Source organism: Bufo bufo, chromosome 3 (assembly GCF_905171765.1).
Source record: "Bufo bufo chromosome 3, aBufBuf1.1, whole genome shotgun sequence".
In the NCBI taxonomy this organism is placed as follows: Eukaryota; Metazoa; Chordata; class Amphibia; order Anura; family Bufonidae; genus Bufo; species Bufo bufo.
In genome coordinates this window covers 474,533,308-474,605,396 of record NC_053391.1, presented here as the reverse complement: position 1 = coordinate 474,605,396, position 72,089 = coordinate 474,533,308, and the positions used below count along the sequence as shown (strand labels likewise).

The following is a 72,089-nucleotide window of genomic DNA, read 5'->3' as shown; positions in this document are numbered from 1 at the left end:
AAGGAGCGTGTCGTTCATCTTCCGATCACGCTCCAGTGAGGGAATTAGGACGGCACATTGTCTTTGTAACGGGGATCCAGCAGGGTGGCCACCCAGTAGTCAGCACACGTTAAAATGTGGGCAACTCTGCAGTCATTGCGCAGGCACTGCAGCATGTAGTCGCTTATGTGTGCCAGGCTGCCCAGAGGTAAGGACACACTGTCCTCTGTGGGAGGCGTATCGTCTGCGTCCTCCGTATCCCCCCAGCCACGCACCAGTGATGAGCCCGAGCTGCGTTGGATACCACCCTGCTGTGCATCCTCCTCCTCCTCATCCTCCTCCTCATCCTCCAGTAGTGGGCCCTGGCTGGCCAAGTTTGTACCTGGCCTCTGCTGTTGCAAAAATCCTCTTTCTGAGCCACTTCTGAAAAAGACTGGACTGAAAGTATTAGAGATGACCCCTCTTCCTCCTCCTCATCCTGGGCCATATCCTCTTCCATCATCGCCCTAAGTGTTTTCTCATGGAGACATAGAAGTGGTATTGTAACGCTGATAACGGCGTCATCGCCACTGGCCATGTTGGTGGAGTACTTGAGCACAAATTCAGCACATGCGCCAGGCAAGGGATGTGCGTCAAACCGGCTAGTCCCAGAGCTGAAATGAGATTTCGCCCATTATCGCACACCACCAGGCCGGGCTTGAGGCCCACTGGCAGCAACCACTCGTCGGTCGGTTGTTCTATACCCCGCCACAACTCCTGTGCGGTGTGGGGCCTGTCCCCCAAACACATCAGTTTCAGAATGGCCTGCTGACATTTACCGCTGGCTGTGCTGAAGTTGGTGGTGAAGGTCTGTCGCTGACCGGATGAAGAGGTGGTAGAAGAGGAGGAGGAAGCCGAGTAGGAAGAGGAGGCAATAGGAGGCAAAGAATGATGCCCTGCGATCCTTGGCGGCGGTAGGACGTGCGCCAAACAGCTATCCGCCTGGGTACATTTACCCAGTGTACAGTTAGGGAGATATAGCGTCCCTGTCCGTGCTTACTGGTCCACGTATCTGTGGTTAGGTGATACTTGCCACAGATGGCGTTGCGCAGTGCACACTTGATTTTATCTGATACTTGGTTGTGCAGGGAGGGCACAGCTCTCCTGGAGAAGTAGTGGCGGCTGGGAACGACGTACTGTGGGACAGCAAGCGACATGAGCTGTTTGAAGCTGTCCGTCTCCACCAGCCTGAATGACAGCATTTCAAAGGCTAGCAGTTTAGAAATGCTGGCATTCAGGGCCAGGGATCAAGGGTGGCTAGGTGGGAATTGACGCTTTCTCTCAAAGGTTTGTGAGATGGAGAGCTGAACGCTTCCGTGTGACATGGTGGAGATGCTTGGTGACGGAGGTGGTGTTGTTGGTGGCACATCCTCTGTTTGCTGGGCGGCAGGTGCCAACGTTCCTCCAGAGGCGGAGGAAGAGGCTGAGGCAGCAGCAGAAGAGGGAGCAGGAGGGGCCTCAGCCCTTTCTTGGTTTTGAAGGTGCTTACTCCACTGCAGCCCGTGTCTCGCATGTAGATGCCTGGTCATGCAGGTTGTGCTAAGGTTCAGAACGTTAATGCCTCGCTTCAGGCTCTGATGGCACAGCGTGCAAACCACTCGCGTCTTGTCGTCAGCACATTGTGTGAAGAAGTGCCATGCGAGGGAACTCCTTGAAGCTGCCTTTGGTGTGCTCGGTCCCTGTTGACGGTGGTCAGTAGCAGGCGAACTGTTTTGGCCACGGCTGCTCTGCTTTTGCACCCTGCTCCCGCTTTTGCTACACTGTTGGCTCAGTCTCACCACTGCCTCTTCCTCCGAACTCTGAAAGTCAGTGGCACGACCTTCATTCCATGTAGGGTCTAGGACCTTATCGTCCCCTGCATCGTCTTCCACCCAGTCTTTTTAAAACTCTATATGACAGCGGTATTTGTGGCCTAAATGTGGCTGTATTCGATGTATGTTAAATCCAAAATGATCAGTATATGAACACACGGTTTATTTCAACCGCAGTAAACGAATGGCCGTATTTGTGGCCAAAATGTGACTGTATTCTATGTACGTTAAATTCAAAATGAGCAGTATATAAACACACGGTTTATTTCAACCGCAGTAAACGATTGGCCGTATTTGTGGCCTAAATGTGATTGTATTCTATGTACGTTAAATTCAAAATGACCAGTATATGAACACACGGTTTATTTCAACCGCAGTAAACGAATGGCCGTATTTGTGGCCTAAAAGTGACTGTCACCTATGCACGTGTAATCAAAGATTACCAGTATATGAACACACAGTTTATTTAAACCGCAGTAAACGAATGGCCGTATTTGTGGCCTAAATGTGACTGTCACCTATGCACTTGTAATCAAAGATGACCAATATATGAACACACGGTTTATTTCAACCGCAGTAAATGAATGGCCGTATTTGTGGCCTAAATGTGACTGTCACCTATGCACGTGTAATCAAAGATGACCAGTATATGAATAGAGATATCCCGAACTATTCGCCGGCGAATAGTTCCCGGCGAACATCGCTTGTTCGCGTTCGCCGTGGCGGGCGAACATATGCAATGTTCGGTCCGCCCCCCATTCGTCATCATTGTGTAAACTTTGACTCTGTACCTCACAGTCAGCAGACACATTCTAGCCAATCAGCATCATACCCTCCCTCCCAGACCCTCCCACCTCCTGGACAGTATCCATTTTAGATTCATTCGGAAGCTGCAGTGTCACAAATTTGACTAAGTTGTAATCGCAATGCGATTAATACTGGTTATATTAATCGCATTGCGAATTCAACTTTGCTGGGTTCCTAATGGTTGGCGTTGCTATGGCTGGTGTCACCCGGTGCGGTAGAAAATGGTGTCACCCCGCCCCACCCCCTTTGAAGCCATAATAAAGAGATAAAGAGAAAAAAAAAGAAGTCACTAAGTCCGCTCCAATCAGATATCTGCATAGACCCAGTCACCTATGCACGTGTAATCAAAGATGACCAGTATATGGAAAAAAAAAAAAAAAGCTGTATTTCTGGACTAGCAGACATATATGAAAAAAAATATATAATTAAGTACAGTCAGCAAAAAAGCTGATAGATAGATAGTGCTGCACCAGCATGTCTGCATAAAATGGCTGCCGATTAGGTATTCATAGTGACAAACTGAAGTAAATAAAAATGCGTTTTCAGCAGAAGTTGGCTCCGTGCAGGCTTAAAAAAACTGTGCACTGCACCCACAAAACCCATTGGATTGATATCGCTGAGTTATAAGGCAGTTCTTCTTAGTATTTATCCCTGATCTGTCCCTGACAGCAGCAGCATCCTCTCCCTACACTAAGAATAGCAGAGTGACCTTATATAGAGGCTGGGTCACATGCTGCAGTTGGCCAATCACAGCCATGCCAATAGTAGGCATGGCTGTGATGGCTTCTAAGGGCACTCAGTTAAACGCTTGTTAATTGGCTGCTTTGCAGCCTTTCAAAAAGCGCCATAAAAATCGCCGAACACGAACCCGAACTTTTACGTAAATGTTCGGGCTCGGGTCCGGGTCAAAAAAAAGCTAAAGTTCGGTACGAACCCGAACTTTACAGTTCGGGTTCGCTCAACTCTACTGGTGAGCTGACCCTGTAAAAGAATGTAGGTGAGGGCCTGCTGGTGAGCTGAACCTGTAAAAAAATATATATGCGAGGGCCTGCTGGTAAGCTGACCCTCTAAAACGTTGCATGTGAGGGCTTTCAGGTGAGCTGACCCTGTAAAAAATGATATGCGAGGGCCTGCTGGTGAGCTGACCATCTGGAAAATCGTATCCGAGGGCTTGCTGGTGAGCTGACCCTGTAAAACATTGTAGTTGAGGGACTGCTGGTGAGCTGACCCTCTAAAAAATTATATACGAGGGCCTGCAGCTTAGCTGGCCATGTAAAACATTATATGCGAAGGGCATATATGCTAGGGCATTATATGTGAATAATAGGCATGTTGATATGATGAAAGAGGAGAAGGAGGATGAGAAAAGGAAGATTTAACCATATACCTTTGTTTGTGGTGAAAGGGATGCATGGGAATACAATGTATTCAGTACATTATAAACAACACATTTAAAGTGCCTTTATGTTTATCAGCTTTCCTCTGGTGGAGTCGAGAAGTCATGGTCAATCCAGGCCTTGTTCATTTTTATAAGAGTCAACCTGTCAGCATTTTCAGTTGACAGGCGGATACGCTTATCTGTTATAATGTCACTAGGAGCACTAAATACACGCTCAGACAAAACGTTGGCGGCAGTTCGTGCCACGTGTCCAGCTTGGACACCCAGTAGTTGTAAGGCACTGAGGGATCATTGAGAAAGCTGACACTGTCTGCTATGTACTCCTTCACCATCTTCCAAAATTTTTCCCTCCTTGTGACACTAGGCCATGCATCAGGGTGAGGGTGCTGGCAGGGTGTCATGAAACTGTCCCAGGCTTTGAAGATAGAGATGGCCTGAGCATTTCGTGGCTAACTTTGCTCGTTCGAGGTTCGGCGAACGGGCAAACATATGGCAATGTCCGCCAGCGCCATATTCTTTTTCATTGTGAAGAACTTTGACCCATGACACATCCATAAGGTGATACAGGACAGCCAATTGAGACTTATCAGCTCATGGACATGTCCCCTACCTTTGAATATAAAATGGCGGCCAGATTGGGTTTATTTATGTCTTTTGCCAGTGTAAGGAGAGGTTGCTGTGTGGAGCAGGGACAGACTGTTAGGGACACCAAACGCTAGCTAATAGGGCCACAAAAGTGGTTTAGGTTTGCTATTGATAGGTGTGACAAACCGAGGGGTGTAATATACTTATAATATACTTTCTAACATAAAAAGTATATTAAAGTGCATTTGTATTGTGTAGCATTTGTGTGCGTTTCTGCTGCGATACTGCAGCTACACAGAGTGACAAACACTCTTGGAACAAATAACTTCAACTGGTGTAATATACCAGGTGCCCCCCCAAAAAATCAGATTGAAGCAGGGGTGTTATATACCAATAATATTCTTTCTATACACTGCGTGCAGAATTATTAGGCAAATGAGTATTTTGACCACATCATCCTCTTTATGCATGTTGTCTTACTCCAAGCTGTATAGGCTCGAAAGCCTACTACCAATTAAGCATATTAGGTGATGTGCATCTCTGTAATGAGAAGGGGTGTGGTCTAATGACATCAACACCCTATATCAGGTGTGCATAATTATTAGGCAACTTCCTTTCCTTTGGCAAAATGGGTCAAAAGAAGGACTTGACAGGCTCAGAAAAGTCAAAAATAGTGAGATATCTTGCAGAGGGATGCAGCACTCTTAAAATTGCAAAGCTTCTGAAGCGTGATCATCGAACAATCAAGCGTTTCATTCAAAATAGTCAACAGGGTCGCAAGAAGCGTGTGGAAAAACCAAGGCGCAAAATAACTGCCCATGAACTGAGAAAAGTCAAGCGTGCAGCTGCCAAGATGCCACTTGCCACCAGTTTGGCCATATTTCAGAGCTTCAACATCACTGGAGTGCCCAAAAGCACAAGGTGTGCAATACTCAGAGACATGGCCAAGGTAAGAAAGGCTGAAAGACGACCACCACTGAACAAGACACACAAGCTGAAACGTCAAGACTGGGCCAAGAAATATCTCAAGACTGATTTTTCTAAGGTTTTATGGACTGATGAAATGAGAGTGAGTCTTGATGGGCCAGATGGATGGGCCCGTGGATGGATTGGTAAAGGGCAGAGAGCTCCAGTCCGACTCAGACGCCAGCAAGGTGGAGGTGGAGTACTGGTTTGGGCTGGTATCATCAAAGATGAGCTTGTGGGGCCTTTTCGGGTTGAGGATGGAGTCAAGCTCAACTCCCAGCCCTACTGCCAGTTTCTGGAAGACACCTTCTTCAAGCAGTGGTACAGGAAGAAGTCTGCATCCTTCAAGAAAAACATGATTTTCATGCAGGACAATGCTCCATCACACGCGTCCAAGTACTCCATAGCGTGGCTGGCAAGAAAGGGTATAAAAGAAGAAAATCTAATGACATGGCCTCCTTGTTCACCTGATCTGAACCCCATTGAGAACCTGTGGTCCATCATCAAATGTGAGATTTACAAGGAGGGAAAACAGTACACCTCTCTGAACAGTGTCTGGAAGGCTGTGGTTGCTGCTGCACGCAATGTTGATGGTGAACAGATCAAAACACGGACAGAATCCATGAATGGCAGGCTTTTGAGTGTCCTTGCAAAGAAAGGTGGCTATATTGGTCACTGATTTGTTTTTGTTTGGTTTTTGAATGTCAGAAATGTATATTTGTGAATGTTGAGATGTTATATTGGTTTCACTGGTAAAAATAAATAATTGAAATGGGTATATATTTGTTTTAAGTTAAGTTGCCTAATAATTATGCACAGTAATAGTCACCTGCACACACAGATATCCCCCTAAAATAGCTAAAACTAAAAACAAACTAAAAACTACTTCCAAAAATATTCAGCTTTGATATTAATGAGTTTTTTTGGGTTCATTGAGAACATGGTTGTTGTTCAATAATAAAATTAATCCTCAAAAATGCAACTTGCCTAATAATTCTGCACTCCCTGTATAGTGCATTTGGGTAGTGCAGCATTTGTTTGCGGTTTTGCTGCGATACCGCAGCTACACAGAGTGACAAGCGCTATTAGAACAAATAATTTCAACTAGTGTGATATACCAGTTGCCCCCCCCCCAAAAAGTGATTGAAGCAGTGGTGTTGTATAACATTAATAGACTTTCTATGTAGTGCATTTGTGAAGTGCAGCATTTGTTTTCGGTTTTGCTGCATTACCTCAGCTACAGAGTGACAAACACTATTGAAACAAATAATTTCTACTGGTATGATATACCAGTTGCCCCCCCAAAAAAAAAAAAACTGATTGAAGCAGGGGTGTTATATTCCAATAATATACTTTTTATATAGTGCATTTGGGTAGTGCAGCATTTGTTTGCGGATTTGCTGCGCTACAGCAGCTACACAGAGAGTCAAACTCTATTGGAACAAATCATTTCAACTGGTGTGATATACTAGTTGCCCCCCAAAAAAACTGATTGAAGCAGCGGTGTTATATACTAATAATATAACTTTCTAAATATGGTATTTACGTAGTGCAGCATTTGCTTGCAGTTTTGCTGCATTACCGCAGCTACACAGAGTGACAAACACTGTTGGAACAATTAATTTCTACTGGTGTCATATACCAGTTGCCCCCCCCCCCCAAAAAAAAAAAGTGATTGAAGCAGGGCTGTTATATTCAAATAATATACTTTATATATACTGCATTTGGGTAGTGCAGCATTTGTTTGCAGTTTTGCTGCGTTACCGCAGCTACACAAAGTGACAAACGCTATTGGATGAAACTAATTCAACTGGTGTGATATACCAGTTGCCCCCTAAAAAGATTAATTGAAGCAGGGGTAAGATGTACCAATAATATTCTTTCAATATAGTGCATTTGGGTATTGCAGAATTTGTTTGCAGTTTTGCTGTGTTACCGCAGCTACACAGAGTGACTAACGCTGTTGGAACAAATAATTTCTACTGATGTGATATACCAGTTGCCCCCCCAAAATTGTGATTGAGGCAGTGGTGCTATATACCAATAATATACTTTCTATATAGTGCATTTGGGTAGTGTAGCATTTGTTTGCAGTTTTGCTGCGTTACCGCGGATGCACAGAGTGACAAACGCTCTTGGAACAAATAATTTCTGCTGGTGTGACATACCAGTTGCCCCCTCAAATTTTTTATTGAAGAAGATGTGTGATATACCAATAATATTCTTTCTATTTAGTGCATTTGGGTATTGCAGCATTTGTTTGCGGTTTTGCTACGTTACCACAGCTACACAGAGTGACAAACGCCATTGGAACAAATAATTTCTACTGGTGTGATATACCAGTTGCCTCCCCAAAAAAGTGATTGTAGCAGGGATGTGATATACCAATAAAATACTTTTTATATAGTGCATTTGGGTAGTGCAGCATTTGTTTGCGGTTTTGCTGCGTTACAGCATCTACACAGAGTGAAAAACACTATTGGAACAAATAATTTCAACTGGTGTGATATACCAGTTGCCCCACCAAAAAACTGATTGAAGCAGGGGTGTTATATTCCAATAATATACTTTATACATAGTGCATTTTGGTAGTGCAGCATTTGTTTGCGGTTTTGCTGGGTCACTAGTGACAAAAGCTACTGGAACAAAAGATTTAAACTGGTGTGATATACCAGTTGCCCCTCCCCAAAAAAACTGATTGAAGCAGGGGTGTTATATGCCAATAATATACTTTCTATATAGTGTATTTAAGTAGTGCAGCATTTGTTTGCAGTTTTGCTACATTACCGCAGCTACACAGAGTGACAAACGCTAATGGAACAAATAATTTCTACTGGTGTGACATACCAGTTGCCCCCCAAAAAATGTGATTGAAGGAGAGGTGTGATATAACAAAAATATTCTTTCTATGTAGTGCATTTGGGTAGTGCAGCATTTGTTTGCGGTTTTGCTGGGTCACCGCAGCTACACAGAGTGACAAACACTATTGGAACAAATAATTTCAACTGGTGTGATATACCAGTTGCCCCACCAAAAAACTGATTGAAGCAGGGGTGTTATATTCCAATAATATACTTGATACATTGTGCATTTGGGTAGTGCAGCATTTGTTTGCGGTTTTGCTGCATTACTGCAGATACACAAAGTGACAAACGCTATTGGAACAAATAATTTCTACTGATGTGATATACCAGTTGCCCCCCAAAAAAACTGATTGAAGCGGGGTGTTATATACCAACAATATACTTTCTATATAGTGTATTTACGTAGTGCAGCATTTGTTTGCGGTTTTGCTGCGTTACAGCAGCTACACAGAGTGACAAACGCTATTGGAAGAAATTATTTCTTCTGGTGTGACATACCAGTTGCCCCCCAAAAAAACTGATTGAAGCAGATGTGCGATACCAATAATATTCTTTTTATTTAATGCATTTGGGTAGTGCAGCATTTGTTTGCGGTTTTGCTGCGTTACCGCAGATACACAGAGTAACAAACGCTATTGGAAGAAATGATTTCTTCTGGTGTGACATACCAGTTGCCCCCCAAAAAATTGATTGAAGCAGAGGTGTGATATACCAATAATATTCTTTCTATATAGTGCATTTGGGTAGTGCAGCATTTGTTTGCGGTTTTGCTGCGTTACCGCAGCTACACAGAGTGACAAACACTGTTGGAACAAATAATTTCTACTGGTGTGACATACCAGTTGCCCCCCTAAAAAGTTATTGATGCAGGGGTTTTATATACCAATAATATACTTTCTATATAGTGCATTTGGGTAGTGCAGCATTTGTTTGCTGTTTTGCTGCGTTACCGCGGATGCACAGAGTGACAAACGCCATTGGAACAAATAATTTCTACCGGTGTGATATACCAGTTGCCTCCCCAAAAAAGTGATCGTAGCAGGGATGTGATATACCAATAATATACTTTTTATATAGTGCATTTGGGTAGTGCAGCATTTGTTTGCGGTTTTGCTGCGTTACAGCATCTACACAGAGTGAAAAACACTATTGGAACAAATAATTTCAACTGGTGTGATATACCAGTTGCCCCACCAAAAAACTGATTGAAGCAGGGGTGTTATATTCCAATAATATACTTGATACATAGTGTATTTGGGTAGTGCAGCATTTGTTTGCGGTTTTGCTGCGTTACCGCAGATACACAAAGTGACAAACGCTATTGGAACAAATAATTTCTACTGATGTGATATACCAGTTGCCCCACCAAAAAACTGATTGAAGCAGGGGTGTTATATACCAACAATATACTTTCTATATAGTGTATTTACGTAGTGCAGCATTTGTTTGCGGTTTTGCTGCGTTACAGCAGCTACACAGAGTGACAAACGCTATTGGAAGAAATTATTTCTTCTGGTGTGATATACCAGTTGCCCCCCAAAAAAACTGATTGAAGCAGATGTGCGATACCAATAATATTCTTTTTATTTAATGCATTTGGGTAGTGCAGCATTTGTTTGCGGTTTTGCTACGTTACCACAGCTACACAGAGTGACAAACGCTATTGGAAGAAATGATTTCTTCTGGTGTGACTTACCAGTTGCCCCCCTAAAAAGTTATTGAAGCAGGGGTTTTATATACCAGTAATATACTTTCTATATAGTGTATTTACGTAGTGCAGCATTTGTTTGCGGTTTTGCTGGGTTACCGCAGCTATACAGAGTGACAAACGCTATTGGAACAAACAAATTCAACTAGTGTAATATACCAGTTGCCCCTCAAAAAAACTGATTGAAACAGGGGTGTTATATTCCATTAATTTACTTTATACATAGTGCATTTGGGTAGTGCAGCATTTGTTTGCGGTTTTGCTGCGTTACCGCAGATACACAGAGTGACAAACACTGTTGGAACAAATAATTTCTACTGGTGTGATATACCAGTTGCCCCCCTAAAAAGTTATTGAAGCAGGGGTTTTATATACCAATAATATACTTTCTATATAGTGCATTTGGGTAGTGCAGCATTTGTTTGCTGTTTTGCTGCGTTATCGCGGATGCACAGAGTGACAAACGCTATTGGAACAAATAATTTCTGCTGGTGTGACATACCAGTTGCCCCCTCAAATTTTTTATTGAAGAAGATGTGTGATATACCAATAATATTCTTTCTATTTAGTGCATTTGGGCATTGCAGCATTTGTTTGCGGTTTTGCTACGTTACCGCAGCTACACAGAGTGACAAACGCTATTGGAACAAATAATTTCTACTGGTGTGATATACCAGTTGCCCCCCAAAAAAGTGATTGTAGCAGGGATGTGATATACCAATAATATACTTTCTATATAGTGCATTTGGGTAGTGCAGCATTTGTTTGCGGTTTTGCTGCGTTACAGCAGCTACACAGAGTGACAAACGCTATTGGAACAATAATTTCTACTAGTGTGATATACCAGTTGCCCTTCAAAAAAACTGATTGAAACAGATGTGTGATATACCAATAATATTCTTTCTATTTAGTGCATTTGGATAAGTCAGCATTTGCTTGCGGTTTTGCTACGTTACCGCAGCTACACAGAGTGACAAACGCTATTGGAAGAAATAATTTCTACTGATGTGACATACCAGTTGCTCCCCAAAAAAGTGATTGAAGCAGGGGTGTTATATTTCAATAATATATTTTATACATAGTGCATTTGGGTAGTGAAGCATTTGTTTGCAGTTTTTCTGTGTTACCGTAGCTACACAGAGTGACATACGCTATTGGAACAAATAAATTCTACTGTTGTGACATACCAGTTGCCCCTCAAAAAAACTGATTGAAGCAGGTGTGTTAAATACCAATAATACACTTTCTATATAGTGCATTTTGGTAGTGCAGCATTTGTTTGCAGTTTTTCTGTGTTACCGCAGTTACACAGAGTGACAAACGCTATTGGAACAATTAATTTCTACTGGTGTGATATACCAGTTGCCCCCCCAAAAAGTTATTGAAGTAGGGGTGTTATATTCCAATAATATACTTTATACATAGTGCATTTGGGTAGTGAAGCATTTGTTTGCGGTTTTGCTGCGTTACCGAAGATACACAGAGTGACAAACGCTATTGGAACAAAAGATTTAAACTGGTGTGATATACCAGTTGCCCGCAAAAAAACTGATTGAGGCAGGGGTGTGATATACCAATATTATACTTTCTATATTGTGCATTTGGGTAGTGCATCATTTGTTTGCGGTTTTGCTGCGTTACCGCATCTACACAGAGTGACAAACGCTATTGGAACAAATAATTTCATCTAGGTCATATACCAGTTGCCCCCCCAAAAAAGTGATTGAGGCAGGAGCGTCACAGCGTCATTTTGAAAATGACAGGTAGAGGAAGAGGCAGGCCAATCCGCAGGGGTGGTAGGGGTTGGGCAGGAGCACCAGGCCGGAGCCTAAGTGGGAAGTTGCAGAAGGTGCGTGCGATTTGTCAAAGGACGCACCAGACTTGGTTGAGTGGCTCACTCAGCCTTCCGCTTCTGCACTCTCTTCATCCTCTCTATCTGCACCGTCAGACCACACAAAGCCACACTCCCTTCGCTCCAGGTCCTGCCTCTTCTCCTTCTTCTCTCTCCTCCCATTTGTCCTCCACTCCACCTTCCACAGTGCCGTAGGCGCGTTCATCTGGTAGAAGGCAGGCTTCCGTGGCCCAAATGTTCGAGCGTAAAAAGATGATGACACCGGATAACCCTCTTGCCCAACAGCTGACAGCTGGCTTGTCGGAACTGCTAGCCCGCCAACTACTGCCATATAAATTGGTGGACTCGAAGGCCTTTAGAAAATTTCTGGTCATTGGCACACTGCAATGGAAGGTTACCGGAAGGAAATATTTCTCCCAGAAGGGCATCCCAGAGCTATATGGCCATATTCAGCAGCAAGTGAATGTATCTCTGGCACACAGTGTCGGTGCCAAGATACATCTGACCACAGTTACCTGGTCTAGCTAACATGGGAAGGGAAGGTGCATAATTTTTACTGCCCACTGGGTGAAACTTCTGACGGCCGTCAAGTATGCAACCCGTGGAACCCGTGTGGATTTGGTGTTACCGCCACAAATTGCATGCAAGCCTGCCTCTTCTTCTCCTCCTCCTACTCCATCCTCAGTCTTATCCTCGGCTGACTCCTCCTTTTCCACTGCTATGGCCTCTTCCGATGCGCCCCCCAAGCTCCCCAGAACCTATTCCACATGCCAGGTGAGACGTTCTCATGATGTGCTGCAGCTGTTGTGCATGGAAGCCAAGAGCCACACCGGTCCTGCACTCCTTCCAGCTTTGCGGTCATAGGCCGATCAGTGGCTAATCCCGCAAAATTTGACAGTTGGTAAAGTGGTGTGCTACAACGGTGTCAATCTACTGAGTGCGCTGAAACAGGGCAAAATGACACACATGCTGTGCATGGCACACGTCCTGAACTTAGTCGTGCAGCGATTTGTTGCCAAAAAACTGGGGTTCAGGACGTCTTGCGGCAGGCCAGGAAAATCTCTGACCATTTTCGAAGATCTTACACGACCATGGTTGGCCTTGCTGGCGTTCCGCGGCGACACCACCTGCCCGTCAGACGTCTGATTTGTGACTGCCCGACGTGCTGGAACTCCACCTTGTATATGCTTGATAGGCTGCTCCAGCAGAAGCATGCAGTTAACGACTACCTGTACGAATTCTGCGGCAGGACAGTTTCTGGGGAGCTTGTTTTTTTTCACCGTGCCAGTGGCTTCTCTTGCGCGATGCATGCAGACTTCTGCAGCCATTTGATGAGATCACCAAACTGGTCAGTTGCAGCCAGGGCACCATCAGTGACATTGTACCTTACCCTTTCTTTCTGGAGCATGCATTGCGTCGAGGAGCAGGAGCAGGAAGATTAGGATGTTGCAATGCTGGATGAATTCCCAGGGGGGCTACTCTATCTGAGACAAGTCAACAGGAGTCTGAAGAAGAGTCAGAGGAGGATGGTGCTGAGGGGGAGGAGGAGCAAGAAGAGCATGCTTTAAACTTTTCGGGGATCCCTGGTGTTTTCCGTGGCTGGAGGGAGGAGACCAAGGACGATATTATCCTGGACGATGAGCAAAAGCCATGCCACTCCACCACTTCCAGTTTAGTGCAAATGGGGGCCTTCATGCTCCAGTGTTTGAAGAGGGACCCCCATATAAAAAGCATAAAGGGCAAGGACCAGTACTGGGTGGCAATGTACTTAGACCTCTGGTACAAACACAAAATGGTGTACATGTTTCCAGCATCACAGAGGACTGTCAGAATGCAGTACTTTGAGGCCTTGCTTAGAGAAATGTTGCATTCTGCTTTTGCGGGTGCTGGCAGAGGAATTTCCACTAACAGAGAAACAGTTACTGGTACCAATCCAACAGCCCATGCAAGAAGAGGGCGGTTTGAAGATGTGTTGGTCACTTCGGATATGAGATCATTCTTGCAGCCAACCCATCCGCCCTCCAGATCCAGCCTCAGGGAACGCCTAGTCCGACTACATCGGGTTTTAGGTCCTGGACTACTGGGTATGCAGGATTGACCTGTGGCCATTGCTGGCACAATTTGCCATGGAACTTTTGGCTTGCCCCTCGTCGAGTGTCCTGTCTGAAAGGAAGTTCAGCGCAGCAGTGGGGATTGTGACCGATAAGCACACTCGCCTAGCTCACGACAATGTGGACTACTACACATTTCTGAAAATGAATGAGGCATGGATCTCGGAGAAATTAATCACATGTGATGACCACATTTAATTGAATTTCCTCATGACAGCCCACAAATATCCACCACCACCCAGAACAAATAATGGTCCCTGTCTTATGTAAATACAACGGCATAAAAGGCCTTTTTTGTCCTGTGAATGCCTAATGTTTTGGGCCTCTGAGAAATTTAACACCTGTGTTTCAACTATTATCATTAGGGGTTCTTTCAAGAGGGGGGATTTTTTTACCCATGTTTTTAATCCAATTTTATATTAGGGTTTTTTCAAGATGGGGGATTTCGTTAAACATGTTTTTAATCCAAATAAAAAAAAAAATTATTTTAAACATATGTATTTGACCTGTATTTGTACTGGCCTTCAGTAAAATTGATGTCCATTGACCGTCTAATAAACCTCCAGCCACATAATCACTTGATATTTTCTGTCCGGTGCATGGATAATTTTTGTTTCCTGTAATACACTGGCCTGCAGTAAAATTGATGTCCAATGACAGTGTAATCTCCCTCCGGCCACATACTTACTTGTTATTTTCTGTATGCTGAATGCATAATTTTTGGGGCCTGTAGTCTGCTGGCCTGCTGTAAAATTGATATCCAATGACCGTGTATTCTACCTCCAGCCAGCCACATACTTACTTGTTCATTTCTGTACGCTGAATGCATAATTTTTGCGGCCTATAATCCACTGGCCTACTGTAAAATTTATATCCAATGACCATGTAATCTACCTCCAGCCACATACTTACTAGTTCTTTTCTGAACGCTGAATGCATAATTTTTGGGGCCTGTAGTCCACTGGCCTGCTGTAAAATTAATATCCAATGACCGTGTAATCTACCTCCAGCCACATACTTACTAGTTCTTTTCTGAACGCTGAATGCATAATTTTTGGGGCCTGTAGTCCACTGGCCTGCTGTAAAATTAAAGCATTTCACTTTTTTAACCCTTACCATAGCTCCCTAGCATGCTTACAGTTAATAAAAACGTTACCTCTGGCATTAATCCTGGACATATAAAGATTGTTTTTGAGGGTTCTATAAGATATGCAAATGAGGGCTCGCAAGTGCCCAAAGGCGGCGTTACTCTCTTAGGTGCCCTGCTTGCTCAGCCTTCTCATTGCGTCCCCCCGCCCCTTCCTACCCTCTGCCCGCTCATCCTTTCCCTCTGACCGCCTTTGTACTAACTTGTTATTCTGCCGATATCCTGCGCCTGCGCACTCATTCCTTTGGCCGGCGCATGCGCACTGCGATGCCCATTCCTTGTACGGCATCACAGTAACTATTGCGCATGCGCCAGCTAACGACGCGAAAACACAACAAAGGAGGCGGTCCATCAGCGTCATTAGCCGGCGCATGCGCAATAGTTACTGTGATGCCGTACAAGGAATGGGCATCGCAGTGCGCATGCGCCGGCCAAAGGAATGAGTGTGCAGGCGCGGGATATCGGCAGAATAACAAGTTAGTACAAAGGCGGTCAGAAGGAAAGGATGGGCGGGCAGAGGGTAGGAAGGGGCGGGGGGACGCAATGAGAAGGCTGAGCAAGCAGGGCACCTAAGAGAGTAACGCCGCCTTTGGGCACTTGCGAGCCCTCATTTGCATATCTTATAAAGATCATTTTTGAGGGTTCTATAAGTCCAGGATTGATGCCAGAGGTAACGTTTTTATTAACTGTAAGCATGCTAGGGAGCTATGGTAAGGGTTAAAAAAGTGAAATGCTGGTGACAGACTCCCTTTAATATCCAACGACCGTGTAATCTACCTCCAGCCACATACTCACTAGTTCTTTTCTGTACACTGAATGCATAATTTTTGGGGCCTGTAGTCCACTGGCCGGCTGTAAAATTGATATCCAATGACCGTGTAATCTACCTCCAGCCACATACTTACTAGTTCTTTTCTGTACGCTGAATGCATAATTTTTGGGGCCTGTACTCCACTGGCCTGCTTTAAAATTGATATCCAATGACCGTGTAATCTACCTCCAGCCACATACTTACTTATTCTTTGCTGTACTCTGAATGCATAATTTTTGGGGCCTGTAGTCCACTGGCCTGCTGTAAAATTGATATCCAATGACCGTGCAATCTACCTCCACCCACATACTTACTTGTTCGTTTCTGAATGCTGAATACATAATTTTTGGGGACTGTAGTCCACTGGCCTGCTGTAAAATTGATATCCAATGACCGTGTAATTTACCTCCAGACACATTCTTGTTCTTTTCTGTACGCTAAATGCATAATTTTTAGGGCTTGTAGCCAACTGGCCTGCTGTTTAATTGATATCCAATGACTGTGTTATCTACCACCAGCAACATACTTAGGCTACTTTCACACCTGCGTTTAGGTCGGATCCGTATGGTATGTGCCCAGACGGATCCGCACCTATAATGCAAACGCTTAGATCCGTTCAGAACGGATCCGTTTGCATTACCATGAAAAAAAAAAAAAAAAAATTATTATTACTTTACATTGAAAGTCAATGGGAGACGGATCCGTTTGAAAATTGAGCCATACTGTGTCAACTTCAAACGGATCCGTCCCCATTGACTTACATTGTAATTCTGGACGGATCCGTTTGTCTCCGCACGGCCAGGCGGACACCTGAACGCTGCAAGCTGCGTTCAGGTGTCCGCCTGCTGAGCGGAGCGGAGGACAAACGGAGCCAGACTGATGCATTCTGAGCGGATCCGCATCCATTCAGAATGCATTAGGGCTGGACGGATCCGTTCGGGGCCGCTTGTGAGACCCTTCAAACGGAACTCACAAGCGGAGCCCCGAACGCTAGTGTGAAAGTAGCCTTAGTTGTTCTTTTCTGTATGCTAAATGCATAAATTTGGGGGCCTGTAGTACACTGGCCTGCTATAAAATTGATATTCAATGACCGTGTAAACTTCCTTCAGCCACATACTTAATTGCTCTATTCTGCACGCTGAATGCATACATTTTGTGGCCTGTAGTCCACTGGCCTGCTGTAAAATCGATATCCAATGACCGTGTAATCTACCTCCAGCCACATACTTGTTTTTTACTGCACGCTGAATGCATAATTTTTGGGGACTTTAGTCCACTGGCCTGCTGTAAAATTGATATCCAATAACCGTGTAATTTACCTCCAGCTACATACTAACTTGTTCTTTTCTGTATGCTGAATGTATAATTTTTGGGGCCTGTAGTCTTCCTTTATATTCCCTCCCCCATACTGCCTCACTTTGCGGTGTACACTACTTCCTGTATGAAGTGTTCACTGCTGGAAGCTGCGTCTGCTGTTTGCTCAGATAAGTCCTTTATTTTATTGTGTTTGCTTGCTGGCTTGATTCTAGGTGACCCTGATTCCCTCTGTATTAAGTGCAGGGAGCCGGTGGTCGTGTCCCCTCACTATTATAGGGTTTTCAGGTGTCACACAGGCTTAGGTACGTGGGCATGCAATCGTCTACCATCGAGACCCTTGTATGTGCATAGCAGTGAGGGAGAGCTCTTAGGGTTTTATAGGGCTAACCTATAAGCTCCTTAGTTTGTGATCAAGCCAGTCGGATGTTTATTTATAAGTTCTAGCTTTCTGCAACACCAACCGTGACATTATAAACCGCCATAACCGTCTTAAGCATGGATCTGGTTTCAGCCTTGATTGACCACATGCAAGGTCTTTCGCGGGAGGTAGCAGATCTCCGTAAAACTGTCTCAGTTCAGGTGAACGCTTCTGCTGGCGTTCATGGAGTTTGTTCCGAGCCTAAGGTCTTGCTTCCGGATACGTTCTCCTGGGGTAGTGAGAATTTTGTTCGCTTTAGAGAGGCTTGCAAACTCAATTTTCGCCTACTTCCCCATTCCTCTGGTGATGAGGAGCAGAGGGTGGGGATCATCATCTCGCTGCTCAGGGATAACGCTCAATCTTGGGCCTTTTCGCTGTCGGTGGATGAATTTTTTGTAGCCCTGGGGCAGATATATGATGACCCGGATCGTATTGCTCTGGCTGAATATATAAAAAGTGTTTTTTATGCCAGGGTAAACAGTCCACAGAGATATATTGTTCTAATGTTCGGAGATGGGCAACTGATTACTGGTTGGAATGATGCTGCACTCCGCAGTCAATTTTGCCATGGTCTTTCGGAAAGATTGAAAGATGCATTCGCTTTTCATGAGAGACCAGCGCCCTTAGAGTCAGCCATGTCTCTAGCTGTTCGTATTGACAGGCGTTTTAGAGAGAGAGAGGAGACTACTCTATCCTGTCATATTCAGCCCAAGGACAGTGGGGCTGTCTCATTCAGTGCACAGGGGTCTCACTCTGTCTCAATCCCCTCTGAGGAGGAGTCCATGCAGCTGGGTTTGCTGGCCTCTAATAGTAGAGGATTCAGCTCTCGGAGGGTTTGTTTCTGCTGTGGGTGTATAAATCATTTAGCTAATGTTTGCCCCTCTAGGAGATTCATGAAGTTTTCTGAGGGTAATAAAAACAAAAAAAAACCTCTAAAAACTTTCCATTTGCTACTATTGGCAAGGTTGATGCGGAAATTGAAGGTTTGCCGATTGCTTGAAGTTCCCGTTTTCTCCTACCTGCCAGATTGGCGCTAGACAGCAAGAACATTGTGAGATTTTTGTAGATAGTGGAGCAGCTGTCAATCATTGACAATCAATTTGCAACAACGCATGGTTTCCAGGTATGCACTTTGGAAAAGGATATACCTGTTTTTGCTATCGATTCCGCTCCACTTTCCCAAAGATCGTTAAAGGGCATAGTTCACAATATTCGTTTGACTGTGGGTGACGCTCATGTTGAGGATATGTCATGTTTCGTCTTAAACGGATTACCTACTCCTCTAGTGTTGGGGCTACCCTGGCTCACTAAACATAATCCCACCATTGATTGGCAAGCAAGGCAAATAAATGGTTGGGGTGAGTTTTGCAGAGAGAATTGCCTCACAGCATCTCTTTTAGAGGTTTCTACCAAGACTGTGCCATCTTTTCTCTCTGAATTTTCGGATGTGTTTTCCGAGAGTGGTGTCCAGGATTTTCCCCCTCACCGGGAGTACGACTGCCCTATTAATCTCATCCCAGGCGCCAAGCTGCCAAAATCACGTCTATACCATCTTTCCCAACCTGAAAGGGTCGCTATGCGTACTTATATCTCTGAGAGCCTGAGAAAGGGACACATCCGACCCTCGAAGTCACCTGTTGCCGCAGTTTTGTTTTTTTTAAAGAAAAAATATGCTTCTTTAAGACCTTGTCTGGATTTCAGGGAGCTGAACCGTATCACGATTCGTGACCCATATCCGCTTCCTCTGATCCCGGACCTGTTTAACCAGATTGTTGGGGCTAAAGTTTTTTCTAAGTTGGATTTAAGAGGGGCATACAACCTAGTCAGGGTCAGGCAGGGGGACGAATGGAAGACGGCCTTCAATACCCCTGAGGATCAGTTTGGTTATGCCCTTTGGTTTGATGAATGCTCCGGCCGTCTTCCAAAATTTTGTGAACAGCATTTTTTATCATTTAATGGGGAAATTTGTACTGGTGTATCTAGAAGACATTTAGATTTTTTTTCTCCTGATTTCAAGACTCATCGGGACCACATATGTCAGGTCTTGCTGATTCTGCGGGAGAATAAATTGTACGCTAAACTGGAAAAATGTGTGTTTGCGGTTCCGGAGATTCAATTTCTTGGTTTTCTTCTCTACGCTTCTGGTTTTCGGATGGACCCTGAGAAGGTCCGCGCTGTGCTTGATTGGGAGCTTCCTGAGAATCAGAAGGCACTGATGCGGTTTTTGAGTTTTGCCAATTATTACAGAAAATTTATTTTGAATTATTCCTTTGTTGTTAAGCCACTCACTGATATGACTAAAAAGGGGGTGGATTTTTCCTCGTGGTCGGTAGATGCGCTTAAAGCCTTTTCTAGTATTAAAGAGAGTTTTGCTTCCGCTCCTATTTTGGTACAACCTGATGTCTCTCTACCTTTTATTGTTGAGGTGGATGCTTCTGAGGTGGGTGTGGGTGCGGTCTTGTGCCATTTTCTCAAGGAAACTATCATCTGCAGAGAGAAATTACGATGTGGGAGATAGGGAGTTGTTGGCCATCAAATTAGCTTTTGAGGAATGGCGCCATCAGTTAAAGGGAGCCAGACACCCTATTACTGTGTTTACCGACCATAAGAATCTGGCCTACTTTGAATCGGCCAAGCGTCTGAACCCGAGACAGGCCAGATGGTCTTTGTTCTTTTCTAGGTTTAATTTTGTTGTTACGTTCCGCCCTGGGGTTAAATATGTGAAGGCGGATGCCCTGTCACGTTGTTTTCCAGGAGGGGGGAACTTTGAAGACCCGGGTCCCATTTTGGCTGAAGGGGTGGTAGTCTCTGCTCTTTATCCTGATTTAGAGGCAGAGGTTCAGGCAGCCCAGGCAGAGGTTCCTGATCTTTGTCCTCCTGGGAGGTTGTTTGAGCCTCTCGCTTTACGACACAAGGTTTTTAAGGAGCACCACGATACTGTCCTTGCTGGGCACCCGGGGAGTAGAGCCACAGTGGATCTCATTGCTCGGAGATTCTGGTGGCCGGCTCTTCGTAAGACGGTTGAGGGTTTTGTGGCAGCCTGCGAGACCTGCGCTCGTGCCAAGGTCCCTCATTCACGGCCATCGGGTTCTCTCCTCCCGTTACCCATTCCTTCCCATCCTTTGACGCATCTGTCCATGGACTTCATTACGGACCTGCCTCGTTCCTTGGGAAAGACTGTGATTCTGGTGGTAGTGGACCGTTTTAGCAAAATGGCACATTTCATTCCCTTTCCTGGGTTACCCAATGCTAAGACGCTGGCGCAAGCGTTTGTTGATCATATTGTTAAATTGCATGGCATCCCTTCAGACATTGTTTCTGATAGGGGCACGCAATTTGTTTCCAGATTCTGGAAGGCCTTCTGTTCTCGCTTGGGGGTTCGGTTGTCGTTCTCTTCTGCTTTTCACCCACAGTCGAATGGTCAGACCAAACGTGTCAATCAGAATCTGGAGACATATCTGCGCTGTGGCGGAGAATCAGGAGGATTGGTATTCTTTTTTTGTCCCTTGCTGAGTTTGCTTTAAATAACCGTCGCCAGGAGTCCTCTGATAAGTCACCATTTTTTGGTGCATATGGCTTTCATCCGAAGTTTGGGACATTCTCGGGAGAGGGGTCTTCTGGTTTACCTGATGAGGAGAGATTTTCCTCGTCTTTGTCATTTATTTGGCAAAAGATTCAGGGTAATCTGAAGAGGATGAGTGAGAGACATAAGCGTGTGGCGGATAAGAGACGTGTGCCTGGTCCGGACCTGAATGTGGGTGATCTGGTGTGGTTGTCTACAAAGAATATCAAACTGAAGGTTCCCTCTTGGAAGTTGGGTCCTAAGTTTATTGGGCTTTACAAGATCTTGTCCGTCATCAATCCCGTTGCATTCCGTCTTGATCTTCCTCAGACTTGGAAGATCAATAATGTTTTTCACAAGTCCCTATTAAAACCTTATGTCCAACCCACTGTACCCTCCTCTTTGCCTCCTCCTACGATTATTGTTGATGGTAATCTTGAATTTCAGGTCTCTAGGATTGTGGATTCTCGCATTATTCGCGGTTCTCTTCAGTACCTCGTTCATTGGGAGGGTTATGGTCCTGAGGAGAGGATGTGGGTCCCAGTGGGGGACATTATGGCCACTCGTCTCATCAGGGCTTTCCATAGGTCTCATCCTGAGAAGGTGGGCTCTGAGTGTCCAGAGTCCACCTGTAGAGGGAGGGGTACTGTCACAGCCAGTTCTGTGAGAAGCTCTGGCAGACGTTCTTCTCTACCTCTTGTATGATGTTCTTTGTTTTGGTTTCACTTTCTCATCTCCTTTCCTTCTGCCAGGTGCCACTTATTTAGACATAATCGTCTTTCTTTATATTCCCTCCCATACTGCCTCACTTTGCGGTTTATACTACTTCCTGGATGAAGTGTTCACTGCTGGAGGCTGCGTCTGCTGTTTGCTCAGATAAGTCCTTTACTTTTTTGTGTTTGCTTGCTTGCTTGACTCTAGGTGACCCTGATTCCCTCCGTATTAAGTGCAGGGCGCCGGTGGTCATGTCCTCTCACTATTATAGGGTTTTCAGGTGTCACACAGGCTTAGGTACGTGGGCATGCAATCGTCTACCATCGAGACCCTTGTTTGTGCATAGCAGTCAGGGAGAGCTCTTAGGGTTTTATAGGGCTCACCTATAAGCTCCTTAGTTTGGGATCAAGCCAGCCGCTCGTTTATTTATTAGTTCCAGCTATCTGCAAATCTCATCCATGACATAAGTTCAATGCTGTCACCAGCGGCTAATGAAAAATTACAGAGAATGTCACAGAGGTATTTGAGATGAGGCAATGTTTTACAGGAGAGGTACGGTACCACCGGTAATGTCACTGTTCGAACCGTCTACGCAAAAAAGTACACTGTATGTCACAGATACATTTTTGAAGCGCACACGTTACACTGCAGATATGGCCCTGGTTATGTCACGGTCAGAAGCGGACACCATCTGATGACAAAGTACACTGTATATCACAGATATTTTTTGGATGTGCACACTTTACACAGGAGATGTGGCGCAGCTAGTGTCACTGTCCGCATCGGACACTGTCTACGGAAAAAGTACACTGGATGTCACAGATGTGGTGCAGCTAATGTCACTGTCTGCAGCGGACACCGTCTACAGAAAAAGTACACTGGATGTTAGATATTTTTTGGATGCAAACGCTTTACACTGGAGATGTGGCGCAGCTAATGTCATTGTCTGTATCGGACACCGTCTACAGAAAAAGTACAGTGGATGTCAAATATTTTTTGGATGCGAACACTTTACACTTTACACTGGAGATGTGGAGCAGCTAATGTCACTGTCTGCAGCGGACACCGTCTATAAAAAAAAGGACACTGTATGTCATAGATACATTTTTTTCAGCGCACTCGTTACACTGCAGATGTGACATCTGCAGCGGACACCGTCTATGGAAAAAGTACACTGAATGGATGCGCTAAAAATAGATATTGCTTCCACACACAATAGTCCTTAGAAGGACTTTTGGGTCTGTAAAGTTTTAGCAATTTAGCGCAGGTTGCGCTTAAAATATAGATTGCTGCTGACACACAATAGTCATTAAAAGGACTTTTGGGTCTCTGAAAAGCTTTGGTGGTAAAAATATTCATAAATCACTCGCTACACTGTCTGTCCCTTCCTCAGCACAGCTCTCCCTGACTAAGAATAAGCCGAACATGCGTCATCGGGTGCACCCGAGGACGCGTTCGGGCCAGCCAATCACTGTAATGCCAGCAGCCAACATGGCTTATGCATTACAGTGAGGGCAACACTTACCTGCACGTTTTTTTGGCTGCATTTTTGGCGGAGACTCGAGCATTGCACTCGAGCACATGCGGTATTCGGCCGAGCATGCTCAATCATCACTAATAAATATCATCCAAACCCAAAAATTTGGGTGGAACCGACTGACCATCTAAGGCTACTTTCACACTTGCGTTTGGTGCAGATCCGTCATGGATCTGCACAAACGCATCCGTTCAGATAATGCAACCGCATGCATCCATTCAGAACGTATCCGTTTGTATTATCTTTAACATAGCCAAAACTGATCCATCTTGAACACCATTGAAAGTCAATGGGGGAAGCATCCCTTTTCTATTGTGCCCTATAGTGTCAGTGAAAACGGATCCATCCACGTTGACTTACATTGTGTGTCAGGACGGATCCTTTTGGCTCAGTTTTGTCAGACGGACACCAAAATGCTGCAAGCAGCGTTTTGGTGTCTGCCTCCAAAGCGGAATGGAGGCGGAACACAGCCAAACTGATGCATTCTGAGCGGATCCTTATCCATTCAGAATGCATTAAGGGCAAAACTGATCCGTTTTGGACCGGATCTCACAAATGGAAACCAAAACGCCAGTGTGAAAGTAGCCTAATATGCATGGGCCCTCCTAAGTCTCTCTCTTATTTGCAGATGTGGGGGGAAATCAGGATCAGACAGTTGGATTTCAATTGCCCAGTCCTTTTGTTCTTGCGGAGATAAGCTACTGCTGACAGGACAAAAATACTTGTCCTATCCAAGCAGACATGTGTATGGAGGAGTAGGGAGAGACAGATGTCGGTCGTATCTATTATCTGAGTGTCTGATGTCTTACATAGCAGACACCTGGAGTGAATGTCTGTAATAGTCAATAAACATTTAACCCTTCAGATGTCATGGTCAATTGATACCATGGCATCTGAGGCTGGTTTTCCCAGCAGGACTGTACTGCAGGGCCCGGAACTGTACTCCTGTGTACTGATAAGGAGAGCCTTTGGTTTGCTGTTGTAGCCTTGGTCCCTCTGAAGGATCCAGGGCTACCACAGCAATGGTTTTGATGAAGCCCTGCTTATGGCAGAGCTCCATATGAACATAATGGAACTCCAATAGGCTGCAATAGTAATTTATTGCTGTCTATTGGAAAAGCAATCATATGTCCACATGTTAAAGTCCCTTAGGGGGATTTTTTTCTAAAAAGTCAAAAAAAATTATACAAAAAAAAATAAATATTTAAAAATGCAAATTGCCCCCTTGCCCATATTAAAAAAAAGAATAAACAATAAAAATAAAGATCATTTGTACCACCACATCCTAAAAAAAATAATATGTAAAGGTATTTATCCTATAGGACCAACACCGAAATGGAAATTCACAGCTTTTTCTTTGCTTATTCCCTTCCCATAAAAAAACACAAGAAAAACTATATAACTATATATATGTGGTTTTACTATAATCATACTGACCCCTAGAATGCAAGTCAGTTTTACTGCATAGGGAATGCCATAAAAACAAAATATTATTATATATTTTTTTAAATGCACATAGTACAATAGAATAAGACCGTTACAATAGTTAGTAATAGTAACCATTCCCAGAAGTGGATGCATATTGTGAAAGGCAATCCCAGCATCTATTGTCCATACCGAAACTGGTCCTTCCTTCACCATACTTGGCTATTATATAGAGCAATAGTCATTGGTATAAAGGACTTCCTAAACCTATCCATTCTACACTTCAGCTGGAAAGGGCTCTTATTGAAGCTATCCCATGATTCTGCACCAGTGAGTGTAGGGGATGAGGCTGATTATTATGAATATATGTAAACTTTGCTTGTATCCTTTTCTCAAGCACCAACTCTGGCAGTTGAAAACCTACCATCCTGCTTTCTTGATCAGTTTCCAAATCTGACACCCTAACACTACTTCCCAATGCAAAGAATATTACTCTCGCCTTCACTGATTAGTAAAACATTTCCAGTATCTTGTTGGAAACATTGAAGCATCTCAGCCTCCTCACAAAATACAGTCGACTGGTTCCCTTTTTTGGATCTTATTGACGTTCCTCTGCCAGTCTAGCTTTTTGTCCAGGTGAACCCCCAGGTATTTATAACTGCTTACAATCTTGACTTCCTGTCTGTTAATAATGATTGGCCAGACGGGTTCCTTCTTTTTGCCAAACCTATTATCTTTTTTGTCTTTGCCACATTGAGTAGTAGCCCATATTCTGCACAACAGTTGACATAATTATGCATTGGTTGCCTGTACTCCTTCTCCTCACCATTTTTAATACATCCAACCATATACTTAGCATAAGGTGTTTTCCCACAATTAACATATAAATAGATTAGTGGAAGTCTAATTGCTGGAAAACAGTGGCCAAACATATACACAGCCAACTCCAGCTGAGTGTGCTCAGTTAGCTGTTTCCCTAGACACACACATTAGTCTAGTTCTTCATACAACTCTCCACCACAATAGCCATAGAAAATAAGTAGAGATGGCGGTCCCATTTCAAGGGATTAATTAGGCATAAAATAGTTTGTTCACAACCAATCCCTAATTTATTAATTAGCAAATGGGGGACAAATGTTAACAGTAGAGATGAGAAAATTGATTTAAAACAAATTGAATTTGACCCAAATTTTCAAAAACATTCTTTCAAAATAGAATCAATTCAATCTGGGCAAATTTTTTAAAATAACATAAGCAATTTTTCAAATTGATTTGGGCCATATTTATTTGACCAATTCGGTCAAATCAATAAATTTACTTGTCACTAGTTTACTCTTCGATAGTCACAAGAGTGCCAAAAACATTTCAGGGAACAATGATTTACTTACTATTGCTTATCCTAATTCCCTTTTGGTCCCACAAGATATAGAATTATGGCTAAAACCCTAAGACATTAATTTTCTATTATATTACAATAACTTACATTATATAGAAGATGCGTGCAAGTCTGGTGTGCCTGAGGAAACAATTCTGTGGGCCTGCAATCAGTCTATACATAAGAAATATATTAAAGGAGTTTCCCTACTAATGACACTTCTATGATCTGCTGCATTAAGCACTGCTCTTGGCAGTCCCATAGAACGGAATGGAATATTGCATGAATTTCACTGTTCTATTCCCATTAATTAGTTATTAGGAATGAGTGAATCGACTTCGGATGAAACATTAAAAATCGATTCTCATAATACTTTGTTTGAATACTGTAATAACTTTGGCTCATCTGAGCCCATACATTTTAACACAGTATGGAACGCTCGCTCCATACTGTATTCAAACAAAGTATTATGCGAATCGACTTCGGATGTTTTATCCAAAGTCGATTCGCTCATCCCTATTAGTTATCATATGGATAGGGGAACATGTTGTTAATTTTAAAGCTCATTTTTTTTCAAAAATGCTAAAGCCAAAGATAATTTTTCATACAAGCATGTGATCGCCTCTCAATAAACTTTAAAATGGTGTTTTATATAACTTCGGTTCACTGGAAGATACAGTTAGAGCACGGACATGGTGTGGCGAGATATGGTACTTTCAACTTCAGTCATAGGAGAAAATAAATTAAACCCTACTTTAGAGTTGTTATGAGGTGTTTGTGATTACATATTTCACCAAACATGAAGCAGTATATGTTGATCAGACATCTATTTATTGCTCTCATTCAATCAAAGGATTTTGTTCCAGAAATGTTGCAGTTTCTTAAGATGTAATTTTCCAAACTTTTTTTCTTTTGTGATGCTGTATTCTTTTTGGAGTGATATGGCTTTTTGCTGGCGACTCTTTAAGGAAAACATTCATCAGCTCTCGTTTGCACTGGCCTGATTACACAGGCCGATGCAAACTTTGAATATGGGGAGAATAATTGCTACTGCAGTCATTCCTCCCTCCTTCTCTACTCTTCATTATGGGGCACACATCCTAATGAAAGATGCTCATCGGCCCATGAAAAACCGCTCAGTTATACAGGACAATTTTCAGGAAAAAGTGTTTGTATAAAAACTAGTTCCTGAAAATTGGCCTGAAATCGTGCAAGTCTCATAGGGCCTTAACAAGAGAACAATGCTTTTTAGTCTTTTTCAAACTTATGAACATAGATATTTAATGCACTTTGAGGGGTCATATGATTGTGACTTGGACTGAAATTGCTGAGACACTCACCTGTGGGAAGATTGACAACTGTCTTGAATGATCTCCATTTCTAAACAATCCTCATTGTAGAAGGGTGAATTTCAAGTTGTTTGGAGGTTGCTATATAATTCCTTCAGAATTGTCTAGAAAGAATTGTTTATTTGAGGTCAGGACTGAAGTCCTTCTTGGCATGAAATTGAGATACTGTACACCAGAAGTTCTGCTTAGACATACATGTAATCACACTTCTTGTCTTATTTTGTGCAGCTGAATTTGTAGCATCTGACTGCTAATTATAATACATATAGGGAGTGCAGAATTATTAGGCAAGTTGTATTTTTGAGGATTAATTTTATTATTGAACAACAACCATGTTCTCAATAAACCCAAAAAACTCATTAATATCAAAGCTGAATATTTTTGGAAGTAGTTTTTAGTTTGTTTTTAGTTTTAGCTATTTTAGGGGGATATCTGTGTGTGCAGGTGACTATTACTGTGCATAATTATTAGGCAACTTAACAAAAAACAAATATATACCCATTTCAATTATTTATTTTTACCAGTGAAACCAATATAACATCTCAACATTCACAAATATACATTTCTGACATTCAAAAACAAAACAAAAACAAATCAGTGACCAATATAGCCACCTTTCTTTGCAAGGACACTCAAAAGCCTGCCATCCAAGGATTCTGTCAGTGTTTTGATCTGTTCACCATCAACATTGTGTGCAGCAGCAACCACAGCCTCCCAGACACTGTTCAGAGAGGTGTACTGTTTTCCCTCCTTGTAAATCTCACATTTGATGATGGACCACAGGTTCTCAATGGGGTTCAGATCAGGTGAACAAGGAGGCCATGTCATTAGATTTTCTTCTTTTTTACCCTTTCTTGCCAGCCACGCTGTGGAGTACTTGGACGCGTGTGATGGAGCATTGTCCTGCATGAAAATCATGTTTTTCTTGAAGGATGCAGACTTCTTCCTGTACCACTGCTTGAAGAAGGTGTCTTCCAGAAACTGGCAGTAGGACTGGGAGTTGAGCTTGACTCCATCCTCAACCCGAAAAGGCCCCACAAGCTCATCTTTGATGATACCAGCCAAAACCAGTACTCCACCTCCACCTTGCTGGCGTCTGAGTCGGACTGGAGCTCTCTGCCCTTTACCAATCCAGCCACGGGCCCATCCATCTGGCCCATCAAGACTCACTCTCATTTCATCAGTCCATAAAACCTTAGAAAAATCAGTCTTGAGATATTTCTTGGCCCAGTCTTGACGTTTCAGCTTGTGTGTCTTGTTCAGTGGTGGTCGTCTTTCAGCCTTTCTTACCTTGGCCATGTCTCTGAGTATTGCACACCTTGTGCTTTTGGGCACTCCAGTGATGTTGCAGCTCTGAAATATGGCCAAACTGGTGGCAAGTGGCATCTTGGCAGCTGCACGCTTGACTTTTCTCAGTTCATGGGCAGTTATTTTGCGCCTTGGTTTTTCCACACGCTTCTTGCGACCCTGTTGACTATTTTGAATGAAACGCTTGATTGTTCGATGATCACGCTTCAGAAGCTTTGCAATTTTAAGAGTGCTGCATCCCTCTGCAAGATATCTCACTATTTTTGACTTTTCTGAGCCTGTCAAGTCCTTCTTTTGACCCATTTTGCCAAAGGAAAGGAAGTTACCTAATAATTATGCACACCTAATATAGGGTGTTGATGTCATTAGACCACACCCCTTCTCATTACAGAGATGCACATCACCTAATATGCTTAATTGGTAGTAGGCTTTCGAGCCTATACAGCTTGGAGTAAGACAACATGCATAAAGAGGATGATGTGGTCAAAATACTCATTTGCCTAATAATTCAGCACTCCCTGTACATGATATGTCAGGACATCAATAAATATGGATATTACCTCAATAACTAAGAAAAGAAAGCCATCACACTGCAGAGGCCCATTCAGCATATATCTATGCAGTTAGCTGACCTGGCTTCATCAGAAGCATTGCTGTCACTTTGGATTTGAAATAAGGCAGCAATAATCTTTTGACAAAGGGAACTTTGACATTTTGCATGTTAACATTAGCAATAAGTGGCTGTAAATTATCACTCATCATACTATTAGTACAGAAATTAAATAGAAGTTAAATGAAAATTAAAACATACTGTTTAACCGCCTCAGGACCGCCGTACGCAGGATTGCGTCCTGGCGGCAGCCCTGATATTCTGGGTGGACGCATATACGCGTCCTCTCGCGAGAGGCGAGATTTCCTGTGAACGCGCACACACAGGCGCGCGCGTTCACAGGATCGGAAGGTAAGTGAGTGGATCTAAAGCCTGCCAGCGGCGATCGTTCGCTGGCAGGCTGTAGATGCGATTTTTTTTAACCCCTAACAGGTATATTAGACGCTGTTTTGATAACAGCATCTAATATACCTGCTACCTGGTCCTCTGGTGGTCCCTTTTGTTTGGATCGACCACCAGAGGACACAGGTAGCTCAGTAATAAGTAGCACCAAGACCCACACCACACTACACCCCCCCTGTCACTTATTAACCCCTTATTAACCCTTGATCACCCCATATAGACTCCCTGATTACCCCCCTGTCATTGATCACCCCCCTGTAAGGCTCCATTCAGACGTCCGTATGTTTTTTACGGATCCACGGATACATGGATCGGATCCGCAAAACACATACGGACGTCTGAATGAAGCCTTACAGGGGGGTGATCACCCCATATAGACTCCCTGATCACCCCCCTGTCATTGATCACCCCCCTGTAAGGCTCCATTCAGATGTCCGTATGTTTTTTACGGATCCACGGATACATGGATCGGATCCGCAAAACACATACGGACGTCTGAATGAAGCCTTACAGGGGGGTGATCACCCCATATAGACTCCCTGATCACCCCCCTGTCATTGATCACCCCCCTGTAAGGCTCCATTCAGATGTCCGTATGTTTTTTACGGATCCACGGATACATGGATCGGATCCGCAAAACACATACAGACGTCTGAATGGAGCCTTACAGGGGGGTGATCACCCCATATAGACTCCCTGATCACCCCCCTGTCATTGATCACCCCCTTGTAAGGCTGGCTCCATTCAGAGGTCCAAATGTGTTTTGCGGATCCACGGATCCATGGATCGGATCCGCAAAACACATACGGACGTCTGAATGGAGCCTTACAGGGGGGTGATCAATGACAGGGGGGTGATCACCCCATATAGACTCCCTGATCACCCCCCTGTCATTGATTACCCCCCTGTCATTGATCACCCCCCTGTAAGGCTCCATTCAGACGTCCGTATGTTTTTTACGGATCCACGGATACATGGATCGGATCCGCAAAACACATACAGACGTCTGAATGGAGCCTTACAGGGGGGTGATCAATGACAGGGGGGTGATCACCCTATATAGACTCCCTGATCACCCCCCTGTCATTGATCACCCCCCTGTAAGGCTCCATTCAGACATCCGTATGTGTTTTACGGATCCACGGATCCATGGATCGGATCCGCAAAACACATACGACATCTGAATGGAGCCTTACAGGGGGGTGATCAATGACAGGGGGGTGATCACCCCATATAGACTCCCTGATCACCCCCCTATCATTGATCACCCCCCTGTCATTGATCACCCCCCTGTAAGGCTCCATTCAGACGTCCGTATGTTTTTTACGGACCCACGGATACATGGCACAAGTTAGTGGAAATAGATTTTTTTAGTTTTTTGTTTTTTCTTACAAAGTCTCATATTCCACTAACTTGTGACAAAAAATAAAATTTCACATGAACTCACCATACCCCTCACGGAATTCAAATGCGTAAAATTTTTTAGACATTTATATTCCAGACTTCTTCTCACGCTTTAGGGCCCCTAAAATGCCAGGGCAGTATACAGGGAGTGCAGAATTATTAGGCAAATGAGTATTTTGACCACATCATCCTCTTTATGCATGTTGTCTTACTCCAAGCTGTATAGGCTCGAAAGCCTACTACCAATTAAGCATATTAGGTGATGTGCATTGCTGTAATGAGAAGGGGTGTGGTCTAATGACATCAACACTCTATATTAGGTGTGCATAATTATTAGACAATTTCCTTTCCTTTGGCAAAATGTGTCAAAAGAAGGACTTGACAGGCTCAGAAAAGTCAAAAATAGTGAGATATCTTGCAGAGGGATGCAGCACTCTTAAAATTGCAAAGCTTCTGAAGCGTGATCATCGAACAATCAAGCGTTTCATTCAAAATAGTCAACAGGGTCGCAAGAAGCGTGTGGAAAAACCAAGGCGCAAAATAACTGCCCATGAACTGAGAAAAGTCAAGCGTGCAGCTGCCAAGATGCCACTTGCCACCAGTTTGGCCATATTTCAGAGCTGCAACATCACTGGAGTGCCCAAAAGCACAAGGTGTGCAATACTCAGAGACATGGCCAAGGTAAGAAAGGCTGAAAGACGACCACCACTGAACAAGACACACAAGCTGAAACGTCAAGACTGGGCCAAAAAATATCTCAAGACTGATTTTTCTAAGGTTTTATGGACTGATGAAATGAGAGTGAGTCTTGATGGGCCAGATGGATGGGCCCGTGGCTGGATTGGTAAAGGGCAGAGAGCTCCAGTCCGACTCAGACGCCAGCAAGGTGGAGGTGGAGTACTGGTTTGGGCTGGTATCATCAAAGATGAGCTTGTGGGGCCTTTTCGGGTTGAGGATGGAGTCAAGCTCAACTCCCAGTCCTACTGCCAGTTTCTGGAAGACACCTTCTTCAAGCAGTGGTACAGGAAGAAGTCTGCATCCTTCAAGAAAAACATGATTTTCATGCAGGACAATGCTCCATCACACGCGTCCAAGTACTTCACAGCGTGGCTGGCAAGAAAGGGTATAAAAGAAGAAAATCTAATGACATGGCCTCCTTGTTCACCTGATCTGAACCCCATTGAGAACCTGTGGTCCATCATCAAATGTGAGATTTACAAGGAGGGAAAACAGTACACCTCTCTGAACAGTGTCTGGGAGGCTGTGGTTGCTGCTGCACGCAATGTTGATGGTGAACAGATCAAAACACTGACAGAATCCATGGATGGCAGGCTTTTGAGTGTCCTTGCAAAGAAAGGTGGCTATATTGGTCACTGATTTGTTTTTGTTTTGTTTTTGAATGTCAGAAATGTATATTTGTGAATGTTGAGATGTTATATTGGTTTCACTGGTAAAAATAAATAATTGAAATGGGTATATATTTGTTTTTTGTTAAGTTGCCTAATAATTATGCACAGTAATAGTCACCTGCACACACAGATATCCCCCTAAAATAGCTAAAACTAAAAACAAACTAAAAACTACTTCCAAAAATATTCAGCTTTGATATTAATGAGTTTTTTGGGTTCATTGAGAACATGGTTGTTGTTCAATAATAAAATTAATCTTAAAAAATACAACTTGCCTAATAATTCTGCACTCCCTGTAAATACCCCACATGTGACCCCATTTCGGAAAGAAGACACCCCAAGGTATTCGCTGAGGGGCATATTGAGTCCATGAAAGATTGAAATTTTTGTCCCAAGTTAGCGGAAAGGGAGACTTTGTGAGAAAAAAAAAAAAAATCAATTTCCGCTAACTTGTGCCAAAAAAAAAAAATTCGATGAACTCGCCATGCCCCTCATTGAATAACTTGGGGTGTCTTATTTCCAAAATGGGGTCACATGTGGGGTATTTATACTGCCCTGGCATTTTAGGGGCCCTAAAGCGTGAGAAGAAGTCTGGGATCCAAATGTCTAAAAATGCCCTCCTAAAAGGAATTTGGGCCCCTTTGCGCATCTAGGCTGCAAAAAAGTGTCACACATGTGGTATCGCCGTACTCAGGAGAAGTTGGGCAATGTGTTTTGGGGTGTCATTTTACATATACCCCTTGCTGGGTGAGATAAATATCTCGGTCAAATGCCAACTTTGTATAATAAAATGGGAAAAATTGTCTTTTGCCAAGATATTTTTCTTACCCAGCATGGGTATATGTAAAAAGACACCCCAAAACACATTGCTCAACTTCTCCCCAATACGGCGATACCACATGTGTGACACTTTTTTGCAGCCTATTTGGGCAAAGGGTCCCACATTCCAAAGAGCACCTTTAGGATTTCACAGGGCATTTTGTACACATTTTGATTTCAAACTACTTCTCATGCATTAGGGCCCCTAAAATGCCAGGGCAGTATAACTACCCCACAAGTGACCCCATTTTGGAAAGAAGACACCCCAAGGTATTCCGTGAGGGGCATGGCGAGTTCCTAGAATTTTTTATTTTTTGTCACAAGTTAGCGGAAAATGCTGATTTTATTTATTTTTTTTTTTTTTCTTACAAAGTCTCATATTCCACTAACTTGTGACAAAAAATAAAAACGTCCATGAACTCATTATGCCCATCACGAAATACCTTGGGATGTCTTCTTTCCAAAATGGGGTCACTTGTGGGTTAGTTATACTGCCCTGGCATTTTAGGGGCCCTAATGCGTGAGAAGTAGTTTGAAATCAAAATGTGTAAAAAATGCCCTGTGAAATCCTAAAGGTGCTCTTTGGAATGTGGGCCCCTTTGCCCACCTAGGCTGCAAAGAAGTGTCACACATGTGGTATCGCCGTACTCAGGAGAAGTTGGGCAATGTATTTTGGGGTGTCATTTTACATATACCCATGCTGGGTGAGATAAATATCTTGGTCAAATGCCAACTTTGTATAAAAAAAATTGAAAAGTTGTCTTTAGCCGAGATATTTCTCTCACCCAGCATGGGTATATGTAAAAAATACACCCCAAAACACATTGCCCAACTTCTCCTGAGTACAGTGATACTAGATGTGTGACACTTTTTTGCAGCCTAGGTGGGCAAAGGGGCCCACATTCCAAAGAGCACCTTCAGGATTTTACAGGGCATTTTTTACACATTTTGATTTCAAACTACTTCTCGCGCATTAGGGCCCCTAAAATGCCAGGGCAGTATAACTACCCCACAAGTGACCCCATTTTGGAAATAAGACACCCCAAGTTATTCCGTGAGGGGCATGGCGAGTTCCTAGAATTTTTTATTTTTTGTCACAAGTTAGCGGAAAATGAGACTTTGTAAGAAAAAAAAAATAATAATAATTTTCCGCTAACTTGTGACAAAAAATAAAAACTTCCATGAACTCACTTTGCCCATCAGCGAATACCTTAGGGTGTCTACTTTCCGAAATGGGGTCACTTGTGGGGTTTTTCTACTGTCTGGGCATTGTAGAACCTCAGGAAACATGACAGGTGCTCAGAAAGTCAGAGATGCTTCAAAAAGCGGAAATTCACATTTTTGTACCATAGTTTGTAAACGCTTTAACTTTTACCCAAACCATTTTTTTTTTACCCAAACATTTTTTTTTATCAAAGACATGTAGAACAATAAATTTAGAGAAAAAATTATATATAGATGTAGTTTTAAAAAAAAAAAATTACAACTGAAAGTGAAAAATGACATTTTTTGCAAAAATTTCGATTAATAACAAAAAAAGTTAAAATGTCAGCAGCAATGAAATACCACCAAATGAAAGCTCTATTAGTGAGAAGAAAAGGAGGTAAAATTCATTTGGGTGGTAAGTTGCATGACTGAGCAATAAACGGTGAAAGTAGTGTAGGTCAGAAGTGTAAAAAGTGGCCTGGTCATTAAGGGTGTTTAAGCTAGGGGGGCTGAGGTGGTTAAATATTTCCAATAGGATGACTAATTAAAGGGACATTACTGTTCTGCCCAGCTGGGTTAGTCTTGGTATTTCTGAAGTGTTTAGTGTGGTTATAGCACCATCTAGCCGTGTTAAGTTGTATTACACTTTGTTTTTCCTGTTACAAACACTACTGCATTGTGGGTTGTGCACTGCATTGTGGGAGTTCAAAGCATTCTGGGAAAAAGAAGTCTCCAGGACACAGTTCAGCGCTTTCCTATGTATGTTTCCTTCTCAAACTTAACCATCCTTGTAAAAGCATATCTGGTGAGAGATCTACCTTCATTTCAGGGATATTGTGTGTTGCAGAGCTGTTCAGCTAGTTGCAATTGTTATTCAGGGAGTTATAACTGTTAAATGTTAGACATGTAATCTTATGTATAGGCAGCCATTTTACCACGTGCTTTTACTGATGACTGTAAATGTTATAGTACATGCTATGCTTTATACTTTATATTTTGTATCAAGAAACCACGGCACTCTATAGCTGCTTTTAAGTTGCTTGTTTTATTTCATTATATATCTTTTTTCATTTTTATATATCCATCCAAAAATTAGCCACTGGCCAACGTTTTGGTCTAGTCTTAGACCTTGTTCATGGCCTAATGTATAAACAAGTAAATGTTTCAAATTAATGTTTTAAATATATACATCAATAGAAAATAGTTATTTGTCAGGTAACATATAATACAATATAGTTGACAATGTATTTATAAGTATATCATTATTGGGAAGAAAAATCTCTATCATATAGGAGAATACATAACGGACCAAAATCATATAAGCATATGTCCATTCAGGTGATCTATCAACAACACAGTATGACACAGGGTGAGAGCAGTAGTCTAAATTGGGACGCTGTGATAGAGATATCCAAATAGCGGTGACAGGATGTACGTAGGGTATCTGCGGAATCCAAACAGTATAATATTAGGTAAAGACTAAAACAGTATTCCTATCATGTAGGTAATACAAGTAATATAGTTCGGACCACTTAGGTATAATGCCAGTAGACTTAGATATAGATATAATGCCAGATCGACAGATAAAGGTAACAGATAACTAACAGGATTCCTAGTTTTTGGACATAAACACAGATAGTGGCAGGATCCTTAGTCATTAATTGTAGGAGCGCACATACCTTAGTCTGCAGACTAAGGTATGTGCGCTCCTACAATTAATGACTAAGGATCCTGCCACTATCTGTGTTTATGTCCAGAAACTAGGAATCCTGTTAGTTATCTGTTACCTTTATCTGTCGATCTGGCATTATATCTATATCTAAGTCTACTGGCATTATACCTAAGTGGTCCGAACTATATTACTTGTATTACCTACATGATAGGAATACTGTTTTAGTCTTTACCTAATATTATACTGTTTGGATTCCGCAGATACCCTACGTACATCCTGTCACCGCTATCTGGATATCTCTATCACAGCGTCCCAATTTAGACTACTGCTCTCACCCTGTGTCATACTGTGTTGTTGATAGATCACCTGAATGGACATATGCTTATATGATTTCGGTCCTTTATGTATTCTCCTATATGATAGAGATTTTTCTTCCCAATAATGATATACTTATAAATACATTGTCAACTATATTGTATTATATGTTACCTGACAAATAACTATTTTCTATTGATGTATATATTTAAACATTAATTTAAAACATTTACTTGTTTATACATTAGGCCGTGAACAAGGTCTAAGACTAGACCGAAACGTTGGCCAGTGGCTAATTTTTGTATGGATATATAAAAATGAAAAAAGATATATAATGAAATAAAACAAGCAACTTAAAAGCAGCTATAGAGTGCCGTGGTTTCTTGATACAAATTATATGCACCTTTACCACTGAGCACCGCCCACCATATAAAGGAGTGCCGCTCAACCACCTTTTCTCAATGCTTTATACTTTATACTCCTGTTTTATCAATCAATCACACTTGTACAATCTCTCACTCACGTGCACCACGCAGAGAGTGCAACCTGTTGACCAATAAACAAGTTAGACTACAAATAAGAGTCCTCTTATTTGGAGGAGAGGAATGGTTTATGCTGAAAGTCAGCCTGCACACTGTGTGAACGTGTAAGAAGACAGAACAACTACCATAAATTTTTATCACATATTAACAGCCTATGTAATTTTTTGAAGTCACTCCAAGTATTCTACTTTCTGTCCTGATTCTTTAAAGGGAATATGTCAGTTTTACCAGTGTTATGGTGTTCTAACTAAGGGTAACAAACTAGTGACGGATTCCCTTAGCAAACTGCTCAGTTACTTTCATTAATTGACCTAGGTGTTTTGCTAAAATCTTTTACTGAGCAGATCCAACTCATGCCAATGAGTCTTGAATATTCACGAGCTGCTGGCTTTCTCCACCCCCTTGCTGCTAACTCAGTTGAAAAAAGTCTGTCAATTAGTGTCAGGGGTGGAGAAATCCAGAAGCTCCTTAATATCTGGACTCATTGACATGTGCTGGAGCTGTTAGAACCTGCATAAAACGGATTACAGATTCCCTTCAAATTCCTCCTTTGTTTGGACTTTTAACTTGGCAAATTGCTTTGTTTAACTTTTGCATCTTCCCATCAAAACAGCAGATAAATGACAATGGATTACTTATTTCTATAGCATTTTTATCTCTCTGTGTTGACTGCTGCAGAAAAATATATATTGTATTTAAATTTCAATTGTATTTCTGCTGAAATAAAAATGAAAAACAGCCAAAAATTATATTAAAAAAATGCCCCTTTAAAGAAAAATGGCATATAACTACCAATTAATTATAGCAGCAAAAAGAAATATTTGAAAAGAAATCTAATAATAAAAGTCTTGATAACATAGCTGTAGTGAAAAATTTAAATGAATGAAAGGAAAGTTTGTAGTTTTGATGGCAAGGCAATACAATTTTTTATTCTATGAATATCCTTATCATACACTACTGAATTTAATTAGAGTAATTTCACTTTGCAAAAACTTTTGAAAGGTCATAGTGACATATGTAAGGTTTTGATCAGTGGGGGTTCTAGTGCTGAGACACAGACCAGGGGTAGGCAACCTCCAGCCCTCCAGCTCTTGTTAAACTACAACTCCCGGCATACATACTTACTCTGCATTTCTCAGAACTCTCATAGAAATTAATGGAGCATGTTAGGAATTGCAGTTTCACAACAGCTGAAGTGCCAAAGGTTGCTGATCCCTGCCCCAGACGATCACTAACATGAGATTAGAAGCGTTCAGGTGAGTCTCTCCTCACTGTTGAAAATGGAAATAAAGATGGGTGCAATAGAAAGTCTATGACAATGTTTTCAGGTCCATTTTCAGGAACAGCACTCAGCTAAGCACTTCTAAGCTTTAATTTTAGCAATTGTTGGGGGTCTCAACATTTGTACCTCCCCTGATCAAAACTTTTGATATGCTATTATAGCAAAAGTATATACAAAGTGCAGTTATTCTTTAAACCACAGATGCACAACCTTTACTGGTTCGAGGGTCATGTTGTCAGATTGAAACAATCCCAAGGGCCGTAATAAAATGTAAAAAGGTACTGACATCTGAAATCTTTATAGCATATCAAAAATATACCATATGACATAAATTTCTGATAGATGCCGATTTTACCTCTAGAGCTTCCACTTATTGGGTGAATGGGGGTCTGTTTCTGCCCTATTTCTTACTTCTAAAAGAGACTTGAGCTATTTTAGGTTAGATGAGTTGCTGGAAGAATCGAGTGTTTCAATATTCCTATAGACTACAAAGAATGACCACTTCTCTGGTTTATCTTCTCCATACTGGAGTGCCACACATGGGTCAGAAAACCCCAATACTGCCAATATATGTTTTAGAGATGGCCACAAAGTGCACCATTAGAACTTGCCTGTCCCTGATTCTGCTCTACGGGCCACTTCTCTTTTCTCTAACATAAAAAATCCATGTTGGTAGCCACCAAACACAAAAAAGCATGTACAATACAGACCAAAAGTTTGGACACACCTTCTCATTCAAAGAGTTTTCTTTATTTTCATGACTATGAAGGCATCAAAACTATGAATTAACACATGTGGAATTATATACATAACAAACAAGTGTGAAACAACTGAAAATATGTCATATTCTAGGTTCTTCAAAGTAGCCACCTTTTGCTTTGATTACTGCTTTGCACACTCTTGGCATTCTCTTGATGAGCTTCAAGAGGTAGTCCCCTGAAATGGTTTTCACTTCACAGGTGTGCCCTGTCAGGTTTAATAAGTGGGATTTCTTGCCCTAGAAATGGGTTGGGACCATCAGTGGCGTTGAGGAGAAGTCAGGTGGATACACAGCGGATAGTCCTACTGAATAGATTGTTAGAATTTGTATTATGGCAAGAAAAAAGCAGCTAAGTAAAGAAAAACGAGTGGCCATCATTACTTTAAGAAATGAAGGTCAGTCAGTCAGCCGAAAAATTGGGAAAACTTTGAAAGTAAGGGCTATTTGACCATGAAGGAGAGTGATGGGGTGCTGCTCCAGATGACCTGGCCTCCACAGTCACCGGACCTGAACCCAATCGAGATGGTTTGGGGTGAGCTGGACCGCAGAGTGAAGGCAAAAGGGCCAACAAGTGCTAAGCATCTCTGGGAACTCCTTCAAGACTGTTGGAAGACCATTTCAGGGGACTAACTCTTGAAGCTCATCAAGAGAATGCCAAGAGTGTGCAAAGCAGTAATCAAAGCAAAAGGTGGCTACTTTTAAGAACCTAGAATATGACATATTTTCAGTTGTTTCACACTTGCTTGTTATGTATATAATTCCACATGTGTTAATTCATAGTTTTGATGCCTTCATAGTCATGAAAATAAAGAAAACTCTTTGAATGAGAAGGTGTGTCCAAACCTTTGGTCTGTACTGTATGTTACCAGATCGCTGGGGGATGCACAGAACGGCATTGTGGGCTGCATGTGGCCCTTGAGCCACTGGTTGTGCACTCTATATAGTCCATGATAGACAGCTATTGCAGGAATAAGCACAGTTTCTCTCTCCTGAATATTTTATACTGGTGCATCACCCTCATCTATCCCTTAATCTAATACTATAGAGACAGAATATACTGTTCCTTTCAAGTTCTCATCTTGAGTACTAAATATAATGATAATCTTGGGTATTTGGCAAAGAATGAAAGATTGTGCAAGATTTTAGTGTACGTGACCATTAGTTCAGCTAATTTAAAAATGGATTTTCCAATACAAAAGCCCAGATTCTCGCTGTGTTGCTTGAGGCAGGCTTGAGGAGGATACTAGAAGTTGACATTCCCAAGGGAGGAAAGGACAAGTGCTGCCTCCCAGGCAGTGAACAGCTGCTTTGGTGACAACTGCCAGATGGAGGCAACAGGAAGAGATGTTGAGAGGATTAGAAAACACAAATACTGTAAAATTGCTTTGAAAGTTTTTTTTGTAGACTACCATTGAAAACCATCCTATGAATTATTAATTATGAAATTGAAAAATAATGGTTAAAATGGTTTTAAGCCTTCTAAATATTTACAGAAACAATTAAGGGCTGTAATCATTATTTAACACTTTAACACTATTCCAGATTTCCTTAATCTTCTTCTCATCATAAAATCAACAAAGCAAACATATGCTCAGGGCCAGCTTTCTCCGGTCCTGTTCCCTGCGGTCCTCTACTTAAGCAATTGGCAGTAGTTTAGTTTAGATTGACATATGTCACCTCTGACCCTAGCTAGCCGACTTAAGAATACACTGAAGCAAGCAGCAGAAAAAAGCTTGTTACAGGAATATATCAAATAAGCAATCTGTTCTTATTACAGGAGAAACAATATTACAGAATATTATTAGGTACTTTTAGATCAGCTGTCATTGTGTGAATGTGCAGAAAATTATCACATGCCATGTTCTACAGTTCAAGCATAACCTGACTCTACTGTAGATTTAAAGGGAGTCTGTCACCTGAAAATTCACTATTAAACCAGGCACATTGCTTTGTAAGGATAGCTCAGCAGTGTAATCACACATTTGACTTCCAGATTGGTTGCTTCATTCTGGAGAAAAGGTACTTTTAATCCATATGCAAATGAGCAATTAAGTGCACCCAGGGAGAATCTAAGCTACTCTGTACAATGTGGCAAGGGCCCACCCTCGGTGCACTTAATTTCTCATTAGCATAAGAATTAAAATAAAATTTTCTCCACGATAAATCAACAGATCACTAAGTGAAAGGTATCATTAGATTCACCTGAACTAGCCTTAAAAGCCATACATAAAGGTGCACCTGTAATGGGTGCAGAGGTAGCATTTACTCTGAACCTCTAGTACCTAAGGTCCCTCTGCCACATAGGAAAGCACCAGCATTATAAATACCACATGTAACATGGGGAGATCTGTTACAGATTTTGCATTCAGGTTCATGAGCTACAAGTTTTATAGCTATAGCAAACATTTCTATAATACAGAAACATACACAGATATATTTGGGAATTATATTCTTTATGAATAAGACTGCAGACGTGTGAAAATCACAGAAAAAGATAAAAATAAAAAATAAAAAAAACATCCTGCACAATATGATAAATAAATATGTGGATGTCAATTGCTACATTTATGGAAAAAAAATCACAGAAAGAAAATAATAATAATAATGCACTAATAAAATAGATGCAAGCATTATATATAGACTAAGCCCTCATTCTGATATGATCAAATCTGAGACTCTTAGCCAATATATTTTAATCAAAACACATCTGTGCCTACCTACCCCCGCCAAGATGGTCTCAGGTCAGGCAGGTCCTACGTTAAACATACCTATGCCATTGGGCATCTATGTTCGGGAGTGCAGACTCTGCACATATAGTGTGCTGCTCCTAGTCACCTCTATGTGCATCCAGTAACCAATGAGAGGAGGAGCAGACACAACTATATGCACCATGTAATCAAGGTGGCCTGTTTGATAGGAAAGGAGAAAGTGCACAGGAATGCTACTCAAGCTCATGCTGACCTGAGACCACCTTGGCAGGGGTAGGTAGGCACAGATGTGTTTCGATCAAAATATATTGGCTAAGAGTGTCAAATTTTATCATATCAGAATGAGGGATTAGTCTGTATATAATGCTTGCATCTATTTTGTGCATTATTATTTTCTCTCTGTGATTTTTTACAGATGACTGAAGTTTTGATTTGGCTGCTTGCCCAATTTCCCAAAGAAATTTGACAAATTACTTTGCCACGAAGCGCATTCCTTTGTATGTAGCAGGTGGAATGACAGGGAACTCCCCCCATTATTGAACCCCTCAGATGCCGCATTCATTGCTGATCACAGCATCTGAGGCTACAATTGATGTCTTTTAGAGGTTAATCAGGGTATTCATCTTATCCATTTGCTCACGTAGAGGCCATCGCAGCCATCTTGATTGAATACACAGCGTGAAGTCTCGCATGGTGACATGATGACGTTATCACATTGGCCGGGAATGGTGAAGTCATCACTGATGACGTCACCATATACGGCCAGCGCAACGGCATGGTGACATCATACGTCATCCAGCATGAGATTTTGCGCGGTTTCTGCAATCAAGATGGCCACACCAGCCTCTTCTCACTCAAATGGATGAGGTGAGTATTTTTATGTTTTACCACCATTTCAGGAAAAATGGAGTGTGAGAAAATTCAGCTTTGCGGAGAATCACTTTTTTTACTGAAATACTTTGTTAACTTCAATTCGCTCAACTGTAAATAAGAGCAATCCAAGCCAATTCTACCGAAATTCAGGTTATGCCTAGGTTAGCTGTAAAACTGTTTGCTTACTGGTGAGAACAGATGTATTGTACTGTATATTAGGCAATTAATGACATGGACCATCCTCATGCAGCACCCAGTGTACACAGTGGAGGCAGCACAAAGGACTGGAGAGGTGAGGAGCAGGTATGTATGAATTTCTGTTTCAGGAAGCAGGCTGCAGGCATCACATGAAACGTAATTATTTACAGAAAACCTCTGTAAAATAAAAAAAAATTAAAAATTGCTGCTTTTCCCATATTAAAAAAAAAAAGAAACCATTAAAAAAAAATAAAGATCATTAGCATCGCCAAGTCCCAAAATGCCCCTAAAAAGTTATGTAACTATGAAAAAATCGTTTTTTTTTCACATTTTTCGTGCATTGGTTTTCACAAGAAAAAAAAATATAAAAGTGGTATCAATATAATTGTACTGACCAGGAGAATGAAGCTAACATACCGCATAGAGAAACCCATAAAAATAGGGCCCACAGTCTTCAAAAAAGCCTAACTGGATGTTACCAGTTGGGGGTGTGACATTACACTGCTGCCAGTATCAGACTGTGCAGAAACACATCCCCTTTAAGTAGTATTTAATATGTGACCTCATTTAAACAAGAATGTCCTATGACAAATTATGTGTGCACCCACTAAGATTATGCTAATGTGTTAAGTAAAAACCATATTATTTTATACCTTTTTTAAAGCATTATAATATATCAAATTTAAAAGTATAACCTGATGTTCCTGACTCAGAATGCCAGATCTGCATCAGGGTCTCCACAGTGCCATTTATATTCTTTTTTTTTTATGAGGCAGAGTGGCCTTCGGGCCCATCAGGCACCAGAGCCTGGTGTGACTGCAACATTTGCACCCCCCATAGTTACACCATTGTATAAAACGCTAAATGTTCAAGGTACATGATTTATCACAACCATTTAAGTCCCACAGAACTTTCACTTACTCCTTTAGTTGACTAACGTGGATGGATGGGAACTTAGCTCTGACACACGGCTACAAGAGAATTCAGGGAAATGAGAAGCTAACGTGACACAAAGCAGACATTCTTTTGCAGTTCTGTGTAGGTAGGAGAGACAGTTCTGTTATAACTGGAGGGCTTCAACTTGACATGGCTACCTCCAATAACCTTTTGCTGACCTTAATAGATATGTGAAGCGATATTTTCTCCAGTATGCTTTCAAACAATTACTCTAGTAATTTAGATGTAGTGAAGCATATCGTCCTTCATGTTGCATGACATATCACAGCATTGGCATAGGCTCATAAAAGAGACTGATGTTATAGTTGCTGATGTCTGACACTGTTTGACAAGGTTAAAATAGTATTGATGTAAATAAAATCACAATCAATGCTAACATAACTAGGTAATAAGAGCTTCCCGTGCCTGTCTGTAAAGATTGCTAAACTTTGTCAAGTTTACCACAACCAATATTGACAGTGATAGTGGTCCTGCAGAGTATCTTTTGAAAGATGTTGGGATATCTATAGGGTAGCAGACGCAACAGCAACAGGATTCCTATACCTAAGGACTCCTGCACATGACTATATCTGTTTTTACAGTACGCAAATTGCAGATCCGCAAAACACGGATACCGAGAGCCTGAAACCATTTTTTTTAAGCTTTCAGAAATGTCCTATCCTCGTCCACAAAACAGACAAGAAAAGGGCATGTTCTATTTTTTTTGCGGGGCAGCAGAACAGAAATACGGATGTGCTGTTCGCATCTTTTGACGCCCCATTGAGTTTAATGGGTCTGCATCCAATCCACAAAAAATGCGGATCGTATGAGGGCCGAAAACACAGCCGTGTGCATGAGCCCTAAGAGTCAGAAGGACCTTTGCCTCATTAGAGGAAAATAGTACTCTTAAGTGGGATTGCACAGTTGGGATATTTTCCATAGGAAGTAGAATTGAGTTTATTATTTAGCATGGTTTGCTGATGTTACTTGTTACCTCTTGCTTTGCAAAGTAAGGCCTCATGAACTCAACTGTCTTTAAAGGGCATCTGTCAGGAGATTTGTACCTATGAAGCTGGCTGGCCTGTTGTATGTGCGTTTGGCATCTGAAGGCATCTATATTGGTCCCAAGTTCATATGTGCTTGGACTGCTGAGAAAAATAATAATAATATTTTAATAAATGCAAATTAGCCTCTAGGAGCAACGGAAAAATTGCTGTTACACCTAGAGGCTCAGCTCTCCCTGCAACTGCTGCTCCCTCTGCACTTTGACAGGGCCAGGCAGTGTAAACGTCATCACACCTGGACCTGACAATCAAAATTAAAAGGGCACGGGAGCTGCAGAGCTTCCATGAGTAATTGTAACGCTCCCGTTGCTCCTAGAGCCTTATTTGCATATATTAAAACATAATTTTTCTAAGTAATGCGGGCACATATGAACATGGGAACAACGCAGATGCCTTTAGCTGCTAAGTGCACATGCAACAGGTCAGCCAGGTACAAATCTACAGGTGCCCTTTAATATGGATTGGACGCAGATTCATTTCAATGGGCCCACAAAATATCCAGACAGCACACTCTGTGCTGTTCGCATCCATATGTCCGCATGTCTACCCTCCAAAAAAATTGAAGATGTCCTATTGTTGTCCATTTTGTAGACAAGAATAGGCATTTTTTCAATAGGGCCTACCAAAAGGACATATATAATTTACAGGTCCACAATTTACAGACCACAAAATAGCTATGGTAGTGCACATAAGGCCTAATGGAGACATGGTTAAACTGGCCCATCTGAGGATCTTCTATTGGTTCCGGTGTCTGATACAATAATGGTTGAAAAAAAGTCCAATTCAGTTTTACTACCAATTGTATTATTGTAGATTTATGGTATATTGGGTTAATTTACACGTATAATGTAAACAGTTTCTAGTCTATATTATTTTATTGCATATTATGGTCATCAGTGGCAGCATGAAGTTCTGTATTATTCATGCAGCAGAACATTAAGTTACATCTTTAGATACAAATTCCACCAAAATTCCCTGGTAATTACACTTTTAAATCTTGATTGAGATTTATAAAATGTTTCTTGTTAGGGCTAAAATTTCCACTTGATGCCTGTTTTACACATAATTCTGCTTTTAAATTATAACAGGCTATCTCACACAGAACATCTTCATTACTACAATAGTTCTTACTACAATAGCTAGTAATGAAGATGTTCTGTGTGAGATATGCTGTCAGGCTGAGCCATCTGACAGTACCAAGCCCCTTTACTATATGGAGCTCCAGGGTCGGACTGTCTCACCAGTGTTAAAGAGGATCCTTCCCTGGGCCCACAATGGGCCCTAGAGATCCAGGACAAAACAAAATATTTGACTGCTTGTGGAGCCAATCACTTGCCATTAGAGTCTATTTCATTGACTCAAAACCTATTAAACTTTATTGATGACATAGTGGTTGGTCCTTGAGAATAATTTCCTCTGGTGGGTCCAAGGAACCCTAGACTGACACTGTAGAGAACAGTGTAATGAAGTGAGGCTGTGTGTCCCCCCCCCCAAAAAAAAAAAAAATGCTTGCCAGCAGGAAAAAACATATCATATTCACATTTCAGGATAAGTTGCTAGTGACCATTGCGAGAACCCCTTTAGAGGTTTCTATGACCACATGGAAAGGTAAACTTTTAATATGTTCTCACATGGTTCAGTGCTGTATGGCAGCTGTGGTTTCTGTAGTGCTGTGCCTCTCTATTCATTTCTATAGGAGTTCCGGAGATAGCCAAGTACAGTGTTCAGCTATGTCCAGAATTCCCATAGAAATGAATGGAGCAGCCGCACACGTGCTTGACTGCCCGCTCCTTTTCCGGGGGCTGCAGGGGATACAGGGACCCAGTTCTAGTGATTGGTGGGGTCCCAGTGGTAGGACCCCCACCAATCTAATAGTTATTCCCTATCCTATACTCCTTTAATGCCTTGTCAATTAAAGAGCCTTACAACATTACTGGTTATGAGCAAAGTCAGAATATACCCCAAAAAGGTAAAAACATCTATCCGTAGTCAGTTATTTTGAGATTCTTGTTCTTGTCCAGTACAAAGCAGGATACTAGATGGCTGGATGAAAGGCTTTTGAAATACCGTAGCTATGTAGGTACTGTTTTTCACTGCAGAGTTGCCAGCTGTTTCATGTTTTAAGACTCTCCACCATTCAATCAGTAAAGGTCAATACTCTGGTAAGCCAGGTGCTCAGAAGTAAAGAATTTCCACAACTTCAAGTACAGACCATAGCACACTTATAGGTAAGATGCAAATAATGAATTCTTTATTACAGTGTTCCAATAGATAAAATCACATTTCTAACACTAGTATCAGCAATGTGGTAGCATATGTTGGAGCACTATGATACACTGACCAAAAATATAAATGCAACACTTTAGGTTTTGCTCCCATTTTGCATGAGCTGAACTCAAAGATCTGAAATATTTTCTACATACACAAAAGACCCATTACTCTCAAATATTGTTTACAAATCCGTCTAAATCTGTGTTAGTGAGCACTTCTCCTTTGCCGAGATAATCCATCCCACCTCACAGGTGTGGCATATCAAGGCGCTGGTTAGACAGCATGAATATTGGTGTGCTTTAGACTGCCCACAATAAACGGACACTCTGAAATCTGCACAGTTTTGCCTTACTGGGGGGGAGGGGTCATAAAACCAGTCAGTATCTGGTGTGGCCACAATTTGCCTCACGCAGTGCAACACATCTCCGTCGCATAGAGTTGATCAGGTTGTTGATTGTGGCCTGTGTGTCATGGTCTTACCTGCTTGCTGCTCTCCTTCGTTTGACATGTGCTGGCGGCCATCTTGGTTTCTGGGTTTCTTGTAGCCTTCCACCCTGCGGCTCCTCCTTCCCCTGGGAGGAGCTGGATGCCTAGCTCATATATATAGGAGGTCTGTGGCTTCAGTTCCTTGCTTGGTCCTCTTGTGTTCACATGCTTCTAAGACTGCTGCTGCTTCTGGTTCCTGATCCTGGCTTCGTCTGACTACCCTGCTGGTTCCTGATCCTGGCTTCGTCTGACTACCCTGCTGGTTCCTGATCCTGGCTTCGTCTGACTACCCTGCTGGTTCCTGATCCTGGCTTCGTCTGACTACCCTTCTGGTTCCTGACCTCTGGCTTCGCAAAGACTCTGCTCGGTTTCACCATCCGTTTGGACTTTTGCTTTACAGCTTTATTTTCAATAAAGCCTTCTTATTTTCACTTATCTCTTGTTGTACGTCTGGTTCATGGTTCCGTGACATTAGGACCAAGCCATGAATTCTGACGGTACAGGGCCATCCTCGCTACCCACGCTGGTTGCCAGACTTGATCAGCAGGATCACCTGTTGGGTCGGTTCGCTGTGGCGTTGCAAACCCTGCTTGAACGCATGGCTCATTTCGCTCCCGTTGCCGATGGGTCGGTTGTCGCTCCTGGGCTCGCTCCTACTGCCGCTCCGGTTGTTGCGCCAGAGTCTACCCCGACACCTGTTGTTGCGCCTGCGGTGTTTCGGGGTATGACCGGTTCTGCCCCTCTTCCACAGCGCTTTGGGGGAGAGCCAACTCAGTGCCGAGGTTTCCTTAACCAGGTGGGCATTTATTTCGAGTTGCTGCCACATGCCTTTCCTACTGAGAGATCAAAGGTGGGCTTCTTGATCTCGCTGCTCTCGGACAAGGCCTTGGCCTGGGCCAGCCCTTTATGGGAGAACAACAATCCGGTGGTTGCCGAGTTTTCCGGTTTTGTTGCTTCTCTTCGGAAGGTATTCGATGTACCGGCTCGTGCTGCCTCTGCTGCAAAGCTCCTTATGTCCATCAGACAGGGTTCACGATCCGTAGCTGAATACGCCATTGAGTTTCGTACCCTGGCAGCAGAGGTGGGCTGGAATAATGAGGCTCTGGTCGCTGCTTTCTCTCATGGTCTCTCGGATGCCTTGAAGGATGAGGTTGCAGCTAAGGACCTACCAGTTGAGCTCGAGTCTCTTATTTCTTTCCTGATTTTGATTGACACCAGACTCAGGGAGAGACCTTCCTTTAAGGAGAACCTGCGGAGGTCTTCTAACAGATTGGTGCCTACGTTTGCTGTCCCACCCGTGCCTCCCTCTCCTCCCACACCTCCTGGGGATGACTTGTCTGGGGGTGAACCCATGCAGCTGGGGTTTGCTCGCCTGTCCGAGGGGGAGAGGGCACTCCGGAGACGCGAGGGCCGATGCATGTACTGTGGTCTCGGTGGGCATTTTCGGTTGGCATGTCCGAACCGTCCGGGAAACGCTCGTACCCTGAGATCCTGTCGGGGGCAGATCTTGGGTGGAGTCTCCTCGTCCCCGGTTTCCCGTGTTGACAAACCACTGATCACTGTTGTCCTCTCCTGGGTCGGGGGCTCGGTGACGACCCAGGCGTTGGTGGACTCTGGTGCTGGTGGTTTGTTCATTGATAGTGTGTTCGCTGCCGCCAATTCCATTCCTCTGCAGGCTCGAGGTTCCCCACTGGCTCTTGAGGCGATAGACGGCAGACCCCTTCTGCCGCCACACGTGACTCATGAGACCCTTCCAGTGGGGATAGCCATTGGTGCCGTTCACAGAGAGTCGGTCTGCCTCCAGGTTATTTCGTCTCCACACTACTCGGTGGTCTTGGGGTACCCCTGGCTCCAGAAGCATAATCCGACTTTCGATTGGAGATCGGTCGAGATCCTCTCGTGGTCACCGCAGTGTGGGGCTAGTTGCATCCATGGGTCTGTCAAGTTGCTGTGTACTTCCTCGGACTCTCTGTTGCCTCCTGAATACGAGGAGTACCGGGATGTATTCGATAAGGTGCGCGCGGTTGCCCTACCTCCGCACCGCCCATACGATTGTGCCATAGAGTTACAATCTGGTGCCGTTCCTCCTCGTGGCAAAGTCTATCCACTGTCGGTAGCGGAGAATGAGGCCATGGAGGAGTACGTGAGGGAGGCGCTTTCACGCGGACACATTCGCAAATCTTCGTCCCCGGCAGGGGCTGGATTTTTCTTTGTGAAACAGAAGGGCGGTGAGTTGAGGCCTTGCATCGATTACAGGGGTCTCAATCGCATCACGATCAAGAACGCTTACCCGATACCCTTGATTTCCGAGCTGTTCGATCGCCTTAAAGGGGCCACGGTCTTTACCAAACTCGACCTGAGGGCGGCATATAACCTGGTAAGGATCAAGGCGGGCGATGAGTGGAAGACCGCGTTTAACACCAGGACCGGTCATTACGAATCCTTGGTTTTGCCCTTTGGGTTGTGCAATGCGCCCGCAGTCTTTCAGGAATTCATCAACGATGTTTTCCGTGACCTGTTGCAGCAGTGTGTGGTAGTCTATTTGGATGACATCTTGGTATATTCTGAATCCATGGAGGCCCACATTCTGGATGTCAGACGAGTGTTGCAACGGTTACGAGAGAACAAGCTGTTCGGTAAGCTTGAGAAATGCGAATTTCACCGATCCCAGGTAACCTTCTTAGGTTACATCATTTCCGCTGAGGGGTTCTCCATGGATCCTGAGAAGGTTTCGGCTGTCTTACAGTGGCCCCAGCCCAGTGGTCTTCGTTCCCTGCAGCGCTTTTTGGGCTTCGCCAATTATTATCGGAAGTTCATCAGGGACTTTTCCATGCTGGCCAAGCCTCTCACGGATCTGACCAGGAAGGGCAGTAATTCCCAGGTCTGGCCGCTCGAGGCCATCCGAGCTTTTGAGGCCCTAAAGTCCGCCTTTGTGTCGGCTCCGAAGATGTCGCATCCCAACCCTGGGTTGCCCTTTGTCCTCGAGGTGGACGCGTCTGAGACGGGAGTAGGCGCCCTTCTGTCTCAGCGTAGAACACCAGAGGGTCCTCTGCTTCCTTGTGGGTTTTACTCCCGGAAACTGTCTTCCGCGGAGTGCAACTATCAGATTGGTTACAGGGAGTTATTGGCCATCGTGCAGGCCCTTAAAGAATGGAGGCACTTGCTCGAGGGTTCGGTGGTTCCGGTTCTCATCCTGACGAACCACAAGAATCTGACCTACCTTTCTGAGGCCAAGAGATTGACACCACGTCAGGCCAGATGGGCTCTGTTCTTGTCTCGTTTTAATTACGTGGTCTCCTACCTACCCGGTTCCAAGAACATCAGGGCGGATGCCTTATCACGGCAGTACTCCGAGCTGTCCAGGGAGGAGTCGATTCCGACTTCGGTCATACCTCCGAATCAGATCCTGGCCGCCATTCGCACCAGCCTGACCTCTCCCCTGGGTGAGCAGATTTTGGCGGCTCAATCTGGTGCTCCCTCTGGGAGACCCAACGGCAGATGTTTTGTGCCTGAGGAGTTGCGCACTCGGTTGTTGCGAACCTACCATAACTCCAAGACCGCGGGGCATCCTGGAAAGAATCAGCTGTCCTGGGCTGTTTCACGTCTGTTCTGGTGGCCTTCCCTACGTTCCGACATCGCCGCATATGTAGCGGCATGCTCCGTTTGTGCCCAGAGTAAGTCCCCTCGGCACCTTCCGTTGGGCCTTCTGCAACCCATAGCCACCGGGGAGCGCCCATGGTCACACCTGGGGATGGATTTCATTGTGGACCTCCCTGCATCCCGAGGCCATACGGTCATTCTCATGATTGTGGATCGGTTTTCCAAAATGTGCCACTGTGTTCCTCTCAAGAAGTTACCCTCTGCACAAGAGTTGGCCACGATTTTTGCCAGGGAGGTCTTCCGGTTGCACGGTTTGCCTAAGGAGATTGTGTCGGATCGGGGGAGTCAGTTTGTGTCCAGGTTCTGGCGCGCCTTTTGCTCCCAGTTGGGGATTCATCTCTCCTTCTCCTCGGCCTACCACCATCAGTCCAATGGGGCCGCAGAACGATCCAATCAGGCCTTGGAGCAATTCCTTCGTTGCTATGTCTCCGATCACCAAGACAATTGGGTTGACCTCCTGCCTTGGGCTGAGTTTGCCAGGAACACGGCGGTGAACTCTTCCTCTGGGACGTCTCCCTTCATGGCCAATTATGGGTTCCAACCTGCCGTGTTACCGGAGGTATTCTCTCCCCAGGATATTCCGGCTGTGGAGGATCACCTTTCCGTCCTACGTGCTTCTTGGGTACAGATCCAGAAGTCCCTTGAGGTCTCTGCGCAGCGCCAGAGACTCCAGGCTGATCGCAGACGAGCGCCTGCTCCTTCCTACCAGGTCGGAGACCGTGTATGGTTGTCCACCCGCAACCTCAACCTTCGAGTGCCCACTCCCAAGCTGGCGCCTCGCTTTGTTGGTCCCTTCCGAGTGCTTCGCAGGGTAAACCCGGTAGCCTATGCCCTTGCGCTTCCTCCTGGCATGCGGATCTCCAACGTGTTTCATGTCTCCCTGTTGAAGCCACTGGTGTGTAATCGTTTCACTTCCTCGGTTCCTCGGCCTCGTCCGGTCCAAGTGGGCAATCGTGAGGAATATGAGGTGAGCAATATCCTGGACTCACGCCTGGTCCGCGGTCGGTTGCAGTTTTTGGTCCATTGGCGTGGTTATGGTCCAGAGGAGCGTTCCTGGGTTCCCTCCGCAGATGTCCATGCTCCTGCCTTGCTCCGAGCCTTCCACGCACGCTTCCCTCAGAAACCGTTTTGTGCTCCGCGGAGGAGGGGCCCTTGAGGGGGAGGTACTGTCATGGTCTTACCTGCTTGCTGCTCTCCTTCGTTTGACATGTGCTGGCGGCCATCTTGGTTTCTGGGTTTCTTGTAGCCTTCCACCCTGCGGCTCCTCCTTCCCCTGGGAGGAGCTGGATGCCTAGCTCATATATATAGGAGGTCTGTGGCTTCAGTTCCTTGCTTGGTCCTCTTGTGTTCACATGCTTCTAAGACTGCTGCTGCTTCTGGTTCCTGATCCTGGCTTCGTCTGACTACCCTGCTGGTTCCTGATCCTGGCTTCGTCTGACTACCCTGCTGGTTCCTGATCCTGGCTTCGTCTGACTACCCTGCTGGTTCCTGATCCTGGCTTCGTCTGACTACCCTTCTGGTTCCTGACCTCTGGCTTCGCAAAGACTCTGCTCGGTTTCACCATCCGTTTGGACTTTTGCTTTACAGCTTTATTTTCAATAAAGCCTTCTTATTTTCACTTATCTCTTGTTGTACGTCTGGTTCATGGTTCCGTGACACTGTGGAATGTTGGTCCACTCCTCTTCAATAGCTGTGCGAAGTTGCAGAATATTGGCAGTAACTGGAACACGCTGTCATATACGCCGATCCAGAGCATCCCAAACATGCTCAATGGGTGACATGTCCGGTGAGTATGCTGGCCATGCAAGAACTGGGATGTTTACAGCTTCCAGGAATTGTGTATAGATCCTTGCAATATGGGGCCGTGCATTATCATGCTGCAACATGAGGTGATGGCCGTGGATGAATGGCACAACAATGGGCCTCAGGATCTCCTCACGGTTAGTGATGAGCAGAAGGGGATATATTCGAATTTGAGATATTTCACGAATATTTCATGAAATATTTGTGAAATATTTGTCATATTCGTGACTTCGTTATATTCGTGCATTGGTTTTTTAGCGCGAGAAGTCGTCAAAATATTCGTGTTCGCATGCGTATATATGGGCGTGGCTTAATCTTCCGAGCGTTGTCAAACATTCGGTTCAGAAGAAGACTGGAAAAAATGGACGGAAGTAACTTTACCGACGGCGAGTTAGATCTCCTGATAACTGTAAGTAATTCAACATTACAGCACTGTGTTACATATCACATGCTTGTTATTTAAATGTATTTATATGCAAATAAAGTGTTCCTAAATATTTGTGATATCGAAAATTATTACTAAGATTTTTCGCATTACATACAAATTCAGATTTTATCTGGTTTTAGTAGACTCACAACAATACTTATTGCCCCAAATCATTAATATCTACTCAAACAAGATAAAATGTGAATTTGTATGTATTTTGAAAAATATTACTAATAATTTTCGATATCACAAATATTTAGAAACACTTTATCTGACATCACACCACTATGTCTGTATCATGTATGTATGGATAGCTATAACTATTCCTAACTAAGCAACTATATAACGAAAGATGTAATTGTCAGCTGTTTTATACACTAATCACTAATTGGCTTTTAATCTGATTAGCAATCATAATTATTTTTTTTTAAACAGTACTAATACAACTTAAAAAAAAATAATTCTTAGAGCACCACAAAGATCTAACGGAGCTACGGGGGCACCAGCTGCGAAAGTTGCGGGAGCTGAAGCACCAGTTTTCCCACAAAATGATGCTGGAGGAGAAGCACAATAAGGCCGTGGAGGTGCTGTTAAACATCCAAGACCAACATAAAGCTTTGCCATAGTTTTACATGTAAATACAAAGCTTTTGCATAATGTTAAATGTTAATATAAAGGTTTTCTATTTAACTTATAACGTCAGTTTTTTTTTATATATAATTTTATGGTTTCTGCTTTATTTTAACCAATAGGGTTACAGTAAGGCACCTTTAGTCCAGCCCAAACTCATCAGTATCATGACAGGTACATAGAAATGGGGGAGTATAAGGCCTACACATAACTCTGAAGGATCAGGATAATAGCAGCAGTCATTGGTAACGGTGGAGTATAAGGCCTACACATAGCTCAGAAGGATCAGGACAAGAGCAGCAGTCAGATGGTAAGTTAACGTTGTAGTTTTAGGCCTAAACATAGCTCGGCCTAACTCAGCAGGAATAGATAGCAGCATGTTCTTAGTTTGCAGCAGGAAAGTGTTCCCAGGAATGGGCCCCCGGCAGACGGGGTAAATAACTATAAAAAAATTATACAACCCCAACAGCAGCATGTTTGTTCTTTGGTTACATCAAGAGTGGTCTCCCATGCATAAAATCTTCAATATTTTCAACATCCAATTTTTTATTTAACTTATTTTTTTTAAGATTGTAAAGGCCAATATAAAATATTCCAATATATCAGATAGCAAAAACCAAATGCCCTGTAAGTTCCAACAGAAATTGTGTGTTTATTAAACAGTAAGTAACTTTTTGGTCAGCACAATAGGACCTTTCTCAAGTAGTGACCAAAGTGAATAGTGCCAAGTACAAGGCTAAATACCAAATGTGGTGATTTTTAACAGAAAAATATTATTACATGCATCCCCAAAAATTAACATGATAATAAAATTTTCTATTAATTAAATATACTTTTATACTGTACATTTGATACAGTGAACAGATTAATAACTTGACTAACACTATGTTGATTAATAACATTTGCTTAATTCATATGAGCGACAATTTTAAAAAATATTTGAAAAACCAAATGTGTCATAAAAAAATAAGCAGTTCCGATACAAAAAAAAATTAAGGAGTGGGCTAAGAAATAACCAGCATAGATCCGATATAGCGTCCCATTTTCTTAACTGTGCATGTCGGAGAATAGCTTCTGCATTACAGACAGAAACATGTGATGCAATGAGTAGAATCACTCGAAAAATGGTGACATGGCTTCAAGAACATTATATAGTCCACAGTTTATACTGCAAAGTTTAAAGCTATGTTTATATAAAAATGGCATGTGCAAATTATCAATACATAATTGTCAAGAAGTAACATTAAATATAAATGTATATATTGATATATACTTGTGGCAATAACGCTCCATTCCCAAAACCGAACTTCAGCACGGATGAGTATAAGGCCAGTCACACCCAACCATGTAGAGAGGTCAACAAGGAAGTCGGGCATCCTTTCCAAGACGAAAGACAATACCATGTTCGAAACTAAATTTGGATTTAAGCAAACGAAGATAATAAAATAATAAAAATGTATTAGGTTCATCAATCAGTCTTGTACAATGTTAACTGCACAAAACCTTTTGACAAGGGAAGTCCACACGCGGTCCCTACCTTGGTACAGTAATAACCACAACCGGGCCACCCAAAACCCAATTAAAGCAAAATTATAACTTATAAACTGAAATAAAATAAAAAATATACAAATTTGGTGAATGAAGCGTAACACAGCATGATTGTATGTTATTAAAAAGATTTTGAATATATATATATATATATATATATATATATATAACTATATAAATCTTGACAATATACAATGAATAGAGCACATGCGTAAATATTAAACATGCACACCAGTTTACGAGAATTATAATACTGAATACTTTTCATAGTCCGAGGGCGAATAAGTGGTCCATGCTGGTTGTCCTCAGCATTATCTGGACAGACAGCATCAACAGCTAATTGTTAACACTGTACTATAAGGCTGGTTTCACACGGGCGTTGTGGAAAAATGTGTGGGTGCGTTGCGGGAACACCCGCGATTTTTCCGCACGAGTGCAAAACATTGTAATGCGTTTTGCACTCGCGTGAGAAAAATCATGCGTGTTTGGTACCCAAACCCGAACTTCTTCACAGAAGTTCGGGCTTGGGATCGGTGTTCTGTGGATTGTATTATTTTCCCTTATAACATGGTTATAAGGGAAAATAATAGCATTCTGAATACAGAATGCAAAGTAAAATAGCACTGGAGGGGTTAAAAAAAAAAAAAAAATTATTTAACTCACCTTAATCCACTTGCTCGCGTAGCCCGGCATCTCCTTGTGTCTCCTTTGATGAAGGACCTGTGATGACGTCACTCCGGTCATCACAAGGTACGTCACATGATCTTTTACCATGGTGAATCACCATGGTAAAAGATCATGTGACGTACCATGTGATGACCGGAGTGACGTCATCACAGGTCCTTCATCAAAGGAGACACAAAGAGATGCCGGGCTACGCGAGCAAGTGGATTAAGGTGAGTTAAATAATTTTTTATTTTTTTTTAACCCCTCTAGTGCTATTTTACTTTGCATTCTGTATTCAGAATGCTATTATTTTCCCTTATAACCATGTTATAAGGGAAAATAATAATGATCGGGTCTCCATCCCGATCGTCTCCTAGCAACCGTGCGTGAAAATCGCACCGCATCCGCACTTGCTTGCGGATGCTTGCGATTTTCACGCAACCCCATTCACTTCTATGGGGCCTGCGTTGCGTGAAAAACGCAGAATATAGAACATGCTGCGATTTTCAAGCAACGCATAAGTGATGCGTGAAAATCACCGCTCATCTGAACAGCCCCATAGAAATGAATGGGTCCGGATTCAGTGCGGGTGCAATGCGTTCACCTCCCGCATTGCACCCGAGCGGAAAACTCGCCCGTGTGAAAGAGGCCTAATGCAGACACATAATTTGGCAGGATTAGGCCAGACAATAGCATGTAAATAGTAACGCAACAGTATAAGGCCTAAAAATCAAAGGCCCAAACTCTGCAGGATCATGACAGACAGCATGTAAATGGAAACTCTGTAGTATAAGGGCCACACATTGCTCACCTGAACTCTGCAGGATCAGGACAGACCAAAGCTGGTAAATGGTAACACCATAGTATAAGTTCTACACATAGCTCGCCTAACTCTACAGGACACGTAGCAGCATCAGAAACTAAAGGTAATGGTTTTGTGTAAAGCCTGGACAAATCACAGCATGATCTGGACAGGCAGGAGCGGGTAAATGTTAATGGTCTAGTATAAGGCCTACACAGTGCTCGGCCCAACTCAGCAAGACAGACAGCAGCAGCAGGTAATGGTGTAGTGTAAGGCCTAGACATATCTCAGCATGATCATGACAGAAAGCAGCAGGTATATGATAACGGTTTAGTATAAGGCCTACACAGAGATCGCCCAAACTCTGCAATACAGACAGCAGCAGGTTCTAAGTTTGCAGCAGGAATGTGTTCCCAGGAATGCCCCCCCCCCCCACTAGACCGAAGCAACAACAAAACAAAAACGAAGACACATCTGACGGCAGCAGGTTTTAAGTTTGCAGCAGGAATGTGTTCCCAGGAATGCCCCCTAACCAGACCGGGGCAACACCAAAAAATAAAATACATATAACAACAGCAGTAATGTGATAACATGCATAGTGAATGCAATGTTTTTAGTTGAAATTATTTTAGGAAAAGTTATTTCACATTTTGAACGCACTATATACTGTAAAGGAGTAACAAATAAGCTATGCACGCTGCCTGCACCCTTCTGCTCTCAGTTTCCATATTAGCTTATTGTGTGGGTTGACTTATGTTGCTTTTTTCTCTGTCATTTGTGTTTAGGCCTGAGTGAGACTCCTGTTCATCCTACCGTTTGGAGAAACAGGTTGTCTCTTGTCCTGACATTAGTACCAGGGACCTACATGTTGAGTTAGGACTTTAGGTTCCTGTGTATGAACTCACATACCTCCAGGGTCAGTTAATACTTGCAGTCAGTCAGGATATATAGAAAGTATATTATAGGTATATCACACGCCTGCCTCAATCAGTTTTAAGCTATACACGCTGCCCGAACCCTTCTGCTCTCAGTTTCCATATTAGTTTATTGTGTGGGTTGACTTATGTTGCTTTTTTCCCTGTCATTTGTGTTTAGGCCTGAGTGAGACTCCTGTTCATACTACCGTTTGGAGGAAAAGGTTGTCTCTTGTCCTGACATTAGTATCAGGGACCTACATGTTGAGTTAGGACTTTAGGTTCCTGTGTATGTCTCAATCTGTTTTTTTGGGGGCAAATGGTATATCACACCAGTTGCAATTAGTTATTCCAATAGCATTTGTCCCTCTGTATAGCTGCAGTATCGCTGCAGAACCGCACACAACTGCTGCACAATACAAATGCACTATGATATACTTTTTATGTTAGAAAGTATATTATAATTATATCACACCCCTCAATATGTCACACCTATCGATAGCACACCTATACCGGTCATTAAAAAGACTTTTGTTGCCCTATTAGCTAGCATCTGGTGTCCCTAACAGTCTGTCCCTGCTCCGCACAGCAACCTCTCCCTACACTGGCAAAAGACTAAATGTAAAATGGCTGTCAGATCGGGTTTATTTATAGGGTAGGGGGTGTGTCCATGTGCTGAAATGTCTCAATTGGCTGTCCAGTCCCACCGTATGGATGTGTCATGGGTCAAAGTTCGGCACAATGCAAAAGAATTTGACGCCGGCGGACATGGGCATATGTCCGCATGTTCGGCGAATCGCAAACGAGCAAGTTCACCGCGAAACGACCGCCGGGCGAACTGCAAGGCCATCTCTACTGCTGAGGATAACCAGCATTAACCACTTATTCGCCCTAGGACTTTATCAACTATCGAGTATTAGCATTCTCTTAAAATGGTGTGCATGCTTCATTTTTGGGCATGTGCTCTGTTCATCATATACAGTCAATATTTATATATATAATCGTTTGTATAAAATACAGTCATTCGGTGTTGCTCTTCATTCACCAAAAAAAAAAGTTGTTATACCTTATTAATATGTTATAATTTTGCTTTACTTGGGTTTTGGGTGGCCCTGGTGTGGTTCTTACTAAAACTAGGTGGAGACGGGGGGGCGAAGCTAGCGCCGGAGCCGAGCGGTCATGTGAAGCGCTGCTCTCCTGTTGATTATACCTTCAAAGCCTGGATAAACAGCACTACTGGTTTCTAAAATGGTCAAAATAGGTGGCTAAAAGACATCTGAACAAGCAGGTCAAGCCCGCTCCTCCAGCCAGCCCGGCAAAATGGATTGCTTTATTAAAAAAGCGGCAGCTGCGGCAGTGAACAGGGAACCCAAGATGGCGCCCGGCACCCCGAGAAGCGGCAATTCCAAATCAGCCAGAGAGACGGCCGATACAGAGGGGGTGAGAGATGTTTCCCCTGACCCTGATAGCCTCCCCATCTCCCGATCCTACCTCAAAGAAGCACTCCTAGATGCCCTGTGTCCTCTCAGCCAAGATCTAGCTTCTATTAAAGAGGATGTCCGGCACATAGGCAGGCAGGTAGAGGCCCTGGAAGAGAACCAGGCGGCCTTCATCACTCATCAGACCGAAGCTGTTAACAGCCTATCTGAATATCAGAAGCACCTTAACTTCTTGTACTTAGCAATCGAGGAGCAAGAAAACAGAGGCAGGAGAAACAACCTGCGGTTTCGAGGGATACCTGAGTCTGTGTCCCCAGTGGATGTCCCTCAGGCTGTCATACAAATCTGCCTTCAAATCTTGGGGCCGGAATTGGTTCACAAAGTGATCATAGAAAGGGCACACAGAGCCCTTCGCCCTAAGCCGCAGGCTTCAGAACCCCCACGGGACGTTATTTGCAAGTTCCTGCACTTCCCAGTCAAGGAAGCCATATTATCTGGAGCCAGACAAGTGGAACCGTTGAAATGGGAAGATAGCACTATTGCCGTTTATCAAGATCTAGCACAGTCTACCCTGAAAAAACGCAGATTTTTGAAACCACTAACGGAGTGGCTACGTCAGCATAACATTGCTTATCGTTGGTCTTTCCCATTTGGACTGTCGTTCCTCCATGGCGGTCGTCGTGTCACCATCTCTTCCTATGGGGACTTAGAGAAAGCATACGCTCACCTGAAAATCTCCCCTCTGGACATAGAGAATTGGGAGATAGTCCAGAACCTATCATCTCTACCGTCCCTACCTGTTGTATCGCCCTGGGAGACCCTACACACCCCAAGAGCACAGAAAAACAAGAGGGGGTACCTTGCGTTTACCCCAAAGAGACTTTCTCTACCAGATAAATGAATACCTTTACCTTCTTAGGTCTCCGACCTTTTCTACCCAGTAGTATTAGCTACTGAGGGTTCTATCTACTTAACAGTATGATGTTATATCTAAACCCCCCTCACTGTCTCTGTGCTTAGTACTAACTTGTATGCACAGTAATTCAACTTTTGAGTTTAGTTATAAACTCTTGTTGAGTTTTTTGTTACTTGTTCTTACCTTTTCTTATTGTCACAGGTATACCTCATGCATACTTAAGATGACGTTCCCCCACCTTACCAATTATGACAGTAAGACTTTTACTATATACACTTTGCTTTTCCCTCCTACAAAACAGGTTACTCACACGGGACTTATCCATCCACTGACCCTCGCCCTACCAGGCAGCGCCTTTCTTGGGGAGACCAGGTTGACCTTCCTCCACTTCTTGCATTTCACAATTTACATTAAATAATGGCGGACGTGCACCTGGTCTCCTACAACGTTAAAGGGCTAAGATCGCCTTCTAAAAGGTGCAGAATCTTCTCACTGCTGAAAAAAGAAAATAATTCGGTGATATTCCTACAAGAAACCCATTTCAAACACGATCATTACCCCAATCTTTCATACGCTAAATTCCCCACATGGTATCACTGTGGAGATGGTGGTGCTGCCTCAAGGTGCGTGAGTATAGGATTTCACAAAGATTTTCCCTTCACTTTCCAAACCCAAATTCCAGATCCAACGGGCAGATACCTCATCCTAAAAGGTTTGATAGGCCAGCAGGCTTTTACACTAGTAAATGTGTACGCCCCCAACTCCGGCCAGATAGACTGGTTTCTCTCCCTCCTGAATCTACTAGAGAAACATGTAGAAGGCACATTAATATTAGGAGGTGACTTTAACCTAACCCTCAACCCGCTATTAGATTCATCCTCCAAAAAATCCTCAATCTCTACCAGAGGCCTCAAAGCTCTCCAGGTCAAGCTGTTTAACTTGGGCCTGGTGGATGTATGGAGGTGTTTAAACCCGGATGAGTTGGACATTTCCTATTACTCACTGGTTAATGACACATATACTAGGATTGATTATATATTTATCCCTAAAGACAAACTGCAACTTTGTAAATTAGCAAAAATTGGTCATATCACACTTTCTGATCACGCCCCAATAACATGTGAACTACAAATATTGTCGTCTCCCCCTAGAGCTCCTAATTGGTGCTTCAATGAGTCCCTCTTAGGCAAAACTTCTCATAAGTCCCAGATAGCCTCCCATCTTGAAGAATATTTTTCTATTAATAACACCCCAGACATTTCTCCCCAAACGCTATGGGATGCCCATAAACCCTATATTAGAGGTAAACTCATAAGCCTCTGTTCTTTTCTTAGAAAGGAATCAGAGAAGAAGCTGAATCACCTTCTGTCAAGGATACACTCCCTTGAGAAACAATATAAACATTCCCACCTTGCTCTGCACCTGTCGGAACTCATAACCCTCAGATCAGAATTAAAATACCTCCTGAACGAGCGCTCAGCAAAATACTTCTTGTCATCCCAACAGAAGTTTTATGCCCATGGCAATAAAGCCTCTAAGTTTATCATCCGGAAGATAAAACAGAGGAGGGAGTCCCGATATGTCCAGAGCATCAAATCCCCACAAGGTACCTTCATTTTTAAATAAGACGACATTGCTGAACAATTGAAACTTTTTTACAAGTTCTTATATGATCTTCCCCCACATGAACTTAAATACTCCTCTGAGGAAAAAGCGACTCGAACCAAAAGCTTTCTAGATTCCCTTTCACTCCCCTCCCTAACCCCTTCCCAGAAAGAGCTCCTTGCCAAACCTTTTTCTTCCCAGGAATTGGAAGCGGCCATAAAAACAACCCCTACATGGAAATGCCCAGGCCCGGAGGGCCTCCCGATTCTTTACTACTCCTCCTTTAAGAATATTCTTACCCCCTATTTACTCCCAATTTATAACTCTTCTCTGGAAGGGTCCCCCATTTCCACTGACATGACAAGAGCAACCATCACTATAATCCCTAAAGAGGGGAAGGACCCCACTTCTTGCTCCAATTATCACCCCATTTCCCTGCTCAATGTTGACCTAAAACTCCTTGCCAAAATGCTCGCCCTTCGCCTGAATACAGCCCTTCCTACCCTAATCCTCCCAGACCAAGTGGGCTTTGTCAAGGGACGGGAAGGTAAAGACAATACCACTAAAGTCCTAAACTCCCTTTACTATGCCTCCCACAAACATACCCCCTTGACCCTGATTGGCACGGACGCTGAGAAAGCGTTTCACAGAATTGATTGGTCCTACATCTGCTACACTTTACAAAAATTCCAGATCCCAGACCCTTTCATCAAATCAATCTTCTCAATGTATGCCCAATCCTCAGCGTCCGTGTCAGTTAATGGGATCCTTTCAGCTAGCTTCCCAATCAGGAACGGGACCAGACAGGGCTGCCCCCTTCCCCCCTTATTTTTGTCCTCGTCATGGAGTCCCTCTTACAAGCATTGAGGCAGGAGGAGAATATACAGGGCTTACGAGTAGAGGGTATAGAATTTAAACTAGCTGCTTTTGCAGACGACCTCCTAATAATCACGTCTAATCCCTATAAATCAATGCCCATCATCCTCTCACTATTGAACCAATTTGGATCTTTATCCAATTTTAAAGTTAATCCCACCAAATCTCAGGTTTTTTACATGGGACTCCCCCACTCAACCCTTGCTTCTCTCAAGGCTTCCACCCCCTTTAACTGGGACACCCAACAATTGACATACCTGGGTGTTAAGCTTACTCCCTTTCTCTCTGACCTTTACGCCTTAAACTATAAACCCCTTTTGTCTTCCATTATTGCCCAATTGGATTCACTAAATTTTCCCTTTTTATCTTGGTTTGGAAGGAAGAACTTGCTTATGTCCCTGGTTATGCCAAGACTCACGTACCTAATGCAGACTCTCCCTATAGAACTGCCTAACTCCTTTTTCAGCCTTTTAAACAAACATATCCGTAAATTCATTTGGCAGAATAAAGCCCCTCGCATCTCCTTCTCTACTCTATCTAAGCCAAGGAAAATTGGTGGGATAGGATTACCTGACCCTGAAGCATACATGAGGTCCATCCTCCTATCCAGGATAGTTGATTGGATTAGGTCTCCCTCCACCAAGACGTGGATTACTTTGGAAAACTCCTTTTTAAATACTCCCCTCCGGGCCCTACTTCTGTCGGGTAAACCCCTCCCCAACCTATATACTATTCCTAACTCGATGATTAAGAACACCTTCAAAACTTGGAAATGGTTTTCAACCAGGGAAAATTCCATATCCCCCCCTTCCCCTTTATTGCTTACTAAAGACATAATCTCCCTAGCCCCTAGAGAGCTTAGAGATAGCTTTCCCCTCTCTCTACGTTCTTCTTCCATCTCTTTGGAGAAGCTAACAAATTCAGATGGGACATTACCTACAGACCAAAAATTACTCAAACTCCTCCAAATAAAACAATGTAATCCCATCCCACTGAAATTTCTCAAATCAGAAACCCTCTCCTCCCTTAAAAACACCCCATCCCTCAAAGAACTCCACTGGTTCGAAAAATTGTTAAGCACCACTTTATATCCCTCCAAACTCATCTCCACAATTTACAGGAATCTGAAGTCCGCAACTTCTGTACCCAAACCTGCAATAGTAGGTTTATGGGAGAAAGATCTACAACGGTCCCTATCTAACTCGGAAATCTCCTCCATGATGGTTGCTTCGCACAGGATCTCCAGATGTGCCCGAATACAGGAGAACAGTTACAAGATCCTGTCTCGGTGGTACAAAACACCAGATAAAACGTGTCTCTACAACAAAAACTCCCCAAATCTTTGTTGGAGATGTAAAACAGCAAAAGGCTCCTATTTACACATCTGGTGGTCCTGCAGTTTGATCAAACCATGGTGGGAGGAGATAGTGAAAAGTATAAACAAAATCTGTCAAACTACTATTACCTGTACACCGGAGTTAGTTCTCCTCTCCCTGGGGCTCCAGAAAATCCCTAAAAATAAAACCTCGCTTTTCTCCCTTATGTTGGGAGCTGCCAGGCTACTCCTTCCAAGATTCTGGCTCTCCTCTGATATCCCTAGTCTCGAGAACTGGTATGCTAAGATAGACCAGATTTATAGGATGGAAGAAATTTCCCACTGGGAACTTAGAACGAGATCTGTCTTTCTCAATATTTGGAGCCCCTTGAAGAGGTTCAGAGGTTATCCCTGATCTTCTTAAATAAACTGCCTAATTCCTTACCTTAACCTACTAACCCCCCCCTTCCCTCTTCCCTCTCAGTGACTACCCTCCACTGTCCTACTTGACGCAGTTATGTGTACAAGTCTTGTACTTGTATCTTTTACAACTTGTAATAGTCATAATAATTACGCTCTACCATGTATATGTCTATGCAATACTTGTGATATCTATACCTGTATTGTTCCTTGTTTTTTCATATATGTTTTTTATAAAAATAAAAATTAATATAAAAAAAAAAAACTAGGTGGAGCCCGCATGTGAGCTTACCTTGTCAAAGGTCTTGTGCACTTAACATTGTACAGGACTGATTGAGGAACATAATTACATTTTATTATTTTATTATTTTCCTGTTTGTTTTAATCAGGATTTAGGTTTGAATATGGTGTTGTCTGTCATCCTGAACAGGATGCCTGACTTCCATGTTGACCTCTCTACATGGTTGGGTGTGACTGTCCACTTTTTTCATCACAGATTGGAGTGCTGCCTTCTTTTGCTTTTTTATCCATACTTGGGATCTTGGTCTCAGGTTCCTCGGAAGGATTTTTTGCACCCATATACATCTTTTTTTTGTGTGCTGCTTCTTTCTTTTTTTTCTATATATACAATTATATTTTTTGTTGCTTCTTGACAACTATGTAATGATAATTTGTGCATGCGATTTTTATATAATCACAGCATTTCACTTTGCTATATAAACTATGGTATATATAATATTCTTGAAGCCATGTCACCATTTTGGGAGTTATTCTACTCAATTCCATGGTTGCTATCATGTGACCGCATAGACAGGATGCGTTTGTGGCTCAGCTTGCGTTCAATTTCTGGTGCGAACACGTGATCTATGCCCACTCGCGGCCTTTGTGTTCCTCATTCGATGCGATCACCTGATTGCATCACATGTTTCTTTAAGTAATGTGGAAGCAATGCGCCAACATGCATAGTGTCACTACCAAAGCTTTGAGACGTTCTCACAGCTCTGTTTCTCCACCCCTGTGATAATGTCACTACTAGAGCTTGGAGGAGTTCTCACTGCTCTGTTTCTCCGCCCCTGTGATGAGGTCTTTACTTTCTGTTTCCTTCCTCCCAGCTGTTCCTCCTGTGTTTGATTTCTCTGCCTTTAAATCACCCCTCCTCCTTTGTAGGGTGCGGATTATATTTCTCATTTGAGTTGTATCTCTTGCTTGAGTATCTTCACTTGTGTGCTATCATTTCACTGGACCTGTGTTCTGCTGCAGCAAGTACTCCGGATATTGCCAGCTGTCTTTGGATCTGTCTTCACTGCTGCTGCAGCTCCTTCAGCTAAGTGTGCAGACATTGTAGTGTATCTGTTTGTTTTCTGACTGGATCCGAGGCGACCACGGTTCCGTCCATATACTGAGCAGGGCACCGGTGGCCGTGCCCCTTCCACTATTGTAGGGGTTACAGTGGTCATCAGTCTTAGGTACGCGGGCATGCCTCGTTCCACCATTTGGATCCGGGCATGTGCTTAGCAGCATAGGGAGAGCTTTGAGGGTCTGACAGGGGTCACCCTTTATCCTCCCTAGTTTGGGTCCGGTCAGTAGCTCTATTTACTGTGTATGCTCTTGTTGCTCACATACAGCCGTGACATAGTTAACTAAACGGGATGCTAAATCGGATCCATGCTGGTTAGTTCTTAACCCCCTCCATTATGTTTTTAATCTGTACACCTGATATTTTAATGACACAATTGGTTTTGGACATTTTTTTAATATGCAATTTTGATTAATTAAGCAGATACCGTACTATTAATTTACATAGTTTAATTGAAGTTATTAATCTCTTCACAGTATGGATACTTGTATATTATGTCATTTTTTTTAAACGGTATTTTTTTATTTTTAGACACAATACTAATCAAACACATTAATTGTAATTCATTTATTAATAGTTTTCATTAAATAATCACCTAAGTTTGTATTTGTATTTGTACTTGGCACTAGAGATGAGCGGCATAGGCAATATTCTAATTTGCGGTATTTCGCAAATTCTTGGCCAAATATTCACCATAATTTCGCAAATTTGAGAATTCGTGATCTCCAGTCATTGTTTACTTGATTGAGAAAAATCGGCAATGTAACATATTCACGATAAATTTGCGATAAATTTGCAATTAGAATATTCAACACTATTCATGCATATGAATATAGAGCACTATATTCTAAATATTCGCAAATTCTCAAAGTGGCGATATTCGCGATAAAAATTTGCGATTCAAATATTCGCGCTCAACACTACTTGGCACAATTCACTATTGACAGTGCTTGAGAAAGGTCCCATTGTATGGACTGAAACGTCGCTTTTGGGTAAATAAACGCACATTTTCTGGAGGGTGTGCCGTGGCATATGTATATATATTTTTATTTTTATTTAATTTTTTATTTTTATTTTTTACACATTTCTTGTGGGCTTTACAATCTTAAAAATACTTTGAAATGAAAATTGTCATAGGAATATATTGCAATTTGTATGCATGGGAACACATTACTGCTGTAGACAAAAAACCTGCTGCTTTCAGAGGTGTAGACGTTTATTTTGGGGTTGCCCCGGTCTGTTCGGGGGCTCATTCCTAGGAACATATTCCTGCTACAAATAAAGAACCGGCTCCTGTCTGTTCTGCTGAGTTTAGTGAAACAAATCCCAGTGGGTGCTTGTAAGCAGACATCAAGGTTTTATTATTTCATATTATATCCAATAAATGGATGCGTTTCAGCATATACAGCTTTCAGAAAGCTGTATATGCTGAAATGCGTCCATTTATTGGATATAATATGAAATGATTAAACCTTGAAGTTTGCTTACAAGCACCCGCTGGGATTTGTTTCACTAATATTGTGGTCTTGTGTCCTCCCCGTGCGGGTGCGCCTTGGGTCCAGGTGCCGGCTATTCCTAAGATTGCTGTTCTGCTGAGTTTGGCCGAGCTATGTGTAGGCCCTATACTGAACCATTACCATTTACCTGCTGTTGTCTGTCCTGATTATTTTGGCCGAGCTATGTTAAGGCCTTATACTACCCCGTTACCATTTACCTGCTGCTGTCTATCCTGATAAGTTTGGCCCAGCTATGTGTAGGCCTTATACTACCCTGTTAGCATTTACATGCTTTTGCTGCTGGCTGTCCGCCCTGATAAGTTTGGCCGAGCTATGTGTAGGCCTTATACTACACCGTTACCATTTACCTGCTGCTGTCTGTCATTATTTTGGCCGAGCTATATGTAGGCCTTATTCTACCGCGTTACCATTTACCTGCTGCTCTCTGTCCTGATGAGTTTGGCCCAGCTATGTGTAGGCCTTATACTACCCTGTTAGTATTTATATGCTGCTGCTGCTGCTGATGTCTGTCCTGACGATTTTGGTCCAGCTATATGTATGCCTTATACTATAACATTACTATTTACCTGCTGCTGTCGATCTGGATAAGTTTGGCACAGCTATGTGTAGGTCTTATACTACCCTGTTAGCATTTACATACTGCTTCTGCTGCTGTCTGTCCTGCTGATTTTGGCTGAGCTATGTGTAGGCCTTATACTACCCTGTTAGCATTTACATACTGCTTCTGCTGCAGTCTGTCCTGCTGATTTTGGCTGAGCTATGTGTAGGCCTTATACTACCCTGTTAGCATTTACATACTGCTTCTGCTGCTGTCTGTCCTGCTGATTTTGGCTGAGCTATGTGTAGGCCTTATACTACCCTGTTAGCATTTACATACTGCTTCTGCTGCAGTCTGTCCTGCTGATTTTGGCTGAGCTACGTGTAGGCCTTATACTACCCTGTTAGCATTTACATACTGCTTCTGCTGCAGTCTGTCCTGCTGATTTTGGCTGAGCTATGTGTAGGCCTTATACTACCCTGTTAGCATTTACATACTGCTTCTGCTGCAGTCTGTCCTGCTGATTTTGGCTGAGCTATGTGTAGGCCTTATACTACCCTGTTAGCATTTACATACTGCTTCTGCTGCTGTCTGTCCTGCTGATTTTGGCTGAGCTATGTGTAGGCCTTATACTACCCTGTTAGCATTTACATACTGCTTCTGCTGCAGTCTGTCCTGCTGATTTTGGCTGAGCTATGTTTAGGCCTTATACTACCCTGTTAGCATTTACATACTGCTTCTGCTGCTGTCTGTGCTGCTGATTTTGGCTGAGCTATGTGTAGGCCTTATACTACAATGTTCCCATTTACCTGCTGCTGTCTGTCCTTATTATTTTGGTCGGGCTATGTGTAGGCCTTATACTACCCCTTTTCCATTTAAATGCTGCTGCTGTCTGTCCTGATGAGTTTGGCCGAGCTATATGTAGGCCTTATACTATATCATTACCATTTACCTGCTGCTGTCTGTCCTGATGATTTTGGCCGAGCTATGTGTACGCCTTTTGCTACCCCCTTACCATTTATATGCTGCTGCTATCTGTCCTGATGATTTTGGCCAAGCTATGTGTAGGCCTTATACAACACCATTACCATTTACCTGCTGCTGCTACTGTCTGTCCTGATGAGTTTGACCCTGGACTAAAGGGGCATTACTTCAACCTTATCGTTCAAAATTACACAAAAACAAAACAATATTAAAAAACTGAAGCACAAGTTATAACGGAAAACAAATTATTTATTTACAAACATGCTTCTATGGCAACTTTGTTAGTTGGTCATGAAGTTCCAACATCTCCTGCATCCGTTTGAGGTGCAGCGCCTCCATCTTACGCATCAGCTTGCACATCAGCTTGCGCATCTCGTGCATGCTGGCTTCGTGCCCCTGCTGCATCTGCCTAATTTTTTTATTTTTATTAATCAGTACTGTAAAAAAAAAAAAAATTACATGCAATTCAGATTAAGAAGCATGGATACAGAATTGTATTTCTATGCGCACATATTTACCCTCCTGATGGAGGCTGGTGACAACCTCCTCCTCTTCATCGTCATCAGGAGCTGGGGGGGAATGTGACTGCTGGGAGGGTCCAGCCTTTTCCACCTCCACCTCTTTGCCCATATCAGGTGGGTATGGCACCTCATGCTGCTGCTGGGAGGGTCCAGCCTGCTCTCCCTCCTCTCCCTCCTCTTCTTTGGCGGACAACACCACCACCTCCAGATCCTCTGTTGAAGGCCTGCGGCGGATGGTGGGAACGGGAACCCCTGTAATCACCCAATGTTCAGAATTTAGACAAACAATTCAGCACTCATAACAAATGCAAATTAAGTGTGGGATGTATCTAATGTAATGATGGATGGGGCCTTTTACTGGAATACAGAATGATGATTGCAGTTTATGTATATGTATGTATATATATATATATATATATATATAAACACACATACATACATACATACATACAGCTGAAACTCGAAAAATTTGAATATCGTGCAAAAGTCCATTTATTTCAGTAATGCAAATGAAAAGGAATTGCATTAATGCAGCTTAAAATTTGAATATTGTGAAAGGGTTCAGTATTCTAGGCTCAAAGTGTCACACTCTAGTCAGCTAATTAATCCATACCCCCTGAGCAAAGGGTACCTCAAAATTGTGACTTTGGGGTTTCATAAGCTGTAAGCCATAATCATCCAAATTATAACAAATAAAGGCTTAAAATATCTCGCTTTGCATGTTATGAGTCTATCTCATATATTGGTTTCACCTTTTAAGTTGCATTACTGAAATAAATGAACTTTGCACGATATTCAAATTCTTCGAGGTTCACCTGTATATATATATTTGTGTGTGCGAAACGCACAAAATCACCTGGTTACATCATACATCTGTAACTCGCTGTGTGTGTATATATATATATATATATATATATATATATATACTGTATATATATACTCATGGCGAGGTAGAGATGTATGATGTAACCTGCTGATTTGATACGTGTCACACCAGGTACTAAGTAATCATTTGTAAAGGGATGAAATACTTATTTGCATAACTGTATATATACATTACAGAGTGTTAGCGAGAGATACAAAAGTAATGTAAGCATTGTACCTGGGCATATTCTGTCACGGATCTCTCTGATCTGCTCCGAGTTCCTCCTCTTCAAATCGGACCATTTCTTGAGTATGGCCATCTTCGTGTGCCTGCCATTAAACTTCCACCATAGCTCGAAACGGATCCCCCTCATGATCCTCTGCTTGTCAGACTGGACCCTGGTCCTGTCATAGCCCCGCTCCAACATGCGCTGCAGGATAAAGATGCGAGCATATAATCCCAATTTTTTTAATACAAGTATTTAAAATAATGTCCTCAACAAAATAGCAAAAACTATTTAAGTCTTTAAAGGGGAAATATTAGATTTAATGTTACCGTTATAAGACCGGATTGTATTGCGATTGTAAGTGTGTGGGGTCTGAGCCAGCTGAGCAGAAATGTACCCCTCTAGTTAAGTGACGGTACAGTATGGGGTATAAAGCTTGTTTGCCTCCCCGTGGTGCACCCTGGGTGACTCTAAATGAACCTGCAAATACTGGCGGTCAGACAAAGAAAGCTTCTCCTGAGTCCTGACCAACAGGACACAAACTCTAATCTATAGATTGGATGTGCAATGTGCATGTGAGAGATATTTCTCTGCTGTCCATAGATACATGCTACAGACATAGTGCTGTGATGTCACAACAATTATTAGTGCACGAATCAGTAATATCTATTGAGACCTGATAAAATGTTAAGTTTTATATATTGCGAAAAAACATTTGCATCATTAGCGGCGATTTTCGCAATCGCGAATATTTAAAAACACTGCATATAAAGCGATTATTCTGACATGCATGTGACATGTAATCAAATATAGTGCTGTAATGTAAAATTACTTACAGTGATCAGGAGTGCTTCCTCACTGTTGCGAAAATTGCTGCTATCCATTTTTTCTAATCTCGTAAAATTTTGGATAGTTTGAAAACCGTTGCTAAACTAGACCACGCCCGTTTTGTTCATGTGCAGTACACGTATATTACATTGCCGATTTTCGCAATGAAGAAAATAATGAATGGAGATTGC

General features: G+C 42.8%; 1 long non-coding RNA gene across 1 annotated transcript; it reads right to left on the bottom strand.

Moving 5' to 3' along the window:
• Positions 1-23,879: 23,879 nt before the first annotated feature.
• LOC120993485 lies at positions 23,880-45,375 on the bottom strand. Its single transcript, XR_005777278.1, has 4 exons — positions 45,246-45,375; positions 44,196-44,200; positions 27,424-27,427; positions 23,880-23,895 (listed from the first exon to the last, which is right to left on the bottom strand). It is a non-coding gene; the product is annotated as an uncharacterized LOC120993485 (long non-coding RNA).
• Positions 45,376-72,089: the final 26,714 nt, after the last annotated feature.